This window comes from Daphnia magna, unplaced genomic scaffold (assembly GCF_020631705.1).
Source record: "Daphnia magna isolate NIES unplaced genomic scaffold, ASM2063170v1.1 Dm_contigs216, whole genome shotgun sequence".
Classification (NCBI taxonomy): Eukaryota; Metazoa; Arthropoda; class Branchiopoda; order Diplostraca; family Daphniidae; genus Daphnia; species Daphnia magna.
In genome coordinates, this window is record NW_025533183.1 from 44,990 (window position 1) to 112,839 (window position 67,850).

Genomic DNA, 67,850 nt, shown 5'->3' on the forward strand with positions numbered 1-67,850 from the left:
CCTTCAACAGATTAAGAGAGATCAAGAGGTTAGGTGGACAAGATGTCGACGTTCAGTTACCGAAGCGTTTGCTATATAACATGGGCGTCATCTCAAATGTGTCCATAGATTATGAAGATGAGGAAATAAAAACCGCTTTGGAAGAACAAGGGGTAGTTGAGGCCAGAAGAATTACACGCAAAAATGACGGAAGGGGAGAAGACATACGAACCAATATGGTGCAGTTAACTTTCAAAGGTGAACCCGGACAGAAGTTAACGGACAGGGTAAAATTAGGTTTCGTTTCACACCCCGTTAGACCCTTCTACCGTTCCCCCTACAAATGTAAAAAGTGTTATAGGCTTGGGTCATCTACAGACTTTCTGCAAAAGTCAGCAAGCATGCCACAGGTGTGGATCCATTCATAAGGAAGATGTGGAATGCAAGATGTATTGCGTAAACTGCGGCCAAAAAGACGAGCATACATCGGATGATACGAAATGTCCAAAGTACCAGCAACTGAAAAAGGAGATCCAACTAATAGACCGCAGGAATCCGCACATAAATGAGAACAAGGATTGGGGAAAAATCACCCCCAGCTGGAGAGTAGGAGAGGAAGATATGGTCACGAGTGGACCGGCAGCATGGGGGAGGACAACAGAGGATCCATCTGTGATAGAAGAAATAAAATCGTTAAAGAAAACAGTCTCGGAGCTTACGAAAGAAATCCACGATTTAAAAATACAGAAAATACCGAAGATTGAAAACAGGATAACTACGGTGGAGGCCCAAGGAAAAGCATTAGAACGGGACGTAAAAAAAACCAAAGCTAATTTCACCCTCATCAGGTCCCAAATGCAAAAAATGATGGACATGATACAAAAAATGGCTGAAGGGGAAGAACTAGAAGCAGAGGATATGGAAGTAGCCCTTAGTGAAGGTTTCTACGGACTAGAACCTGAGAACGAAACTCCTGAAGAAATACTTCAAAACGAATTCGACAAAAGAAAGCAAATTGATTGGCAGGATGAGACTTCACCAGGCAAGATAAGGGGACTAAAACAAACTACAAACGACCCTAGGCCACTAAGTACCCCACAGAAAAAGCTCAAGGTAACAACAACTACCAGAAAATGACTAGACAACAACAATCTAAGTTAAGATGTCTGCAATGGAATGCAAGCAGCCTAAATAAAGCAAAATACGAAGAATTCAAAAAATACCTATGTTCAATTAAACCTCATATAATTTTTCTTAGCGAAACTCACTGGAAGAGCCAAACAAATTTTAGTTTTCCTGGTTATGCACTCTACCGCACAGACCGCACAGATAAAAAAGGAGGCGGAGTAGCACTCCTTATAAGTTTAGCACTAAACCCAACACCTATGCGCCATCGCCAAATTAGAAACCTGGAGTGGGTGGGAGCAAGTTTTTACACGCCAGTAGGACCAGTGGATGCCATCTCAGTCTACTGTCCAAGAGGAAATGCGTCTACAAAGGACATCAATCAATTAATGAACACACGAAATGAGCTGATTGTAGCCGGAGACTTTAACGCCCATCATGAGATGTGGGAAAACACCAACAAATCTAATAAATGCGGAAAGGCACTAAGTGAGATACTAGAAACTAGCTTATCGATTGAATTAATCACACCGCCAAATATCGGGACTCGTTTTAAAACCAACACCAGAAGCATGTCCACAATAGACCTAATGATGGCATCTCCAGTACTAGCATTTAAAGCAACGGCAAGACAAGGGCAATCAATGGATAGTGATCACATACCTATTATCGTAGACATGGAAAATGTTGCACCTTCGGAAAATATCCCCCCAGCAACATGGGACTTTAGATCCGGAAAATGGGTGGAATGGAACCAAGACCTACACAACAGACTGAATATACAAGATTTTAAAAACACAGATAACGTCGACGAAGCAAATAGAATCCTTACCTCAGCGATGATCGATGCAGGAATGAAGTGGTTTAATTTCAAACCGAGGAGGCCCATCACCAAGTTAACCAAATCCTGGTGGACACAGGAATGTAGTAAGAAGTGCGCAGAAGTCAGAAGAATGGAACGAACATGGAGGAAAGATCCCTTAAACGCCTCGAAACGGGCAGTATACCGGAAAGCACTGGCAGAAAAAAGAAAATTTTTATTAAATAAACGCCGGAATGCATGGGGAAAATATCTCGAAGAACTGGGACCAAGAAATGACCCCCAGAAAATGTGGTCGTTAATGAAAACCATGCTTGGTACAGCAAGGAAAGGTCAAACGGTTCCAAAAACGATTAAAAATGCACAGTCTGAACTGACATTCGATCCAGAGGCTATATCGGAAATTTTGCTGAATTCGATGTTTGAACCAGCATGCAAATCTCCTCCTGAACTAAACAGAAACAAGTCTTTAACACTACAGGAGGCCTTACGCAAAGAAGAAAGGGTGGCACTAAACTCTCCACTAAAAACACAAGAAATAGAAGAGGCCATGAGAAGTCTGACGCATACAGCACCCGGTCCAGACACCATCCCAAATACAATGATCAAGCAGCTATCGAAAGAAAACAGAGAACAAATCACAACATTTTATAACCTAATACTGAGGACAGGACGGCTACCGCTGGTCTGGAAAGAGGCTCACGTAGTACCCCTACTAAAAGCAGGAAAAAGCGCAGAATCAGCGCAATCTTTTAGGCCAGTCGCACTGACCGCAACCCTCTGCAAACTCTTGGAGAAGGTACTTGCAAAACGAATAAACTATTACCTGGAAAAACACAAAAAGCTACTAAAGGCGCAAGACGGGTTCAGAAAAAAACGAGGCACTACAGATGCTCTCACTCGATTAGACTGCTTCGTAAAAAATGGCTGGAGGAAAAACAACAAAGTATATGGCATATTCCTGGACATAGCCAAAGCCTTTGACTCAGTATCCCCAAGGGCAATCGCTTGGAAATTAGCCGAAAGCGGAGTAGAAGGATCGATATTAAGGCTGATAAGTGACTTCATGAAAAACAGGACATACAAACTAAAAATGGAAAATCGAACCCACGGGTGCACTCAGACCAAAAGAGGAGTCCCGCAAGGATCAGTGTTGAGCCCCATCCTCTTCAACGTGATGATGGCGGATCTGCCCTCCCCACCCAAAGGGCTAGAACTTATAGTGTATGCGGATGACGTGACAATTCTTATAGAAGCCGAAACGGAAGAAAAGGCGGAAACAACGGCTCAAGTCTACCTGGATAAAATAGCAAGATGGTGCACCCAACAAGGCATGAACCTATCAGCGGAAAAGACGGCAGGAATGAAATTTGAAAGGAATGCAAACAATTCAGAGGTCTTGTTTTTCCTACAAGGGAGAAGAATAAAATTTCACGAAAACGTCACCCTCTTAGGAGTGGAGGTGGATAAAAAGCTCACCTGGCGGAAACACATCGCGAAGGTAGAACAAAAGATCAGGAGAGCAGGAGCCGCTATTAGTGGAATTGCAACACGGAGGATGGCACCGGAGCTGAGGACGCTGAGACACCTCTACACAGCATGCATACAATCGGTGGCGGATTATGGGGCGGCAGTGTACGGGGGAGCGGCCAAATCAAACCTATCCCGAGTTAACACGGTACTGCATGAAGCCATAAGGAAAATCCTGGGCGCTCAAAAAAGTACGACGCTACCAGACCTATATGCAGAATTAGGAGTAATGGACATACAAACAAGAATAAGAATGCTTACCACAAGAATTGCTCTCCAAATAATTAGCAACCAAGAGCATCCTTTACGGGATCTGCTATTAAAGGAGGTGCAGGCGCCGACAACTTGGAAGTCTTACTCAACACCAGCGGTGATAAAAGCTACATGGGACATACGCGGTATGAGGCTCAAAATCAAGGAAATGGAAAACAACCAACCAACTCCCCCACCGTGGGACGAAAGGGTTTATGAATGCACAGAACTGGACATCACAAAGAAAGGCGCAACCGAGAACTTGTTGCAAGCACGGTTGCTGCTACAGGAAGAGCTAAATACGCTTCCTCCACAAACAGTGATAGCCTACACAGATGGATCCGCCAAAGACGAAACCTATACATGTGCAGTTTTCATCCCTGAAATCAACCTACAAAAGGCATGGAAAATCGAAGGGATTAAATCCATCTTTAAAGCAGAAGAAATTGCAATCCTGAACTGTCTCAAACACACATACCAAAGAGAAGATTATCCAAGCATGGTAGTGGTATGCACTGACTCGAAATCATGTGTCCAGTACCTAAGCAATCTCCCTTATAGGGACATGGACTCAACAAGTCTAGAGATCTGGAATCTAACAAAGTGCCTGAAGAACTCGGGCTGCAAAACCAAGATAATATGGATTCCCAGTCACTGTGGAATCAAGGGAAATGAATTTGTGGACCAGCTAGCTAAACAAGCTTTGACGGATCCAGGAGTAGAAAGAATCCAAAGCTTGCCGCGCATTGAAACCCTGAAAAAGAAAAAGGAAAGGAGATAAGTAAAGATTGGTATGAAAAGATACGAGCAAGTTATACCTTCATTGCAGCAAACATTGAATCCTCGCATATAGACTACCATCGCTTTCACAAGAACAGAGAAGCATCATGCACAATTCACAGATTGCGAACCGGGATGAACAATTTACAATACAGCTTGTATAAAAGAAACATGGCAGAAGACGGGGGATGCAGATGGGGCTGTGAAACCATGGAAACCGAAGAACACATACTAATGGAATGTCCACAATTCTATAGCAAGAGAGAAAAACTTAGAAGATTTTTAATACAACAAAATGCACCATGGAACAAGAAAACCTTACTAGGGCTCAACTATGAAATTCCAAATGCCCTAAGAAGAAACATTATAAACAGAGTAGCAACCTACCTAAAGAACGCAGGACTGACCTATAAAATCTGAACAATGCAAACATACGTGAGCCAAACGCTCACTAAACACTAAACAAGAAACAAAGGAGAACAAATGTAGCATCAAGAATCAAAGAACCCCTACTCACCAGGAAAGATAGAAACCGTAAAGGACATCTGGTGGTGTATATGAGCTTCAACGAAGCTTAAGGCAGCATTGCGTCCAGCAGCTGCAGCACCCATACAACATAAAAAAAAAAAAAAAAAAAAGGGCCGACCTCTCGTGAAGAGAACGATGGAATTTATAGATTCGGCTGGGAAACTTGTCGAGAAAGGTATAATTATATTCTTATATCATCATGTTCATCATGATCTCATATTCATATATTATGTTTCCCTCGTACAAAACGTGTTTTAAATACTCTTTTTTACTTTTTCAGCTTTTTTGCTTTTTTAGATAAACTGACACGAGAGTTTGGTACCTTCTCAAACAGGCATAATTTCAATCTAATTAATTGTATCTGAGATTTTTTTTACCAGATTTTTTTACTAACAGGGTTTGTACAACTTCAATCTGGATAAAAGTAGATTGAATTCTAATAGATTGAACTCCTTCTATATTTACTGCAGGAGCCCTCACTTTTGCCGTAGCAAAACTGTTGGCAACTGGTCTTGTAAATCTGAACAGGGTAGAAGTTCTTTAGCATCCTGTAACAAATCACCTGCTGGAAGTCATCATCCACACCCATACTGCCCTCTTCGCTTTATTGTTTTCGATGAGTGACAAAACAGAGAAAAAAGAATGCTGCGTGAATGGATTCTGTCACTGTCCATGGTATAGGCTGTTGTATTCTCGTAATATAATTGAGGTGTTAATCGAACTGACCCCATGGGAATCTTTCAACCCCTAATGGATTCTTAAAAGGTTCGTCGTTTGCTCGTAAGCCAGTTTGAATGGCAGGTGAAGGCCAGTGTCAAAAAAAAATAATCGACTAACTTTTCGTTTTTATGGCATAGCAGTCTTGGTCCTGGTCTTGGTCTTGGTTGGTTTTTTTATCAGATAACGGAAATCCTCAGATTAATTATTTATTACCTCCATTGGCTGCTGCCATCGAGGATGCGTTCGTCAGATTGGCTGGTGATGGTGATATCAGCGTATTTGTTATCCTTGTTGTAGCTGGGAGTAGAGTAAGCTGGTGCAGGTTAGCTAGTAGTAGGGTACTTTGGTGCAGGGAAGTTTGGGGTAGTAGTGATATATCAAATCTATAAATATCTATAAATATCTCAACCCCTGTATATGCTGTACATGCAAAGTAACATGTGCAAATTCGAGCGCGTGTCCGTCCTGGTGTCGAAGACGTTTCATCATTTTTATGTATAGCTCGGGACAAAGATCGGCATTAACTCACGATTTCTTCATGTTGATTTATTCATATCAGCTCCTCGCGTATTTCATTCTTTTTTCATATTTGAATTGGTTAAACATAGCGGTAATCTCCTCCTATAAACCACTTTAAACGTTTAGCATTAATTGATGTTTTAAAGTTGATTTTTTTGGGCGTTATTGGCTAACATCGTTTTCTTTTGTTGTTGTGGCTCTCCCGCATCTATTCGGCCGATCCAAACTAATACACAACGCCAGTTTTATTTCGAAAGTGACGAGACCGATGTGCCTTGTGCCACATTTCACTCAACTTTTCTTTCTGGTTTTTCCAGCTGCGATAACTATATAATAGAGTCTGTGATTACTTAATGCGTCCGCGTTCTATATACCACAGCCGTTGGGCCGGTATTCGTCCAGCTCAACATCCATTTCAATTACAGCCAACAGGTGTGCGCCATTATCGATTTTTCATTATACACTTCATTAACAGATTTATTTGTGTTTCTATACACGCTCCAAGTTAGGGTTAACCTAAATAAAAAATGTCATCGTATTACCCTCTTTTATTGTGTGTTTCTTCTGCTCTCAGCAGACGTTTATTTATGCAATAGCTTTCAGGGTATTTTATATAACGCGACTTCAGAAAGACGTATGACATGTCCCCACTGTTGTATTCGTCTGGCTGTGCGTAACACATGAGTCATCCCCGCAATAGAATATTATACACTCCCAGCACAAACTGTTTATATCTAACACGTGTGTGTACGTATTACTTGTCAGCTTTAGCACAGGGCCGAATATTGTTGTGGACTATACTCTCTATAGACACCATTGACGTAGTGGTTCGCTGATACGGCCTCATGTGTTGGAATAAAACCGATCAATACTCGTTCGGCCATTCTGTACAGTGGCGTGGACAACACAATAAAATTCACGATGGTCGTTCGGTTCATTTGTCGTGTTTAAACAAAACGTTATATTTAAAAGAGAACGACCAATCATTTCTTTCTTTAACACGGTTTCACTCCAATGAACAGGCAGTTGGCGGTCACGCGGTTGCATCGTTATTTCAAATTATGCATGGCCAACTATAAAAAGAATGATTTAATGTGAATGTATACAAAATGCATATTTGCAGCTCTCGTTGTCCAGTTTTTTAGTTGATTGAGAAAAGCCTTTTTTTGTTTGTGATCTCTTATGGCTAACGTTAGATTGGATGCTGTCTTATGATGTCGTAAAGCCAAGTACCCAAAATCCTGGTTATTCTTTTAAGGCCCCCCTTTTTTTGGGTGAAAACAAAAGACTTCCGAGTACGGTAGTTATTCATACCAGACGACCACTGCTGCGCCGTACTACACCACTGCTGCGCCGTACTACACCACTGCTGCGCCGTACTACACCACTGCTGCGCCGTACTACACCACGACGTATGCGGCCCCCACTTACTACACTACAAAGGCGCCCGAGTACTACCCCACAACATATGCGGCCCCCACTTACTACACCGAGGCTCCCATGTACTATGGGACAAAGGCTCCTGAATACTACACCACCACGTATGCAGCTCCCACTTACTATATGGAGGAACCAAAATACTACTCCGCACCGAGCTATTACACGGAAGCGCCAGTATATTATACCACTCCAAGCTACTACACCGAGGCTCCCACTTACTATACCACAAAGGCTCCTGAGTATTACACCACAACTTACGCTTCACCAGTTTACTACACCGAGGCCCCGAAATATGACTCTGCTCCAAGCTACACTACAACCGTGTCGTACTACACAACTACAGAGGCGCCTAAGTATTACGTAGCACCAACCTACTACACTGAAGCCGCGCCATCTTATTACTCCGAGCCGACCTACTACACTGAAGCCCCGAAGTACTACGCTGCCCCAAGTTACTACACCACGACTGCTCCTTCGTACTACGTCGAACCTACTTACTACACCACAACTTATGCTGCTCCGTCTTACTATACTGAGGCTGCTGAATACTACACAACTAAAGCCCCAGAGTACTACACAAAGAAAGCTGAATACTACACCACCACTTACGCCGCTCCAGCTTATTACACTGAGGCTCCCAAATATTCGGCTCCACAATACACTACAACATATGCGGCTCCAAGCTATTATACAGAAGCCCCGAAGTACTACACTACAACATATGCCGCTCCGGTTTACTACACCGAAGCTCCTCAATACTATACCACAAAGGCAACTGAATACTACACAACTGCCGCCCCGGAGTATTACACGAAGAAAGCTGAGTACTACACCACAACATACGCTGCTCCAGCTTACTACACTGAGTCTCCCAAGTATTACCAGACAGAGGCACCGCAATATTATACTACAAAGGCCCCCGAATACACCACAACGTACGGTGCCCCAAGCTACTACGCTGAGGCGCCCAAGTACTACACCACCACCTACGCTGCTCCGGCTTACTACACTGAGGCTGCTGAATACTACACCACAAAGGCTGCTGAATACTACACAACCACTTACGCTGCTCCAGCTTACTACACTGAGGCCCCTAAATATTACCAGACTGAGGCTCCAAGATATTATACTACAAAGGCCCCCGAGTATACCACAGCATATGCTACTCCTAGCTAAAGGTGCCAACGGTTCGCAAAAACCGACGGTTTTCCGAACCGTAACCGTACCACGGATCGAAAATCAAGGATCCGAACCGAACCGAACTGAACCGAACCGAGCCGAACTGAACCGTCCCAGAACGGTACAAGCGTGGTTTCGGAGCAAACAAAAACAATGCGCTTCCGCGCTTTCCGCAATTTATCCATAAGTTTAACACTAATAGTCGCACAATAAGTATGAATCGAATAGATCGTCTAGTAACGCGCAGGACTGTAAATCCTGACGTCAAGCGTTCAAGCCTCTTACCGGGAGTACTTAAATGTGTTACGTATAGTGGGATGTGATATCAACATTGAAAGGTTTTATTCTTCACAATACCCAAAGAAAATTCGACTAAAACAAAAAAGACCGTTTGTGACCAATGGTATAGCGTATAATTTGCCTCTTAAGGCGAAATTAAAAGTATTAATAACTATTATAATAATAATAATTAATTATTTAAATAACGTTGAACTTATTTATAATAGAGATTTTTTAATATTGTGGGGTCCCACAACATTCAATTCCTGTTCGGTTCGGGTCCAGACGGTTTTACTTCGATCTAACCGCCAAAGAACCGTACCGATCGAGTTTCGTTCCGATAAAGACACGAACCGATGACGGTTCGGTTCCGGTTCGGTTAGTTCCGAACCGTTGGCACCCTTACTCCTAGCTACTACACCGAGGCACCGAAGTACTACACAACAACCTATGCAACCCCATCCCTATCTACTACACTGAGGCTCCCAAGTACTATTATTCGTGAAAATTGCGTTGTCCATCAAGCTCGATGATGGAATATTCAGATTTGGTTTTATCATTTACAGTCCTCGTTCCAAGTATTTCCATTAATGCATTCAGTAGTCGTTCCATACAAATGTTTCCAAATGAATTGTTGAATCTATACTCTATAAAAATATAAGGAAAAATGTGGGAGGAGTTTTGGGTCTCTTGGATGTGCTCATCCTGTGATTGGCTGTAAGTTGCCGCTGGCGTTGGGAGGAATTGGTGGGAGAGGACTTTGGAAGACTAGATGCGTAAAAGGTGGACGAAATCGTGGAAATTGACAATTTTTCAGTCCATGGGCATTTAGTAGGACGGGTGGACGAGACAGCATGTGAGCCGACGGACAGGGGCAATAAATAGGTTGACGGCCAACTAAAACGGACATTTTGTTGGGCAGTAAGTGGGTTGACGGGCAGATACTGTGAGGAGGATGATAAAAAGAGGCAACGATATGGTCGACGGGCCTCCTACAGTGGTTATTTTTGCTGATCGATTGTTGATCGACGGGCAAAGAGGGGGTTGACGGGCAGAGAGGGGGTCGACGGGCAAAGACTGTTAGGGATTAGATAGCCAGAGGCAATATATAAGTTGACGGGCAACTTCATTGGGCATTTTTGTGGGCAGCGAGTGGGACGACGGGCAGAGACTGAGTGATTCGACGGGCAAATACAGCGGAAAAAAAAACTGTCCGGTTCCGAAGTTGGCAGCGGTGACGAACGAGAAGACGAAATGGATGACTGGGAGGAGGAGGAAGGCGATAAGGAGGATATTGATGAAAACGAAGTTCGTGAGCAAGTTGGAAGAGCCCATATGAAGACAATGCTTGATCAAGACCAGCGTGAAGTTCGACTTTTTCAAGAGCTTTTTCTCGAAGATGGAGATTTGCATTCTGATGGCGGTGGAAGGCAAAGACAATTTCGGTGGAAACAGGCTGATGGTGAAAATACTGAGGAGACGGTGCCCGTCCAAAAAATCAAGAAGATGAAGAAGATGAAGCTGCTGAAGAACAGGATGATCTCACATGGAGAAAAATTCACAGTGATAGAGAAAAATGGCTCCTGCAACAAAAGTCGCAACAGGTGATCGTCCAACGACGTAAAATGTTTTCAGTTTACTAATCAACCATTTTTGCCGCCAAACATTTGGTGTACAGGAAACGAATAAAGAAGTGCCATTGGTTATGAGCCGGCAAACTAAAATGGTGAAAATCAACACTGCTTCCAAAACCATTAATCAAATTACAGAAGGCGATTCCTCCGCTGCTACTGCCAACGCCAAGCAGTCAACGCATTCTAAGGCGAACATTGTGACCACTGTAGGTTACTTTTACAAAGTGCTTAACACATTGTAGAGATCAGCGCTTATATACTTTCCTACTTTTCATTTGATAGGTGAGATGCGGATCTTTTTACGCAGAAGTGAAAAAGATTTATCAGAAATTGCATCGTTGATGAAATCCGTGTTACCTGTTCAGGCACCAAGGGTCGGTTCCAATTTTGTATTTGCATCCATTACTCCGGAGAGGCCAGTCGCCGAGCAAAATAGGAAACATAAACAAGATGTAATACCAAAACTTAATCTGTTGTGTTCTCTTGCTTCCGATGGTATTTATTTTTATTTTTTTCAGAGTTCTAAATGCGATTCATCCAAGCAAAATCCAGCACCAGCCAAGAAAGCTAAAATGCCTCTAAGTGCAAAACTAATTTAACATTTAGTTCAATTAGTTAGTTTCTCCATATCTACTTAATAAAAAAATAATTTAGTCGTACCTTTCAAAAGTGTCAACGACAGTGTTGACTGTATGGGGCAGATGCGTTGTGTATCGATTCGATTCGGCGATCGATATGGGTGTGCTATGCCCGAGATACAGCGGCTATCTTATAACATGTATCCCTTACACATCCACCCCACACATCCAATAATCGTACACAGAACCTTTAAATACCTTGATTCCAGATCCGAAAACATCATGCTGCAAGTTTTACAACAATTCCGCAGTTTTTATTTTTTTTTATTACTTTTCTATTTTACGGGTAAGTTTTAATTTATGAGCTGTATACACGTATTGTTTGTACACATCAATCAATTTTTCTAGTGCATAAAAAAATTTTGCATTACATTATACGAACTAAATAGTTCCCGTGCACGTCGCTAGCCGGACCACGTCGATAACATTTCCCGTTTTTTTTTAATCGAATTCCCAAATTTTTTGATTTACTTATGAATTGATCGTATGCGTTATTGAATTTCTCGTAATGTTCATTTATGACATTGCTACTTTTTTCGAAAATTATTCGTAAATTAGAATTTACACGGAAACTGCAAGGCTTTGTTATAATGATGTTTTCGGATTGAAAACGTTCCGCGACACGCTTTGCCGTTGGCAACTTCCATGGTGATTTCCACAAGATACCACCCCATGTTCCAAATACATGAAATACCGGGTCCCCAATAGATTAACTGTAGTGTTGCTATCGTCTATCGTTATCCTTATCCCCCTCACCTCTTCTAGTAGTGGCTAGTGGAAACTGTTTGGGTTGTGAAAAAAAAAAACGCTATATTTGAACATCAAGATTTTTTTTATTAGCGTGTTCTTCGTTTTCACAAAGGCCACTTTTGCGGAAACGGAGGTGTACCAACTCTTCAGTTAAGAAGGGTATCTCTTGTGAAGCCTCTTTGTGGTACCAGTAGGCATTGTTTGGTTCTCTATAGTAAACGCCATCTCTTGAGCTTGTGAGAAAATGTTACCTTCGGATCAGTCGTCAACGGTTTTCCATTAGTCGTACTGAAAGTTTGAACACATTAATGGCGTCGTTTGGTTGACGCCTTGATAGCGTCTTTCCAAAAATGGTGAATAAATTGTGCTTCAAAAAATTGCTCAGGTTGTAAATGTGCTTAAAGTATACTTAAGCAAATGGAGACTAATACTTTCCTTTTTATGTTTCTCAGTTTGCCGGGCACACTGTCTACCACATGTTCTATCAGAGAGTATTTGAGCATCAAAGGTTGCTTGGTTTGAAATTGGTTCCCAAGTTAAAACTTGCTCACATTTGGCCATCAACCTGGTAGAGAATGACGGTAAGCTTGGCCACACAGCTGTACTCCAAACATATGGCCATGGCTTTAAAATTTTTAAGAGAAGACAAAAAAACAGCGCATTTATTCAATGGTACCTTATTAAATCTTCCAAATTTCTAAATCTAACTCATTATTTTATTAGGATCAGAAGCTACAGAAAAGCTTACAAAGCTTATTAATGACACATTTGACATTATGAATGGACGACACAAGGGTGAGTCAATTAATGGGAACAACTGGAATAATTTAGTCGAAATGGAGGGAAAGGTAACAAAGGGGAAAAAATCTGTACTCGAAGACATGCTAAAAATAATAGAGTTAACTGAGGAGTGCCATCGCAATCCTGGAAAACGTCGAATAATGGCCGCATTTGCGTCAGATACGACTCTAGATGGCTGGCGCTTGTCTATCCGTAGCACCATTGACTTGACAGAAGAGTTATTGAATCCAAAAAACCCTTTAGAGAAATACGATTTCGTACTGACAGCAAAATGAAACCAAGACGCCTTAGAGGTATATATTTGTAAAAAAAAAAATGCAAATAATCGTTTAATGAACTATCCTTTTTTGCCTATAGATGACTTTTGGGCGCATACGTTCAGTCGATACACATCCAACGGCTACAAGTTTTCTACATATTATCAGGATGATGTCATTGTACACACCCGCGAAGATACTATTGCGGAACGCAAATGTAGAAAATGATGACCATATTAGGGTGCTCGTCGATTTTAAGGAGTGTCTCATTAAAAAATTCCGCGACAATGCTAAGGCTGCTGCTGATTTAAGGGTAGCAATGAAAGATGATTTAATGGAAGAGCTGGGAAAGCGTTACGTAAACGAGTTGCCCTTGTCCAAAGAAGATAGAATCGGTAACTTTCTCATATACGATGTAGCAGGTTACATGGTGAAAACGAGAGAAAACCTTTTCGAGTGTGAGGCATGCAGACAGACTGTAATTACCAAAGAAGCAGATCTACCAAGTGATTTTGACGCAGATGCATACACGAGAGCTCGAACCAAAGGTGGACTGGTGTTTGTCACCCTGTCAATGTACCAAACTTTGTGCGCAATTGAAAAAGTTGTCTCAAACCACTTTAAGTCACTTAATCATATTTATATCACTGATACATTCCAAGAGTGTATAGCAAAAGTTAAATTAACCAATGTACTGCCCCTTTTTGTGATACTCATCGCCATTGTAATATGGGAACTTTAATAATGGAGTATGTAAAAGTGAGATATTATTTTGAATCTAAACGTTTGAAAGATGTTTTATTGTCCAAAGAACAAACAACAGTCCAGGCGAGTTTCAAACTGGCCAAAAATGCCCATACAAGAAATGTAATACAAAGTAATACTTAAACTATCTTTTAATTTCTTTTTAAATATAGAGTGTGATCATACAGTACTTGAAATATTTTTTTTCCAAACAAGAAAGATAATAACATTAATTTTGAAATGCCATCTTATTGCCATGGGCCGTAGGCCCGTAGCGAATGCCGATAGGGATGGATCCACTGTTTTGGACTTAGAATATTTTTCAAGTGGGTTTTTCATTTAGTTCAAGATCGGCCACCAGGCGTCTCTGACGATTGATAACCTTGTACCACGAAGAGGCTTCAGCTGAGATACCCTTCTTAACTGAAGAGTTGGTACACCTCCCTTTTACACCATGCTCGACAGTTGTAAACAAAACCAACTTCATCACAGAGTTATTTGCGAGCTTGCTTGCGCCAACGAAGTCTCTTTTTCTTTTTCTACTTGAAATATTTTCCAAATGGCTTGCTGCTCACTGTCTTCGAGATATTCTTCAGGACGATTCTGAAGCAAAGAATCGTGTGCTTGGTACCCACCAACCCACTCTTTCAGTCGAACTGCGACTCCAGCCAACAGGTTGTCGTCAAGAAGAGAAGAGTCATCACGCTCTTGTATTGAAGCCGGTAACGAAAACTGGCCATCGGCATTAAATGTATAGAGGTCAGTCAAATCGTTTGAGGCGAAGTAACGATCGATTTGCTCCTCGTCAACAATACGCCTTGATAGTGAGAGTTTGGCTACCTGTGCAAGGGGAACAAAAAACGTCAGCAAGCAGTGCGACGAAAAGAATATTTATTTTTATTTTTGCTAACCTGGCGATAATAGATTTTTTCTTCCATGGTTCCCTGAGCTACGAAGCGATAAATGTAACACGGCTTCTTTTGTCCTAACCTGCATTTAAAAATTTAATTACGGATGTTATTAGTCAAGACAAATTTCATACCGGTAAACCCGAAAGACACTTTGCAGATCATGTGACGGGTTCCATGACGCATCAAAAATTATGACGCGGTTGGCTCCCACCAAATTTATGCCTATACCGCCAGCTCTAGTTGAGATTATAAACAGACGCGAACGGGGATTTTGGGGGTCATTGAACGCTCGGCACCATTTAAGACGCTGTTCGGAAGACGTGGAGCCATCCAGTCGAAAGTAATCAGTATTGATATTCCACGTGCCGCCAACAACCTTCTAAAAAGATAAATAATAAACGCAAACATCGTGATTGGCAAATTATGACACTTGCCCCATTGGTTTCGTTAGTGCTTCTGTTTTGATTTTTGAAATCTTCAATTGCAAGAAACTCTTCTATCAGATCTAGGCTTCTGAGCGACTGGCTGAAGACCAATAATTTATCACCAATCAGCTCGCACTCCCGAAGAATATCCATCAGCAGAACAAATTTTCCACTGTGTTCTATGTTGTTAATTTCGTTTTCTGAGATTAAATCTGACCACCAAGGACTGCTGGACGACGTTAAAGCTTGGTCAACCAGATCTTGCATACACACGTCCTCGCCTTTTTCAGTGTTTTTGTTTTCGAAGCATTGGTCAAAAAAAGAAATTTTTAATAAGAAAAAGAGGAAAATCAAGATGTTTACCGAAAATTTGTTCCTCGGTCCTCATGAGGTAATCGTCGTCATCGTCGTTTTTGGCATTTTTTTCGCCGTTCCTTCACCACTACTGGAAATTTTTGAAACAGCATGTTGAGTTGAGTTCCTTGAATCCGGACGATTACATGCCAAAAGCAAAGCCTTTGGATGAGTCCAAACTCGGGCAAGCTGCTGAAAGTCGCTGAACAATCCAGCACTTTCACCTTGATTTCCGGAGGGTTGGATACTCCCTCCTTTAGTGTGATTTTCCAAATAATAAAGGTAAAGGCGGATTTGGAGCTCCGACATCCTTATGGATACAACATATTCATATTTGGGCGGTAAAAAGGGTGCGAGGACGTTGCTGTCAAAACGCTGAACAATATCTAGCAACAATGAAATTTTATAATGCCAATGAATTAATAAATTTCCATCAACAAATTTGGAAAACAGTTTTTAAAAAATTAGCTTACTTTCAAGCATCTTATGAAGAATAAGAGCTCGCCGTTTCATGACACGAACATCTTCCGGGGCGGAGTCGACCGCCTGTCCTTTTTCCAACGGCTTTGCAAAACGTTTTCCGAATTCTGCTTTCGTACCCAGTTGTCCAGGCTTAACAAACTGAACCATTGTATAGAATTCGAACAGACTATTTTGAAGAGGTGTGCCAGTTAGCATAATTCGGCGTCGAGTGCAAATCTGATTCATGGCTTTGTATATTTCGGAATCTTCGTTTTTCAATAAATGTCCTTCATCTGCAACCAGAAAACACGGATGGCAGTTGAACGAAGAGTAACACAGTAGAATAAATATTTAGAAAATACCACAAATAAGTACATCCGGACCCGGATCAACTAAGGCTTGCCGAAATACCTCGTCCTGCTCAGTAAGCTTCTTTTTCTCTTTGGTAAGAATTCGAAATATTTCATACCCTCAATAATATTTCATACCGAAAAATCAATACTCCTCCGATATTCAGCCATTTTTTAATTTTTGTTTCTCTCGTTTTACCCGTTTTACTGCTAGCTAATTCGCAAACGTTCAGAGTCGTGAATGTGTCACCAGGAAGCCAGATCCTGAACTCGTTTTCCCAGTTTAAGACCGTGCTAAGTGGACACACCACCATTACACGATTTACCTACGTGAAAATTTAAAAAGAAAGAATTCATAGAAAAGAAAATATTTTAAATACTATATTATTGATCATAATACAACTATGCTTGTTACCTGACATATAGCATTAGTAAGTACAGTATGGGTCAAAGTTACAACTTGCAAGCTTTTGCCTAAACCCATGCAATGTGCAAGCACACATCCAGCACTTGTGCTGGTTCTGAAACATGCATTCCACATAAACTTTACACCTTCTACTTGGTGGAATTTCAGTTTTTCTGACAACTTCTGATTCACCACCACCTGGTCTTCATTGGGAATTTGACTGTCTCTCTTCAAAATCAGTTGATTACTCTGGAACAGATAAAATTTAAAAATAATAAGTGATACTAGGATTGAAGTCACTTCATTGATTATGATTAAAAATTCAACCTCCAGCTGTGATTCTGGACTTTTGGAATCAGCTGAGCTAGATTGTGGTATCAGTAGGGTGCTTTTTAGCAGTCGGGTTGATAAATTACTATTTTGTAAATCCTCAAATCTGTCAACTGCACTGAGTGCATTCAGAACAGGGTCTAGGGTAGCCTAAATAATAAAGAAATTTTATGTCTAAGATTTTATTGATAGCAGATATTATACTCACTTGATTTTGTAGTTTGGATGCATGCTTTTTCTTTTCCATTGCCACCCCTTGCCCAAAAAGACTACCTTCCATCTAAATAAATAGAAAAAAAAAGTATAACAAAAAAATTACATAATAAGAACAAAACGTAGTCACCTGAACAAGTACTGGTTTTTGATATTTTACTGGCTGTCTCTGATGGGGCTGCCTCAAATTATCCCCTCACCTCTTCTAGTAGTGGCTAGTGGAAACTGTTTGGGTCAACAACCAGAACAAACACGACAGAAATGGCGACCACACATCGAGACAAAGAACGCAAACGACGCCAAGTTAAGACAAAGGCGAGGGCTAAAGAGCATACCTATGCTCGCTAACTGGAGACAACCCTGGCCACCAGATGTCCTCTCCAGCGCCCCAAACATCAAAAAAAAAAAAAAAAAAAAATTGGGTTGTGAAAAAAAAAACGCTATATTTGAACATCAAGATTTTTTTTATTAGCGTGTTCTTCGTTTTCACAAAGGCCACTTTTGCAGGATGGGAATGGCATCTAAAAGGAAAAAAACAATGAGTAGTGAAGGTCCAGTTAAGATTGTAGGAATTAACCATGGAGTATGTCTGCATCATTTCTTGTTGATGGATGGATGGAAGGAAAAAAGAACAATTCACTGTAAGACATGATTATGGCTGTTTCTCAACAATTAGATTTTCCATTATTTTTAAACAATGAGATTTTGCAAGCTTTGTGTGCTGTGTGTATTATATACACCACCTTATTTTGCCAATTTCCTCTTTAGTCTGTCTCGTTGATTCTCTGAATTTTTTTAATGTTTCAGGATGTTAACATTTTTTTGCCAGTCTCCAGATGACAATAATGAACAACACAGCTTACAAAACAAGCTCCGTGCTAACAGACGTATGATTGGATGAGGTTCAAAATTTTAGAAAATGCTGTATTTCTTGAAATGATTTCATAAAATATTTTACACAGGTGTTCTTGCTGCTGCCAGCCGGTTCTTTTCCATCCTGTTACCTGATTGTGAGTTAGACCTAGATGTCTGCATCTCAATTGATCTGAGCTTTGAAGAACTGTTTTGTGTTCTTGAGTACATCTATTCTGGGAAGCTGCTGTGTTCAGTCAAAAGCAAAGACAGAATTTTAAGTATTCTAAAAGAATTTGATATTTTCGTGCCTGATGATCTACAGAATTCAGTAGACTGTGGAAGAAATGGAAGTAGTGAGGCAGAAGGGGAAATAATATTTGAAGAAGCCATTGCAAGTGAACCAAAAACTACTAAAGATCCCACAAACATTTCAGAGGATAAATCTCCCTTTGCAACTTCTGCCGATGTTCGTGTAGTAAATAGTGGAGAACTAATTTTACGAGAACCCAATATTTCAAGCTCCAATGAAGATCCCTTCCAGTATGAAGAAAAGCTTCCAGAAAAATTCTCAAACAGTCATAAGATGTATAGCAACAAAAGTAAAACTCATTGTGGATCAAAAATGGCTATTCTGAATTCAAGCACCAATGTTACTGAAACCATTGTTGAACCGGAAATCTCCAGACATAAAGATCCGGTCTTCACCGTAGTCACCAACCAACCCACTTCGCTGGAAGAAACGCTTGAAAGTATCGTATGGTCAGAGATTGTAGCGGTTGAACCTCAAGATAACCCATCGCTAAGTAATTGTGATGTGCATAGAAGTAGTGTAGAAGATGAATGGACTATTCAGCAAATACCGGATAGGCAGACCGTTACGCTGCAGTTCCCTGCCCAGATTCTTGGCAGTACGACTTTGAGCGCACTAAAAAAGGGAAAAAGAAGAAAATTACATTTGTTGAGGAAGAGACTGAAGACAGTGACCAAGATCCCGAAGATCAAGACCAAGAAGATTCTCTTGGTTACGAAGAAAATGATGAAGTCAAAAGTAAATCAGCAGTACAAACATCTAACCAGTCTGACGATCAAAGTAATGGTTTTGAACCTCCGCTCAACTTTGAAGTAGCTGCAAAAAAGCTGGATTCGTGTTTAGATCAAAGTACATCTACCCTAAGATCGGATGTGAAGCCTAGTTTGAAAGTAAATATCTTAATTGGCGCGTTAATTTCATTTTGTAATGCAATTTTAATGTTTCAGGGAATCGGATGTTCTAGTTCACTTGAGGATCTCACTCCAAACCTGGACGTGAGTGATAGTGCTGAAGAAGAAGAAGATATTATTCCTAAGTTGAAGTGCACACAAAACAATGAAACCTCAAACGTCGAAGAACTATTGGCCCTCTGCTCGGGAAAATTCCCTGGTAAGTTGTGTCGAAGATTTGTTTTTTCGTTGTATGCTTAGCTAACTTATTTTACCATGTAGATTCACTGACTTTCTGGAAGAGACACGCAAATAAGTAGTTTGACTGAAAATGCAGATGACGAATCTGATGAAGAAGTTAAGCCGTTCGCAAGAATAATTCCAATGGCTGATGAGGATGACGAGGAAGATGGCTCCAGTAGTGCTCTCCCAAAATTCGTTTCTGAAAATGACGCTGATGAACCTGGAACTGTGCCTTCTTTTTTTAGAGGATGGAGAAAAATCACTGTCAAAGGTGAAAAAAAGGGCCCGTGTTTGTCTGTCAGATGACGAAGATGAAACTATCGATGAAAACCATTCGTTTGTCGAAGAAGAGGGAATGCATGAAGAGGAACGAGAATTTAGAGGTCTGACTGAGTTTTTTGAAGACGAGGCTGAACTGTCCGGTTCCGAAGTTGGCAGCGGTGACGAACGAGAAGACGAAATGGATGACTGGGAGGAGGAGGAAGGCGATAAGGAGGATATTGATGAAAACGAAGTTCGTGAGCAAGTTGGAAGAGCCCATATGAAGACAATGCTTGATCAAGACCAGCGTGAAGTTCGACTTTTTCAAGAGCTTTTTCTCGAAGATGGAGATTTGCATTCTGATGGCGGTGGAAGGCAAAGACAATTTCGGTGGAAACAGGCTGATGGTGAAAATACTGAGGGAGACGGTGCCCGTCCAAAAAATCAAGAAGATGAAGAAGATGAAGCTGCTGAAGAACAGGATGATCTCACATGGAGAAAAATTCACAGTGATAGAGAAAAATGGCTCCTGCAACAAAAGTCGCAACAGGTGATCGTCCAACGACGTAAAATGTTTTCAGTTTACTAATCAACCATTTTTGCCGCCAAACATTTGGTGTACAGGAAACGAATAAAGAAGTGCCATTGGTTATGAGCCGGCAAACTAAAATGGTGAAAATCAACACTGCTTCCAAAACCATTAATCAAATTACAGAAGGCGATTCCTCCGCTGCTACTGCCAACGCCAAGCAGTCAACGCATTCTAAGGCGAACATTGTGACCACTGTAGGTTACTTTTACAAAGTGCTTAACACATTGTAGAGATCAGCGCTTATATACTTTCCTACTTGGTGGAAATGATATGATCCTTCGATATGGTGAAGATGAAGAAGGACGAGTTTTTTTGTTATGTTTTTGTATTCTTGGATCCAAATGTACGGATGGCTTTTCTTCTTCCCTGTCGCTCGCAGTCTGTCTGCCTCTCTGTGCAGTGTTTGTCACACAACTCCCGCGAGGGGAGGAGGGGCTCCCAAGTTGCCGCTACGTCTTCCCTGCGCTTTATCAGTACTGTAGTACGAGACTTCTTTTTTTTTTCTTTTGGTGGAGGGGAAAGGTTTATTTATTCAAGAGCCAGAGTTGAGTAATGCTAGATGACGGGGCTTGCAGAGGTCGGCTACTGCTGTAGTATTATATTAGCGAATAGAGTAAAAGTAAAGTACTAAAAGAAAAAAAAGTACAGTACACTCAATATTCGAGGTAAATACTGATGTTGACAATCATCACAATCTATTCGCCGACATAAAGCAAATAGACACTTGCACCGCGCCCGAGCAGTTCAACTTTTCTATCTCTGTGATTTCGGTAGTTCCAGAGTGCACAGTCGAATATTGTGTGTTGTGCTTCTCGTTTTCAACAACAAGAATTGTGGATTTTTTCATTCTCGAGCTAAATTAAATTTGTGTAAATGATTGGCAACATGTAACTCTTGAATTTGTGAGAAAGTCCTTCTTTTTGAACCGCCATTTAATCAGTACTACCTGTTTCACCTGAAACTTACAGGATGCCGTCGGCTCCAGCTCATAATTATGAGGCAGATAGCATTTCAAAAATCTCATGAATCGTTAGGTCGTCGTAGTGTTTTGTATGACTATAAATTTACGTAAGCTGAAATTCAACATCCTTGATGACTTGATTTTGTGCGCCAGATCCCATACTACGCCAAATCATCTCACCTGCATTCCAGCAAGTGAAAAGCTTTGTTCTTGAGCTTTGTTCTTGATGCTTTGACCAGTTTCGACATGAACGGGTTGGTAGCAAATTATACCCTGACCTATTATTAAATCTTTATCGACCATATCACCAACAGCAGACTGGTTAAGACAAGAGTTTCACGATCCTGCTCGTTCCTGCGTTGGGTAAACTTGTTATGCAAAAATGATCCACCAGGGTCGTTTCCAATCGCCTATGACCCTGTCTGAGAGAACCTTGAAATCGAAATTCCCCGCATTGCTGGGAACAGACCAATATCAAAGACTGCTATTTACCTGTCAACAGTTTCATTCTATACTGAACAGATGCATGCATGTGCGTGAATAAATATTCGGGTAAAGATTAAATAACGATCATTGTTACACATTATTTATCCTTGAATTGTTATTCACGCACATGCAGGCTTTATTTAAATGAGCTATATCTAAGAATGAATAAAAAAGTGGGATCATCGGTCAAATTATCGGCCACAGGCCAGCCATAGCCATAGGCATAGGTAATCCGTTCATTCACCTAGCTTCCTCCATTAAGGGGTACAGCGTTCGAATCGCAATCGTGCAGCAATCTAGCCAAGGTGATTCAGACTACATATGGAACCCTACACAGTCTTGAAGCCCTTTTCGACCTGGAATTAGCGTCAGACAATGGTCCGATCCAGGTCCTGATAAACTAGCCACCACCACGACTCCACGACGACCTTATACCATTCGCACATTTCTGCACCTATGGTATTCCACAGTATATGTTATTTGATGGTTATATTGATCCTTACGATAGTCTTGAAGCCATTTTCGACCTGGAATTAGCGTCAGACAATCTCCAAATGGTCCGACAACGTCCATCACCATATAGCCACCATTTATCATATACTGTGGTATCCCACAGTAACGGTGCTAGCGAACCAACACCGTTACTATACTTGGAATGTTTTATCAAGTCTTTTATACTGTTAAATAGATGTTGGAAAACAGCTACTGTCCGTTTTGGCATCTGTTGGACCTTTATGTTGGATTTGGTAAATGAGATAGACTAAATTGACGAAAATAAAAAATGAACAATTTTCTTTCCTTATCGAATTATTTATTTAATAGGATTGAGTATATTTTAAAAAAGAATATTATTCATGAAAAATGGCAAAATATAGGATTCGTATGATGTAAATCACCGTTCCTGAATGGAATGCTAAAAGCCTGGAATTTTCTGCCGCTAGGTGGCAGATGGATAGCTCATTCAGTTGTATCTAATTTTCAACCAACATGGTCTCCACGTACGTACGGAGAGGTCCGTACCAGAAAACGGCACCATTTCCAGGGTTTTTATTGGCTCAGTGGGATGGTCACGTGACCATCCTTTCAAGCCACGCAGTGGTGGATAGGCCCCGAAATTTCAGCAGCCGCCGTCGCATTTGAGTCGGCAATTGTTTTTTTTCCTCGTTTGTTGTCATTTTCGTTTTTAATGGCGGCCTGCTGTCATTTAAAATGAATAAATATATTACTTTTAGAAAAGGGCCGACCTCTCGTGAAGAGAACGATGGAATTTATAGATTCGGCTGGGAAACTTGTCGAGAAAGGTATAATTATATTCTTATATCATCATGTTCATCATGATCTCATATTCATATATTATGTTTCCCTCGTACAAAACGTGTTTTAAATACTCTTTTTTACTTTTTCAGCTTTTTTGCTTTTTTAGATAAACTGACACGAGAGTTTGGTACCTTCTCAAACAGGCATAATTTCAATCTAATTAATTGTATCTGAGATTTTTTTTACCAGATTTTTTTACTAACAGGGTTTGTACAACTTCAATCTGGATAAAAGTAGATTGAATTCTAATAGATTGAACTCCTTCTATATTTACTGCAGGAGCCCTCACTTTTTGCCGTAGCAAAACTGTTGGCAACTGGTCTTGTAAATCTGAACAGGGTAGAAGTTCTTTAGCATCCTGTAACAAATCACCTGCTGGAAGTCATCATCCACACCCATACTGCCCTCTTCGCTTTATTGTTTTCGATGAGTGACAAAACAGAGAAAAAAGAATGCTGCGTGAATGGATTCTGTCACTGTCCATGGTATAGGCTGTTGTATTCTCGTAATATAATTGAGGTGTTAATCGAACTGACCCCATGGGAATCTTTCAACCCCTAATGGATTCTTAAAAGGTTCGTCGTTTGCTCGTAAGCCAGTTTGAATGGCAGGTGAAGGCCAGTGTCAAAAAAAAAATAATCGACTAACTTTTCGTTTTTATGGCATAGCAGTCTTGGTCCTGGTCTTGGTCTTGGTTGGTTTTTTTATCAGATAACGGAAATCCTCAGATTAATTATTTATTACCTCCATTGGCTGCTGCCATCGAGGATGCGTTCGTCAGATTGGCTGGTGATGGTGATATCAGCGTATTTGTTATCCTTGTTGTAGCTGGGAGTAGAGTAAGCTGGTGCAGGTTAGCTAGTAGTAGGGTACTTTGGTGCAGGGAAGTTTGGGGTAGTAGTGATATATCAAATCTATAAATATCTATAAATATCTCAACCCCTGTATATGCTGTACATGCAAAGTAACATGTGCAAATTCGAGCGCGTGTCCGTCCTGGTGTCGAAGACGTTTCATCATTTTTATGTATAGCTCGGGACAAAGATCGGCATTAACTCACGATTTCTTCATGTTGATTTATTCATATCAGCTCCTCGCGTATTTCATTCTTTTTTCATATTTGAATTGGTTAAACATAGCGGTAATCTCCTCCTATAAACCACTTTAAACGTTTAGCATTAATTGATGTTTTAAAGTTGATTTTTTTGGGCGTTATTGGCTAACATCGTTTTCTTTTGTTGTTGTGGCTCTCCCGCATCTATTCGGCCGATCCAAACTAATACACAACGCCAGTTTTATTTCGAAAGTGACGAGACCGATGTGCCTTGTGCCACATTTCACTCAACTTTTCTTTCTGGTTTTTCCAGCTGCGATAACTATATAATAGAGTCTGTGATTACTTAATGCGTCCGCGTTCTATATACCACAGCCGTTGGGCCGGTATTCGTCCAGCTCAACATCCATTTCAATTACAGCCAACAGGTGTGCGCCATTATCGATTTTTCATTATACACTTCATTAACAGATTTATTTGTGTTTCTATACACGCTCCAAGTTGGGTTAACCTAAATAAAAAATGTCATCGTATTACCCTCTTTTATTGTGTGTTTCTTCTGCTCTCAGCAGACGTTTATTTATGCAATAGCTTTCAGGGTATTTTATATAACGCGACTTCAGAAAGACGTATGACATGTCCCCACTGTTGTATTCGTCTGGCTGTGCGTAACACATGAGTCATCCCCGCAATAGAATATTATACACTCCCAGCACAAACTGTTTATATCTAACACGTGTGTGTACGTATTACTTGTCAGCTTTAGCACAGGGCCGAATATTGTTGTGGACTATACTCTCTATAGACACCATTGACGTAGTGGTTCGCTGATACGGCCTCATGTGTTGGAATAAAACCGATCAATACTCGTTCGGCCATTCTGTACAGTGGCGTGGACAACACAATAAAATTCACGATGGTCGTTCGGTTCATTTGTCGTGTTTAAACAAAACGTTATATTTAAAAGAGAACGACCAATCATTTCTTTCTTTAACACGGTTTCACTCCAATGAACAGGCAGTTGGCGGTCACGCGGTTGCATCGTTATTTCAAATTATGCATGGCCAACTATAAAAAGAATGATTTAATGTGAATGTATACAAAATGCATATTTGCAGCTCTCGTTGTCCAGTTTTTTAGTTGATTGAGAAAAGCCTTTTTTTGTTTGTGATCTCTTATGGCTAACGTTAGATTGGATGCTGTCTTATGATGTCGTAAAGCCAAGTACCCAAAATCCTGGTTATTCTTTTAAGGCCCCCCTTTTTTTTGGGTGAAAACAAAAGACTTCCGAGTACGGTAGTTATTCATACCAGACGACCACTGCTGCGCCGTACTACACCACTGCTGCGCCGTACTACACCACTGCTGCGCCGTACTACACCACTGCTGCGCCGTACTACACCACTGCTGCGCCGTACTACACCACGACGTATGCGGCCCCCACTTACTACACTACAAAGGCGCCCGAGTACTACCCCACAACATATGCGGCCCCCACTTACTACACCGAGGCTCCCATGTACTATGGGACAAAGGCTCCTGAATACTACACCACCACGTATGCAGCTCCCACTTACTATATGGAGGAACCAAAATACTACTCCGCACCGAGCTATTACACGGAAGCGCCAGTATATTATACCACTCCAAGCTACTACACCGAGGCTCCCACTTACTATACCACAAAGGCTCCTGAGTATTACACCACAACTTACGCTTCACCAGTTTACTACACCGAGGCCCCGAAATATGACTCTGCTCCAAGCTACACTACAACCGTGTCGTACTACACAACTACAGAGGCGCCTAAGTATTACGTAGCACCAACCTACTACACTGAAGCCGCGCCATCTTATTACTCCGAGCCGACCTACTACACTGAAGCCCCGAAGTACTACGCTGCCCCAAGTTACTACACCACGACTGCTCCTTCGTACTACGTCGAACCTACTTACTACACCACAACTTATGCTGCTCCGTCTTACTATACTGAGGCTGCTGAATACTACACAACTAAAGCCCCAGAGTACTACACAAAGAAAGCTGAATACTACACCACCACTTACGCCGCTCCAGCTTATTACACTGAGGCTCCCAAATATTCGGCTCCACAATACACTACAACATATGCGGCTCCAAGCTATTATACAGAAGCCCCGAAGTACTACACTACAACATATGCCGCTCCGGTTTACTACACCGAAGCTCCTCAATACTATACCACAAAGGCAACTGAATACTACACAACTGCCGCCCCGGAGTATTACACGAAGAAAGCTGAGTACTACACCACAACATACGCTGCTCCAGCTTACTACACTGAGTCTCCCAAGTATTACCAGACAGAGGCACCGCAATATTATACTACAAAGGCCCCCGAATACACCACAACGTACGGTGCCCCAAGCTACTACGCTGAGGCGCCCAAGTACTACACCACCACCTACGCTGCTCCGGCTTACTACACTGAGGCTGCTGAATACTACACCACAAAGGCTGCTGAATACTACACAACCACTTACGCTGCTCCAGCTTACTACACTGAGGCCCCTAAATATTACCAGACTGAGGCTCCAAGATATTATACTACAAAGGCCCCCGAGTATACCACAGCATATGCTACTCCTAGCTAAGGGTGCCAACGGTTCGCAAAAACCGACGGTTTTCCGAACCGTAACCGTACCACGGATCGAAAATCAAGGATCCGAACCGAACCGAACTGAACCGAACCGAGCCGAACTGAACCGTCCCAGAACGGTACAAGCGTGGTTTCGGAGCAAACAAAAACAATGCGCTTCCGCGCTTTCCGCAATTTATCCATAAGTTTAACACTAATAGTCGCACAATAAGTATGAATCGAATAGATCGTCTAGTAACGCGCAGGACTGTAAATCCTGACGTCAAGCGTTCAAGCCTCTTACCGGGAGTACTTAAATGTGTTACGTATAGTGGGATGTGATATCAACATTGAAAGGTTTTATTCTTCACAATACCCAAAGAAAATTCGACTAAAACAAAAAAGACCGTTTGTGACCAATGGTATAGCGTATAATTTGCCTCTTAAGGCGAAATTAAAAGTATTAATAACTATTATAATAATAATAATTAATTATTTAAATAACGTTGAACTTATTTATAATAGAGATTTTTTAATATTGTGGGGTCCCACAACATTCAATTCCTGTTCGGTTCGGGTCCAGACGGTTTTACTTCGATCTAACCGCCAAAGAACCGTACCGATCGAGTTTCGTTCCGATAAAGACACGAACCGATGATTCGGTTCCGGTTCGGTTAGTTCCGAACCGTTGGCACCCTTACTCCTAGCTACTACACCGAGGCACCGAAGTACTACACAACAACCTATGCAACCCCATCCCTATCTACTACACTGAGGCTCCCAAGTACTATTATTCGTGAAAATTGCGTTGTCCATCAAGCTCGATGATGGAATATTCAGATTTGGTTTTATCATTTACAGTCCTCGTTCCAAGTATTTCCATTAATGCATTCAGTAGTCGTTCCATACAAATGTTTCCAAATGAATTGTTGAATCTATACTCTATAAAAATATAAGGAAAAATGTGGGAGGAGTTTTGGGTCTCTTGGATGTGCTCATCCTGTGATTGGCTGTAAGTTGCCGCTGGCGTTGGGAGGAATTGGTGGGAGAGGACTTTGGAAGACTAGATGCGTAAAAGGTGGACGAAATCGTGGAAATTGACAATTTTTCAGTCCATGGGCATTTAGTAGGACGGGTGGACGAGACAGCATGTGAGCCGACGGACAGGGGCAATAAATAGGTTGACGGCCAACTAAAACGGACATTTTGTTGGGCAGTAAGTGGGTTGACGGGCAGATACTGTGAGGAGGATGATAAAAAGAGGCAACGATATGGTCGACGGGCCTCCTACAGTGGTTATTTTTGCTGATCGATTGTTGATCGACGGGCAAAGAGGGGGTTGACGGGCAGAGAGGGGGTCGACGGGCAAAGACTGTTAGGGATTAGATAGCCAGAGGCAATATATAAGTTGACGGGCAACTTCATTGGGCATTTTTGTGGGCAGCGAGTGGGACGACGGGCAGAGACTGAGTGATTCGACGGGCAAATACAGCGGAAAAAAACTGTCCGGTTCCGAAGTTGGCAGCGGTGACGAACGAGAAGACGAAATGGATGACTGGGAGGAGGAGGAAGGCGATAAGGAGGATATTGATGAAAACGAAGTTCGTGAGCAAGTTGGAAGAGCCCATATGAAGACAATGCTTGATCAAGACCAGCGTGAAGTTCGACTTTTTCAAGAGCTTTTTCTCGAAGATGGAGATTTGCATTCTGATGGCGGTGGAAGGCAAAGACAATTTCGGTGGAAACAGGCTGATGGTGAAAATACTGAGGGAGACGGTGCCCGTCCAAAAAATCAAGAAGATGAAGAAGATGAAGCTGCTGAAGAACAGGATGATCTCACATGGAGAAAAATTCACAGTGATAGAGAAAAATGGCTCCTGCAACAAAAGTCGCAACAGGTGATCGTCCAACGACGTAAAATGTTTTCAGTTTACTAATCAACCATTTTTGCCGCCAAACATTTGGTGTACAGGAAACGAATAAAGAAGTGCCATTGGTTATGAGCCGGCAAACTAAAATGGTGAAAATCAACACTGCTTCCAAAACCATTAATCAAATTACAGAAGGCGATTCCTCCGCTGCTACTGCCAACGCCAAGCAGTCAACGCATTCTAAGGCGAACATTGTGACCACTGTAGGTTACTTTTACAAAGTGCTTAACACATTGTAGAGATCAGCGCTTATATACTTTCCTACTTTTCATTTGATAGGTGAGATGCGGATCTTTTTTACGCAGAAGTGAAAAAGATTTATCAGAAATTGCATCGTTGATGAAATCCGTGTTACCTGTTCAGGCACCAAGGGTCGGTTCCAATTTTGTATTTGCATCCATTACTCCGGAGAGGCCAGTCGCCGAGCAAAATAGGAAACATAAACAAGATGTAATACCAAAACTTAATCTGTTGTGTTCTCTTGCTTCCGATGGTATTTATTTTTATTTTTTTCAGAGTTCTAAATGCGATTCATCCAAGCAAAATCCAGCACCAGCCAAGAAAGCTAAAATGCCTCTAAGTGCAAAACTAATTTAACATTTAGTTCAATTAGTTAGTTTCTCCATATCTACTTAATAAAAAAATAATTTAGTCGTACCTTTCAAAAGTGTCAACGACAGTGTTGACTGTATGGGGCAGATGCGTTGTGTATCGATTCGATTCGGCGATCGATATGGGTGTGCTATGCCCGAGATACAGCGGCTATCTTATAACATGTATCCCTTACACATCCACCCCACACATCCAATAATCGTACACAGAACCTTTAAATACCTTGATTCCAGATCCGAAAACATCATGCTGCAAGTTTTACAACAATTCCGCAGTTTTTATTTTTTTTTATTACTTTTCTATTTTACGGGTAAGTTTTAATTTATGAGCTGTATACACGTATTGTTTGTACACATCAATCAATTTTTCTAGTGCATAAAAAAATTTTGCATTACATTATACGAACTAAATAGTTCCCGTGCACGTCGCTAGCCGGACCACGTCGATAACATTTCCCGTTTTTTTTAATCGAATTCCCAAATTTTTTGATTTACTTATGAATTGATCGTATGCGTTATTGAATTTCTCGTAATGTTCATTTATGACATTGCTACTTTTTTCGAAAATTATTCGTAAATTAGAATTTACACGGAAACTGCAAGGCTTTGTTATAATGATGTTTTCGGATTGAAAACGTTCCGCGACACGCTTTGCCGTTGGCAACTTCCATGGTGATTTCCACAAGATACCACCCCATGTTCCAAATACATGAAATACCGGGTCCCCAATAGATTAACTGTAGTGTTGCTATCGTCTATCGTTATCCTTATCCCCCTCACCTCTTCTAGTAGTGGCTAGTGGAAACTGTTTGGGTTGTGAAAAAAAAAACGCTATATTTGAACATCAAGATTTTTTTTATTAGCGTGTTCTTCGTTTTCACAAAGGCCACTTTTGCGGAAACGGAGGTGTACCAACTCTTCAGTTAAGAAGGGTATCTCTTGTGAAGCCTCTTTGTGGTACCAGTAGGCATTGTTTGGTTCTCTATAGTAAACGCCATCTCTTGAGCTTGTGAGAAAATGTTACCTTCGGATCAGTCGTCAACGGTTTTCCATTAGTCGTACTGAAAGTTTGAACACATTAATGGCGTCGTTTGGTTGACGCCTTGATAGCGTCTTTCCAAAAATGGTGAATAAATTGTGCTTCAAAAAATTGCTCAGGTTGTAAATGTGCTTAAAGTATACTTAAGCAAATGGAGACTAATACTTTCCTTTTTATGTTTCTCAGTTTGCCGGGCACACTGTCTACCACATGTTCTATCAGAGAGTATTTGAGCATCAAAGGTTGCTTGGTTTGAAATTGGTTCCCAAGTTAAAACTTGCTCACATTTGGCCATCAACCTGGTAGAGAATGACGGTAAGCTTGGCCACACAGCTGTACTCCAAACATATGGCCATGGCTTTAAAATTTTTAAGAGAAGACAAAAAAACAGCGCATTTATTCAATGGTACCTTATTAAATCTTCCAAATTTCTAAATCTAACTCATTATTTTATTAGGATCAGAAGCTACAGAAAAGCTTACAAAGCTTATTAATGACACATTTGACATTATGAATGGACGACACAAGGGTGAGTCAATTAATGGGAACAACTGGAATAATTTAGTCGAAATGGAGGGAAAGGTAACAAAGGGGAAAAAATCTGTACTCGAAGACATGCTAAAAATAATAGAGTTAACTGAGGAGTGCCATCGCAATCCTGGAAAACGTCGAATAATGGCCGCATTTGCGTCAGATACGACTCTAGATGGCTGGCGCTTGTCTATCCGTAGCACCATTGACTTGACAGAAGAGTTATTGAATCCAAAAAACCCTTTAGAGAAATACGATTTCGTACTGACAGCAAAATGAAACCAAGACGCCTTAGAGGTATATATTTGTAAAAAAAAAAATGCAAATAATCGTTTAATGAACTATCCTTTTTTGCCTATAGATGACTTTTGGGCGCATACGTTCAGTCGATACACATCCAACGGCTACAAGTTTTCTACATATTATCAGGATGATGTCATTGTACACACCCGCGAAGATACTATTGCGGAACGCAAATGTAGAAAATGATGACCATATTAGGGTGCTCGTCGATTTTAAGGAGTGTCTCATTAAAAAATTCCGCGACAATGCTAAGGCTGCTGCTGATTTAAGGGTAGCAATGAAAGATGATTTAATGGAAGAGCTGGGAAAGCGTTACGTAAACGAGTTGCCCTTGTCCAAAGAAGATAGAATCGGTAACTTTCTCATATACGATGTAGCAGGTTACATGGTGAAAACGAGAGAAAACCTTTTCGAGTGTGAGGCATGCAGACAGACTGTAATTACCAAAGAAGCAGATCTACCAAGTGATTTTGACGCAGATGCATACACGAGAGCTCGAACCAAAGGTGGACTGGTGTTTGTCACCCTGTCAATGTACCAAACTTTGTGCGCAATTGAAAAAGTTGTCTCAAACCACTTTAAGTCACTTAATCATATTTATATCACTGATACATTCCAAGAGTGTATAGCAAAAGTTAAATTAACCAATGTACTGCCCCTTTTTTGTGATACTCATCGCCATTGTAATATGGGAACTTTAATAATGGAGTATGTAAAAGTGAGATATTATTTTGAATCTAAACGTTTGAAAGATGTTTTATTGTCCAAAGAACAAACAACAGTCCAGGCGAGTTTCAAACTGGCCAAAAATGCCCATACAAGAAATGTAATACAAAGTAATACTTAAACTATCTTTTAATTTCTTTTTAAATATAGAGTGTGATCATACAGTACTTGAAATATTTTTTTTCCAAACAAGAAAGATAATAACATTAATTTTGAAATGCCATCTTATTGCCATGGGCCGTAGGCCCGTAGCGAATGCCGATAGGGATGGATCCACTGTTTTGGACTTAGAATATTTTTCAAGTGGGTTTTTCATTTAGTTCAAGATCGGCCACCAGGCGTCTCTGACGATTGATAACCTTGTACCACGAAGAGGCTTCAGCTGAGATACCCTTCTTAACTGAAGAGTTGGTACACCTCCCTTTTACACCATGCTCGACAGTTGTAAACAAAACCAACTTCATCACAGAGTTATTTGCGAGCTTGCTTGCGCCAACGAAGTCTCTTTTTCTTTTTCTACTTGAAATATTTTCCAAATGGCTTGCTGCTCACTGTCTTCGAGATATTCTTCAGGACGATTCTGAAGCAAAGAATCGTGTGCTTGGTACCCACCAACCCACTCTTTCAGTCGAACTGCGACTCCAGCCAACAGGTTGTCGTCAAGAAGAGAAGAGTCATCACGCTCTTGTATTGAAGCCGGTAACGAAAACTGGCCATCGGCATTAAATGTATAGAGGTCAGTCAAATCGTTTGAGGCGAAGTAACGATCGATTTGCTCCTCGTCAACAATACGCCTTGATAGTGAGAGTTTGGCTACCTGTGCAAGGGGAACAAAAAACGTCAGCAAGCAGTGCGACGAAAAGAATATTTATTTTTATTTTTGCTAACCTGGCGATAATAGATTTTTTCTTCCATGGTTCCCTGAGCTACGAAGCGATAAATGTAACACGGCTTCTTTTGTCCTAACCTGCATTTAAAAATTTAATTACGGATGTTATTAGTCAAGACAAATTTCATACCGGTAAACCCGAAAGACACTTTGCAGATCATGTGACGGGTTCCATGACGCATCAAAAATTATGACGCGGTTGGCTCCCACCAAATTTATGCCTATACCGCCAGCTCTAGTTGAGATTATAAACAGACGCGAACGGGGATTTTGGGGGTCATTGAACGCTCGGCACCATTTAAGACGCTGTTCGGAAGACGTGGAGCCATCCAGTCGAAAGTAATCAGTATTGATATTCCACGTGCCGCCAACAACCTTCTAAAAAGATAAATAATAAACGCAAACATCGTGATTGGCAAATTATGACACTTGCCCCATTGGTTTCGTTAGTGCTTCTGTTTTGATTTTTGAAATCTTCAATTGCAAGAAACTCTTCTATCAGATCTAGGCTTCTGAGCGACTGGCTGAAGACCAATAATTTATCACCAATCAGCTCGCACTCCCGAAGAATATCCATCAGCAGAACAAATTTTCCACTGTGTTCTATGTTGTTAATTTCGTTTTCTGAGATTAAATCTGACCACCAAGGACTGCTGGACGACGTTAAAGCTTGGTCAACCAGATCTTGCATACACACGTCCTCGCCTTTTTCAGTGTTTTTGTTTTCGAAGCATTGGTCAAAAAAGAAATTTTTAATAAGAAAAAGAGGAAAATCAAGATGTTTACCGAAAATTTGTTCCTCGGTCCTCATGAGGTAATCGTCGTCATCGTCGTTTTTGGCATTTTTTTCGCCGTTCCTTCACCACTACTGGAAATTTTTGAAACAGCATGTTGAGTTGAGTTCCTTGAATCCGGACGATTACATGCCAAAAGCAAAGCCTTTGGATGAGTCCAAACTCGGGCAAGCTGCTGAAAGTCGCTGAACAATCCAGCACTTTCACCTTGATTTCCGGAGGGTTGGATACTCCCTCCTTTAGTGTGATTTTCCAAATAATAAAGGTAAAGGCGGATTTGGAGCTCCGACATCCTTATGGATACAACATATTCATATTTGGGCGGTAAAAAGGGTGCGAGGACGTTGCTGTCAAAACGCTGAACAATATCTAGCAACAATGAAATTTTATAATGCCAATGAATTAATAAATTTCCATCAACAAATTTGGAAAACAGTTTTTAAAAAATTAGCTTACTTTCAAGCATCTTATGAAGAATAAGAGCTCGCCGTTTCATGACACGAACATCTTCCGGGGCGGAGTCGACCGCCTGTCCTTTTTCCAACGGCTTTGCAAAACGTTTTCCGAATTCTGCTTTCGTACCCAGTTGTCCAGGCTTAACAAACTGAACCATTGTATAGAATTCGAACAGACTATTTTGAAGAGGTGTGCCAGTTAGCATAATTCGGCGTCGAGTGCAAATCTGATTCATGGCTTTGTATATTTCGGAATCTTCGTTTTTCAATAAATGTCCTTCATCTGCAACCAGAAAACACGGATGGCAGTTGAACGAAGAGTAACACAGTAGAATAAATATTTAGAAAATACCACAAATAAGTACATCCGGACCCGGATCAACTAAGGCTTGCCGAAATACCTCGTCCTGCTCAGTAAGCTTCTTTTTCTCTTTGGTAAGAATTCGAAATATTTCATACCCCAATAATATTTCATACCGAAAAATCAATACTCCTCCGATATTCAGCCATTTTTTAATTTTTGTTTCTCTCGTTTTACCCGTTTTACTGCTAGCTAATTCGCAAACGTTCAGAGTCGTGAATGTGTCACCAGGAAGCCAGATCCTGAACTCGTTTTCCCAGTTTAAGACCGTGCTAAGTGGACACACCACCATTACACGATTTACCTACGTGAAAATTTAAAAAGAAAGAATTCATAGAAAAGAAAATATTTTAAATACTATATTATTGATCATAATACAACTATGCTTGTTACCTGACATATAGCATTAGTAAGTACAGTATGGGTCAAAGTTACAACTTGCAAGCTTTTGCCTAAACCCATGCAATGTGCAAGCACACATCCAGCACTTGTGCTGGTTCTGAAACATGCATTCCACATAAACTTTACACCTTCTACTTGGTGGAATTTCAGTTTTTCTGACAACTTCTGATTCACCACCACCTGGTCTTCATTGGGAATTTGACTGTCTCTCTTCAAAATCAGTTGATTACTCTGGAACAGATAAAATTTAAAAATAATAAGTGATACTAGGATTGAAGTCACTTCATTGATTATGATTAAAAATTCAACCTCCAGCTGTGATTCTGGACTTTTGGAATCAGCTGAGCTAGATTGTGGTATCAGTAGGGTGCTTTTTAGCAGTCGGGTTGATAAATTACTATTTTGTAAATCCTCAAATCTGTCAACTGCACTGAGTGCATTCAGAACAGGGTCTAGGGTAGCCTAAATAATAAAGAAATTTTATGTCTAAGATTTTATTGATAGCAGATATTATACTCACTTGATTTTGTAGTTTGGATGCATGCTTTTTCTTTTCCATTGCCACCCCTTGCCCAAAAAGACTACCTTCCATCTAAATAAATAGAAAAAAAAGTATAACAAAAAAATTACATAATAAGAACAAAACGTAGTCACCTGAACAAGTACTGGTTTTTGATATTTTACTGGCTGTCTCTGATGGGGCTGCCTCAAATTATCCCCTCACCTCTTCTAGTAGTGGCTAGTGGAAACTGTTTGGGTCAACAACCAGAACAAACACGACAGAAATGGCGACCACACATCGAGACAAAGAACGCAAACGACGCCAAGTTAAGACAAAGGCGAGGGCTAAAGAGCATACCTATGCTCGCTAACTGGAGACAACCCTGGCCACCAGATGTCCTCTCCAGCGCCCCAAACATCAAAAAAAAAAAAAAAAAAATTGGGTTGTGAAAAAAAAAACGCTATATTTGAACATCAAGATTTTTTTTATTAGCGTGTTCTTCGTTTTCACAAAGGCCACTTTTGCAGGATGGGAATGGCATCTAAAAGGAAAAAAACAATGAGTAGTGAAGGTCCAGTTAAGATTGTAGGAATTAACCATGGAGTATGTCTGCATCATTTCTTGTTGATGGATGGATGGAAGGAAAAAAGAACAATTCACTGTAAGACATGATTATGGCTGTTTCTCAACAATTAGATTTTCCATTATTTTTAAACAATGAGATTTTGCAAGCTTTGTGTGCTGTGTGTATTATATACACCACCTTATTTTGCCAATTTCCTCTTTAGTCTGTCTCGTTGATTCTCTGAATTTTTTTAATGTTTCAGGATGTTAACATTTTTTTGCCAGTCTCCAGATGACAATAATGAACAACACAGCTTACAAAACAAGCTCCGTGCTAACAGACGTATGATTGGATGAGGTTCAAAATTTTAGAAAATGCTGTATTTCTTGAAATGATTTCATAAAATATTTTACACAGGTGTTCTTGCTGCTGCCAGCCGGTTCTTTTCCATCCTGTTACCTGATTGTGAGTTAGACCTAGATGTCTGCATCTCAATTGATCTGAGCTTTGAAGAACTGTTTTGTGTTCTTGAGTACATCTATTCTGGGAAGCTGCTGTGTTCAGTCAAAAGCAAAGACAGAATTTTAAGTATTCTAAAAGAATTTGATATTTTCGTGCCTGATGATCTACAGAATTCAGTAGACTGTGGAAGAAATGGAAGTAGTGAGGCAGAAGGGGAAATAATATTTGAAGAAGCCATTGCAAGTGAACCAAAAACTACTAAAGATCCCACAAACATTTCAGAGGATAAATCTCCCTTTGCAACTTCTGCCGATGTTCGTGTAGTAAATAGTGGAGAACTAATTTTACGAGAACCCAATATTTCAAGCTCCAATGAAGATCCCTTCCAGTATGAAGAAAAGCTTCCAGAAAAATTCTCAAACAGTCATAAGATGTATAGCAACAAAAGTAAAACTCATTGTGGATCAAAAATGGCTATTCTGAATTCAAGCACCAATGTTACTGAAACCATTGTTGAACCGGAAATCTCCAGACATAAAGATCCGGTCTTCACCGTAGTCACCAACCAACCCACTTCGCTGGAAGAAACGCTTGAAAGTATCGTATGGTCAGAGATTGTAGCGGTTGAACCTCAAGATAACCCATCGCTAAGTAATTGTGATGTGCATAGAAGTAGTGTAGAAGATGAATGGACTATTCAGCAAATACCGGATAGGCAGACCGTTACGCTGCAGTTCCCTGCCCAGATTCTTGGCAGTACGACTTTGAGCGCACTAAAAAAGGGAAAAAGAAGAAAATTACATTTGTTGAGGAAGAGACTGAAGACAGTGACCAAGATCCCGAAGATCAAGACCAAGAAGATTCTCTTGGTTACGAAGAAAATGATGAAGTCAAAAGTAAATCAGCAGTACAAACATCTAACCAGTCTGACGATCAAAGTAATGGTTTTGAACCTCCGCTCAACTTTGAAGTAGCTGCAAAAAAGCTGGATTCGTGTTTAGATCAAAGTACATCTACCCTAAGATCGGATGTGAAGCCTAGTTTGAAAGTAAATATCTTAATTGGCGCGTTAATTTCATTTTGTAATGCAATTTTAATGTTTCAGGGAATCGGATGTTCTAGTTCACTTGAGGATCTCACTCCAAACCTGGACGTGAGTGATAGTGCTGAAGAAGAAGAAGATATTATTCCTAAGTTGAAGTGCACACAAAACAATGAAACCTCAAACGTCGAAGAACTATTGGCCCTCTGCTCGGGAAAATTCCCTGGTAAGTTGTGTCGAAGATTTGTGTTTTTCGTTGTATGCTTAGCTAACTTATTTTACCATGTAGATTCACTGACTTTCTGGAAGAGACACGCAAATAAGTAGTTTGACTGAAAATGCAGATGACGAATCTGATGAAGAAGTTAAGCCGTTCGCAAGAATAATTCCAATGGCTGATGAGGATGACGAGGAAGATGGCTCCAGTAGTGCTCTCCCAAAATTCGTTTCTGAAAATGACGCTGATGAACCTGGAACTGTGCCTTCTTTTTTAGAGGATGGAGAAAAATCACTGTCAAAGGTGAAAAAAAGGGCCCGTGTTTGTCTGTCAGATGACGAAGATGAAACTATCGATGAAAACCATTCGTTTGTCGAAGAAGAGGGAATGCATGAAGAGGAACGAGAATTTAGAGGTCTGACTGAGTTTTTTGAAGACGAGGCTGAACTGTCCGGTTCCGAAGTTGGCAGCGGTGACGAACGAGAAGACGAAATGGATGACTGGGAGGAGGAGGAAGGCGATAAGGAGGATATTGATGAAAACGAAGTTCGTGAGCAAGTTGGAAGAGCCCATATGAAGACAATGCTTGATCAAGACCAGCGTGAAGTTCGACTTTTTCAAGAGCTTTTTCTCGAAGATGGAGATTTGCATTCTGATGGCGGTGGAAGGCAAAGACAATTTCGGTGGAAACAGGCTGATGGTGAAAATACTGAGGGAGACGGTGCCCGTCCAAAAAATCAAGAAGATGAAGAAGATGAAGCTGCTGAAGAACAGGATGATCTCACATGGAGAAAAATTCACAGTGATAGAGAAAAATGGCTCCTGCAACAAAAGTCGCAACAGGTGATCGTCCAACGACGTAAAATGTTTTCAGTTTACTAATCAACCATTTTTGCCGCCAAACATTTGGTGTACAGGAAACGAATAAAGAAGTGCCATTGGTTATGAGCCGGCAAACTAAAATGGTGAAAATCAACACTGCTTCCAAAACCATTAATCAAATTACAGAAGGCGATTCCTCCGCTGCTACTGCCAACGCCAAGCAGTCAACGCATTCTAAGGCGAACATTGTGACCACTGTAGGTTACTTTTACAAAGTGCTTAACACATTGTAGAGATCAGCGCTTATATACTTTCCTACTTTTCATTTGATAGGTGAGATGCGGATCTTTTTTACGCAGAAGTGAAAAAGATTTATCAGAAATTGCATCGTTGATGAAATCCGTGTTACCTGTTCAGGCACCAAGGGTCGGTTCCAATTTTGTATTTGCATCCATTACTCCGGAGAGGCCAGTCGCCGAGCAAAATAGGAAACATAAACAAGATGTAATACCAAAACTTAATCTGTTGTGTTCTCTTGCTTCCGATGGTATTTATTTTTATTTTTTTCAGAGTTCTAAATGCGATTCATCCAAGCAAAATCCAGCACCAGCCAAGAAAGCTAAAATGCCTCTAAGTGCAAAACTAATTTAACATTTAGTTCAATTAGTTAGTTTCTCCATATCTACTTAATAAAAAAATAATTTAGTCGTACCTTTCAAAAGTGTCAACGACAGTGTTGACTGTATGGGGCAGATGCGTTGTGTATCGATTCGATTCGGCGATCGATATGGGGTGTGCTATGCCCGAGATACAGCGGCTATCTTATAACATGTATCCCTTACACATCCACCCCACACATCCAATAATCGTACACAGAACCTTTAAATACCTTGATTCCAGATCCGAAAACATCATGCTGCAAGTTTTACAACAATTCCGCAGTTTTTATTTTTTTTTTATTACTTTTCTATTTTACGGGTAAGTTTTAATTTATGAGCTGTATACACGTATTGTTTGTACACATCAATCAATTTTTCTAGTGCATAAAAAAATTTTGCATTACATTATACGAACTAAATAGTTCCCGTGCACGTCGCTAGCCGGACCACGTCGATAACATTTCCCGTTTTTTTTTAATCGAATTCCCAAATTTTTTGATTTACTTATGAATTGATCGTATGCGTTATTGAATTTCTCGTAATGTTCATTTATGACATTGCTACTTTTTTTCGAAAATTATTCGTAAATTAGAATTTACACGGAAACTGCAAGGCTTTGTTATAATGATGTTTTCGGATTGAAAACGTTCCGCGACACGCTTTGCCGTTGGCAACTTCCATGGTGATTTCCACAAGATACCACCCCATGTTCCAAATACATGAAATACCGGGTCCCCAATAGATTAACTGTAGTGTTGCTATCGTCTATCGTTATCCTTATCCCCCTCACCTCTTCTAGTAGTGGCTAGTGGAAACTGTTTGGGTTGTGAAAAAAAAACGCTATATTTGAACATCAAGATTTTTTTATTAGCGTGTTCTTCGTTTTCACAAAGGCCACTTTTGCGGAAACGGAGGTGTACCAACTCTTCAGTTAAGAAGGGTATCTCTTGTGAAGCCTCTTTGTGGTACCAGTAGGCATTGTTTGGTTCTCTATAGTAAACGCCATCTCTTGAGCTTGTGAGAAAATGTTACCTTCGGATCAGTCGTCAACGGTTTTCCATTAGTCGTACTGAAAGTTTGAACACATTAATGGCGTCGTTTGGTTGACGCCTTGATAGCGTCTTTCCAAAAATGGTGAATAAATTGTGCTTCAAAAAATTGCTCAGGTTGTAAATGTGCTTAAAGTATACTTAAGCAAATGGAGACTAATACTTTCCTTTTTATGTTTCTCAGTTTGCCGGGCACACTGTCTACCACATGTTCTATCAGAGAGTATTTGAGCATCAAAGGTTGCTTGGTTTGAAATTGGTTCCCAAGTTAAAACTTGCTCACATTTGGCCATCAACCTGGTAGAGAATGACGGTAAGCTTGGCCACACAGCTGTACTCCAAACATATGGCCATGGCTTTAAAATTTTTAAGAGAAGACAAAAAAACAGCGCATTTATTCAATGGTACCTTATTAAATCTTCCAAATTTCTAAATCTAACTCATTATTTTATTAGGATCAGAAGCTACAGAAAAGCTTACAAAGCTTATTAATGACACATTTGACATTATGAATGGACGACACAAGGGTGAGTCAATTAATGGGAACAACTGGAATAATTTAGTCGAAATGGAGGGAAAGGTAACAAAGGGGAAAAAATCTGTACTCGAAGACATGCTAAAAATAATAGAGTTAACTGAGGAGTGCCATCGCAATCCTGGAAAACGTCGAATAATGGCCGCATTTGCGTCAGATACGACTCTAGATGGCTGGCGCTTGTCTATCCGTAGCACCATTGACTTGACAGAAGAGTTATTGAATCCAAAAAACCCTTTAGAGAAATACGATTTCGTACTGACAGCAAAATGAAACCAAGACGCCTTAGAGGTATATATTTGTAAAAAAAAAAATGCAAATAATCGTTTAATGAACTATCCTTTTTTGCCTATAGATGACTTTTGGGCGCATACGTTCAGTCGATACACATCCAACGGCTACAAGTTTTCTACATATTATCAGGATGATGTCATTGTACACACCCGCGAAGATACTATTGCGGAACGCAAATGTAGAAAATGATGACCATATTAGGGTGCTCGTCGATTTTAAGGAGTGTCTCATTAAAAAATTCCGCGACAATGCTAAGGCTGCTGCTGATTTAAGGGTAGCAATGAAAGATGATTTAATGGAAGAGCTGGGAAAGCGTTACGTAAACGAGTTGCCCTTGTCCAAAGAAGATAGAATCGGTAACTTTCTCATATACGATGTAGCAGGTTACATGGTGAAAACGAGAGAAAACCTTTTCGAGTGTGAGGCATGCAGACAGACTGTAATTACCAAAGAAGCAGATCTACCAAGTGATTTTGACGCAGATGCATACACGAGAGCTCCAACCAAAGGTGGACTGGTGTTTGTCACCCTGTCAATGTACCAAACTTTGTGCGCAATTGAAAAAGTTGTCTCAAACCACTTTAAGTCACTTAATCATATTTATATCACTGATACATTCCAAGAGTGTATAGCAAAAGTTAAATTAACCAATGTACTGCCCCTTTTTGTGATACTCATCGCCATTGTAATATGGGAACTTTAATAATGGAGTATGTAAAAGTGAGATATTATTTTGAATCTAAACGTTTGAAAGATGTTTTATTGTCCAAAGAACAAACAACAGTCCAGGCGAGTTTCAAACTGGCCAAAAATGCCCATACAAGAAATGTAATACAAAGTAATACTTAAACTATCTTTTAATTTCTTTTTAAATATAGAGTGTGATCATACAGTACTTGAAATATTTTTTTTTCCAAACAAGAAAGATAATAACATTAATTTTGAAATGCCATCTTATTGCCATGGGCCGTAGGCCCGTAGCGAATGCCGATAGGGATGGATCCACTGTTTTGGACTTAGAATATTTTTCAAGTGGGTTTTTCATTTAGTTCAAGATCGGCCACCAGGCGTCTCTGACGATTGATAACCTTGTACCACGAAGAGGCTTCAGCTGAGATACCCTTCTTAACTGAAGAGTTGGTACACCTCCCTTTTACACCATGCTCGACAGTTGTAAACAAAACCAACTTCATCACAGAGTTATTTGCGAGCTTGCTTGCGCCAACGAAGTCTCTTTTTCTTTTTCTACTTGAAATATTTTCCAAATGGCTTGCTGCTCACTGTCTTCGAGATATTCTTCAGGACGATTCTGAAGCAAAGAATCGTGTGCTTGGTACCCACCAACCCACTCTTTCAGTCGAACTGCGACTCCAGCCAACAGGTTGTCGTCAAGAAGAGAAGAGTCATCACGCTCTTGTATTGAAGCCGGTAACGAAAACTGGCCATCGGCATTAAATGTATAGAGGTCAGTCAAATCGTTTGAGGCGAAGTAACGATCGATTTGCTCCTCGTCAACAATACGCCTTGATAGTGAGAGTTTGGCTACCTGTGCAAGGGGAACAAAAAACGTCAGCAAGCAGTGCGACGAAAAGAATATTTATTTTTATTTTTGCTAACCTGGCGATAATAGATTTTTTCTTCCATGGTTCCCTGAGCTACGAAGCGATAAATGTAACACGGCTTCTTTTGTCCTAACCTGCATTTAAAAATTTAATTACGGATGTTATTAGTCAAGACAAATTTCATACCGGTAAACCCGAAAGACACTTTGCAGATCATGTGACGGGTTCCATGACGCATCAAAAATTATGACGCGGTTGGCTCCCACCAAATTTATGCCTATACCGCCAGCTCTAGTTGAGATTATAAACAGACGCGAACGGGGATTTTGGGGGTCATTGAACGCTCGGCACCATTTAAGACGCTGTTCGGAAGACGTGGAGCCATCCAGTCGAAAGTAATCAGTATTGATATTCCACGTGCCGCCAACAACCTTCTAAAAAGATAAATAATAAACGCAAACATCGTGATTGGCAAATTATGACACTTGCCCCATTGGTTTCGTTAGTGCTTCTGTTTTGATTTTTGAAATCTTCAATTGCAAGAAACTCTTCTATCAGATCTAGGCTTCTGAGCGACTGGCTGAAGACCAATAATTTATCACCAATCAGCTCGCACTCCCGAAGAATATCCATCAGCAGAACAAATTTTCCACTGTGTTCTATGTTGTTAATTTCGTTTTCTGAGATTAAATCTGACCACCAAGGACTGCTGGACGACGTTAAAGCTTGGTCAACCAGATCTTGCATACACACGTCCTCGCCTTTTTCAGTGTTTTTGTTTTCGAAGCATTGGTCAAAAAAAGAAATTTTTAATAAGAAAAAGAGGAAAATCAAGATGTTTACCGAAAATTTGTTCCTCGGTCCTCATGAGGTAATCGTCGTCATCGTCGTTTTTGGCATTTTTTTCGCCGTTCCTTCACCACTACTGGAAATTTTTGAAACAGCATGTTGAGTTGAGTTCCTTGAATCCGGACGATTACATGCCAAAAGCAAAGCCTTTGGATGAGTCCAAACTCGGGCAAGCTGCTGAAAGTCGCTGAACAATCCAGCACTTTCACCTTGATTTCCGGAGGGTTGGATACTCCCTCCTTTAGTGTGATTTTCCAAATAATAAAGGTAAAGGCGGATTTGGAGCTCCGACATCCTTATGGATACAACATATTCATATTTGGGCGGTAAAAAGGGTGCGAGGACGTTGCTGTCAAAACGCTGAACAATATCTAGCAACAATGAAATTTTATAATGCCAATGAATTAATAAATTTCCATCAACAAATTTGGAAAACAGTTTTTAAAAAATTAGCTTACTTTCAAGCATCTTATGAAGAATAAGAGCTCGCCGTTTCATGACACGAACATCTTCCGGGGCGGAGTCGACCGCCTGTCCTTTTTCCAACGGCTTTGCAAAACGTTTTCCGAATTCTGCTTTCGTACCCAGTTGTCCAGGCTTAACAAACTGAACCATTGTATAGAATTCGAACAGACTATTTTGAAGAGGTGTGCCAGTTAGCATAATTCGGCGTCGAGTGCAAATCTGATTCATGGCTTTGTATATTTCGGAATCTTCGTTTTTCAATAAATGTCCTTCATCTGCAACCAGAAAACACGGATGGCAGTTGAACGAAGAGTAACACAGTAGAATAAATATTTAGAAAATACCACAAATAAGTACATCCGGACCCGGATCAACTAAGGCTTGCCGAAATACCTCGTCCTGCTCAGTAAGCTTCTTTTTCTCTTTGGTAAGAATTCGAAATATTTCATACCCTCAATAATATTTCATACCGAAAAATCAATACTCCTCCGATATTCAGCCATTTTTTAATTTTTGTTTCTCTCGTTTTACCCGTTTTACTGCTAGCTAATTCGCAAACGTTCAGAGTCGTGAATGTGTCACCAGGAAGCCAGATCCTGAACTCGTTTTCCCAGTTTAAGACCGTGCTAAGTGGACACACCACCATTACACGATTTACCTACGTGAAAATTTAAAAAGAAAGAATTCATAGAAAAGAAAATATTTTAAATACTATATTATTGATCATAATACAACTATGCTTGTTACCTGACATATAGCATTAGTAAGTACAGTATGGGTCAAAGTTACAACTTGCAAGCTTTTGCCTAAACCCATGCAATGTGCAAGCACACATCCAGCACTTGTGCTGGTTCTGAAACATGCATTCCACATAAACTTTACACCTTCTACTTGGTGGAATTTCAGTTTTTCTGACAACTTCTGATTCACCACCACCTGGTCTTCATTGGGAATTTGACTGTCTCTCTTCAAAATCAGTTGATTACTCTGGAACAGATAAAATTTAAAAATAATAAGTGATACTAGGATTGAAGTCACTTCATTGATTATGATTAAAAATTCAACCTCCAGCTGTGATTCTGGACTTTTGGAATCAGCTGAGCTAGATTGTGGTATCAGTAGGGTGCTTTTTAGCAGTCGGGTTGATAAATTACTATTTTGTAAATCCTCAAATCTGTCAACTGCACTGAGTGCATTCAGAACAGGGTCTAGGGTAGCCTAAATAATAAAGAAATTTTATGTCTAAGATTTTATTGATAGCAGATATTATACTCACTTGATTTTGTAGTTTGGATGCATGCTTTTTCTTTTCCATTGCCACCCCTTGCCCAAAAAGACTACCTTCCATCTAAATAAATAGAAAAAAAAGTATAACAAAAAAATTACATAATAAGAACAAAACGTAGTCACCTGAACAAGTACTGGTTTTTGATATTTTACTGGCTGTCTCTGATGGGGCTGCCTCAAATTATCCCCTCACCTCTTCTAGTAGTGGCTAGTGGAAACTGTTTGGGTCAACAACCAGAACAAACACGACAGAAATGGCGACCACACATCGAGACAAAGAACGCAAACGACGCCAAGTTAAGACAAAGGCGAGGGCTAAAGAGCATACCTATGCTCGCTAACTGGAGACAACCCTGGCCACCAGATGTCCTCTCCAGCGCCCCAAACATCAAAAAAAAAAAAAAAAAAAAATTGGGTTGTGAAAAAAAAACGCTATATTTGAACATCAAGATTTTTTTTATTAGCGTGTTCTTCGTTTTCACAAAGGCCACTTTTGCAGGATGGGAATGGCATCTAAAAGGAAAAAAACAATGAGTAGTGAAGGTCCAGTTAAGATTGTAGGAATTAACCATGGAGTATGTCTGCATCATTTCTTGTTGATGGATGGATGGAAGGAAAAAGAACAATTCACTGTAAGACATGATTATGGCTGTTTCTCAACAATTAGATTTTCCATTATTTTTAAACAATGAGATTTTGCAAGCTTTGTGTGCTGTGTGTATTATATACACCACCTTATTTTGCCAATTTCCTCTTTAGTCTGTCTCGTTGATTCTCTGAATTTTTTTAATGTTTCAGGATGTTAACATTTTTTTGCCAGTCTCCAGATGACAATAATGAACAACACAGCTTACAAAACAAGCTCCGTGCTAACAGACGTATGATTGGATGAGGTTCAAAATTTTAGAAAATGCTGTATTTCTTGAAATGATTTCATAAAATATTTTACACAGGTGTTCTTGCTGCTGCCAGCCGGTTCTTTTCCATCCTGTTACCTGATTGTGAGTTAGACCTAGATGTCTGCATCTCAATTGATCTGAGCTTTGAAGAACTGTTTTGTGTTCTTGAGTACATCTATTCTGGGAAGCTGCTGTGTTCAGTCAAAAGCAAAGACAGAATTTTAAGTATTCTAAAAGAATTTGATATTTTCGTGCCTGATGATCTACAGAATTCAGTAGACTGTGGAAGAAATGGAAGTAGTGAGGCAGAAGGGGAAATAATATTTGAAGAAGCCATTGCAAGTGAACCAAAAACTACTAAAGATCCCACAAACATTTCAGAGGATAAATCTCCCTTTGCAACTTCTGCCGATGTTCGTGTAGTAAATAGTGGAGAACTAATTTTACGAGAACCCAATATTTCAAGCTCCAATGAAGATCCCTTCCAGTATGAAGAAAAGCTTCCAGAAAAATTCTCAAACAGTCATAAGATGTATAGCAACAAAAGTAAAACTCATTGTGGATCAAAAATGGCTATTCTGAATTCAAGCACCAATGTTACTGAAACCATTGTTGAACCGGAAATCTCCAGACATAAAGATCCGGTCTTCACCGTAGTCACCAACCAACCCACTTCGCTGGAAGAAACGCTTGAAAGTATCGTATGGTCAGAGATTGTAGCGGTTGAACCTCAAGATAACCCATCGCTAAGTAATTGTGATGTGCATAGAAGTAGTGTAGAAGATGAATGGACTATTCAGCAAATACCGGATAGGCAGACCGTTACGCTGCAGTTCCCTGCCCAGATTCTTGGCAGTACGACTTTGAGCGCACTAAAAAAGGGAAAAAGAAGAAAATTACATTTGTTGAGGAAGAGACTGAAGACAGTGACCAAGATCCCGAAGATCAAGACCAAGAAGATTCTCTTGGTTACGAAGAAAATGATGAAGTCAAAAGTAAATCAGCAGTACAAACATCTAACCAGTCTGACGATCAAAGTAATGGTTTTGAACCTCCGCTCAACTTTGAAGTAGCTGCAAAAAAGCTGGATTCGTGTTTAGATCAAAGTACATCTACCCTAAGATCGGATGTGAAGCCTAGTTTGAAAGTAAATATCTTAATTGGCGCGTTAATTTCATTTTGTAATGCAATTTTAATGTTTCAGGGAATCGGATGTTCTAGTTCACTTGAGGATCTCACTCCAAACCTGGACGTGAGTGATAGTGCTGAAGAAGAAGAAGATATTATTCCTAAGTTGAAGTGCACACAAAACAATGAAACCTCAAACGTCGAAGAACTATTGGCCCTCTGCTCGGGAAAATTCCCTGGTAAGTTGTGTCGAAGATTTGTTTTTTCGTTGTATGCTTAGCTAACTTATTTTACCATGTAGATTCACTGACTTTCTGGAAGAGACACGCAAATAAGTAGTTTGACTGAAAATGCAGATGACGAATCTGATGAAGAAGTTAAGCCGTTCGCAAGAATAATTCCAATGGCTGATGAGGATGACGAGGAAGATGGCTCCAGTAGTGCTCTCCCAAAATTCGTTTCTGAAAATGACGCTGATGAACCTGGAACTGTGCCTTCTTTTTTAGAGGATGGAGAAAAATCACTGTCAAAGGTGAAAAAAGGGCCCGTGTTTGTCTGTCAGATGACGAAGATGAAACTATCGATGAAAACCATTCGTTTGTCGAAGAAGAGGGAATGCATGAAGAGGAACGAGAATTTAGAGGTCTGACTGAGTTTTTTGAAGACGAGGCTGAACTGTCCGGTTCCGAAGTTGGCAGCGGTGACGAACGAGAAGACGAAATGGATGACTGGGAGGAGGAGGAAGGCGATAAGGAGGATATTGATGAAAACGAAGTTCGTGAGCAAGTTGGAAGAGCCCATATGAAGACAATGCTTGATCAAGACCAGCGTGAAGTTCGACTTTTTCAAGAGCTTTTTCTCGAAGATGGAGATTTGCATTCTGATGGCGGTGGAAGGCAAAGACAATTTCGGTGGAAACAGGCTGATGGTGAAAATACTGAGGGAGACGGTGCCCGTCCAAAAAATCAAGAAGATGAAGAAGATGAAGCTGCTGAAGAACAGGATGATCTCACATGGAGAAAAATTCACAGTGATAGAGAAAAATGGCTCCTGCAACAAAAGTCGCAACAGGTGATCGTCCAACGACGTAAAATGTTTTCAGTTTACTAATCAACCATTTTTGCCGCCAAACATTTGGTGTACAGGAAACGAATAAAGAAGTGCCATTGGTTATGAGCCGGCAAACTAAAATGGTGAAAATCAACACTGCTTCCAAAACCATTAATCAAATTACAGAAGGCGATTCCTCCGCTGCTACTGCCAACGCCAAGCAGTCAACGCATTCTAAGGCGAACATTGTGACCACTGTAGGTTACTTTTACAAAGTGCTTAACACATTGTAGAGATCAGCGCTTATATACTTTCCTACTTGGTGGAAATGATATGATCCTTCGATATGGTGAAGATGAAGAAGGACGAGTTTTTTGTTATGTTTTTGTATTCTTGGATCCAAATGTACGGATGGCTTTTCTTCTTCCCTGTCGCTCGCAGTCTGTCTGCCTCTCTGTGCAGTGTTTGTCACACAACTCCCGCGAGGGGAGGAGGGGCTCCCAAGTTGCCGCTACGTCTTCCCTGCGCTTTATCAGTACTGTAGTACGAGACTTCTTTTTTTTTTCTTTTGGTGGAGGGGAAAGGTTTATTTATTCAAGAGCCAGAGTTGAGTAATGCTAGATGACGGGGCTTGCAGAGGTCGGCTACTGCTGTAGTATTATATTAGCGAATAGAGTAAAAGTAAAGTACTAAAAGAAAAAAAAGTACAGTACACTCAATATTCGAGGTAAATACTGATGTTGACAATCATCACAATCTATTCGCCGACATAAAGCAAATAGACACTTGCACCGCGCCCGAGCAGTTCAACTTTTCTATCTCTGTGATTTCGGTAGTTCCAGAGTGCACAGTCGAATATTGTGTGTTGTGCTTCTCGTTTTCAACAACAAGAATTGTGGATTTTTTCATTCTCGAGCTAAATTAAATTTGTGTAAATGATTGGCAACATGTAACTCTTGAATTTGCGAGAAAGTCCTTTCTTTTGAACCGCCATTTAATCAGTACTACCTGTTTCACCTGAAACTTACAGGATGCCGTCGGCTCCAGCTCATAATTATGAGGCAGATAGCATTTCAAAAATCTCATGAATCGTTAGGTCGTCGTAGTGTTTTGTATGACTATAAATTTACGTAAGCTGAAATTCAACATCCTTGATGACTTGATTTTGTGCGCCAGATCCCATACTACGCCAAATCATCTCACCTGCATTCCAGCAAGTGAAAAGCTTTGTTCTTGAGCTTTGTTCTTGATGCTTTGACCAGTTTCGACATGAACGGGTTGGTAGCAAATTATACCCTGACCTATTATTAAATCTTTATCGACCATATCACCAACAGCAGACTGGTTAAGACAAGAGTTTCACGATCCTGCTCGTTCCTGCGTTGGGTAAACTTGTTATGCAAAAATGATCCACCAGGGTCGTTTCCAATCGCCTATGACCCTGTCTGAGAGAACCTTGAAATCGAAATTCCCCGCATTGCTGGGAACAGACCAATATCAAAGACTGCTATTTACCTGTCAACAGTTTCATTCTATACTGAACAGATGCATGCATGTGCGTGAATAAATATTCGGGTAAAGATTAAATAACGATCATTGTTACACATTATTTATCCTTGAATTGTTATTCACGCACATGCAGGCTTTATTTAAATGAGCTATATCTAAGAATGAATAAAAAAGTGGGATCATCGGTCAAATTATCGGCCACAGGCCAGCCATAGCCATAGGCATAGGTAATCCGTTCATTCACCTAGCTTCCTCCATTAAGGGGTACAGCGTTCGAATCGCAATCGTGCAGCAATCTAGCCAAGGTGATTCAGACTACATATGGAACCCTACACAGTCTTGAAGCCCTTTTCGACCTGGAATTAGCGTCAGACAATGGTCCGATCCAGGTCCTGATAAACTAGCCACCACCACGACTCCACGACGACCTTATACCATTCGCACATTTCTGCACCTATGGTATTCCACAGTATATGTTATTTGATGGTTATATTGATCCTTACGATAGTCTTGAAGCCATTTTCGACCTGGAATTAGCGTCAGACAATCTCCAAATGGTCCGACAACGTCCATCACCATATAGCCACCATTTATCATATACTGTGGTATCCCACAGTAACGGTGCTAGCGAACCAACACCGTTACTATACTTGGAATGTTTTATCAAGTCTTTTATACTGTTAAATAGATGTTGGAAAACAGCTACTGTCCGTTTTGGCATCTGTTGGACCTTTATGTTGGATTTGGTAAATGAGATAGACTAAATTGACGAAAATAAAAAATGAACAATTTTCTTTCCTTATCGAATTATTTATTTAATAGGATTGAGTATATTTTAAAAAGAATATTATTCATGAAAAATGGCAAAATATAGGATTCGTATGATGTAAATCACCGTTCCTGAATGGAATGCTAAAAGCCTGGAATTTTCTGCCGCTAGGTGGCAGATGGATAGCTCATTCAGTTGTATCTAATTTTCAACCAACATGGTCTCCACGTACGTACGGAGAGGTCCGTACCAGAAAACGGCACCATTTCCAGGGTTTTTATTGGCTCAGTGGGATGGTCACGTGACCATCCTTTCAAGCCACGCAGTGGTGGATAGGCCCCGAAATTTCAGCAGCCGCCGTCGCATTTGAATCGGCAATTGTTTTTTTTTCCTCGTTTGTTGTCATTTTCGTTTTTAATGGCGGCCTGCTGTCATTTAAAATGAATAAATATATTACTTTTAGAAAAGGGCCGACCTCTCGTGAAGAGAACGATGGAATTTATAGATTCGGCTGGGAAACTTGTCGAGAAAGGTATAATTATATTCTTATATCATCATGTTCATCATGATCTCATATTCATATATTATGTTTCCCTCGTACAAAACGTGTTTTAAATACTCTTTTTTACTTTTTCAGCTTTTTTGCTTTTTTAGATAAACTGACACGAGAGTTTGGTACCTTCTCAAACAGGCATAATTTCAATCTAATTAATTGTATCTGAGATTTTTTTACCAGATTTTTTTACTAACAGGGTTTGTACAACTTCAATCTGGATAAAAGTAGATTGAATTCTAATAGATTGAACTCCTTCTATATTTACTGCAGGAGCCCTCACTTTTTGCCGTAGCAAAACTGTTGGCAACTGGTCTTGTAAATCTGAACAGGGTAGAAGTTCTTTAGCATCCTGTAACAAATCACCTGCTGGAAGTCATCATCCACACCCATACTGCCCTCTTCGCTTTATTGTTTTCGATGAGTGACAAAACAGAGAAAAAAGAATCCGAACACGGATTTCATCAACGATGCAATTTCTGATAAATCTTTTTCACGACGTGGTCCGGCTAGCGACGTGCACGGGACCTATTTAGTTCGTATAATGTAATGCAAAAATGTTTTATGCACTAGAAAAATTGATTGATGTGTACAAACAATACGTGTATACAGCTCATAAATTAAAACTTACCCGTAAAATAGAAAAGTAATAAAAAAAAAATAAAAACTGCGGAATTGTTGTAAAACTTGCAGCATGATGTTTTCGGATCTGGAATCAAGGTATTTAAAGGTTCTGTGTACGATTATTGGATGTGTGGGGTGGATGTGTAAGGGATACATGTTATAAGATAGCCGCTGTATCTCGGGCATAGCATACCCATATCGGTCGCCGAATCGAATCGATACACAACGTATCTGCCCCACACAGTCAACACTGTCGTTGACACTTTTGAAAGGTACGACTAAATTATTTTTTTATTAAGTAGATATGGAGAAACTAACTAATTGAACTAAATGTTAAATTAGTTTTGCACTTAGAGGCATTTTAGCTTTCTTGGCTGGTGCTGGATTTTGCTTGGATGAATCGCATTTAGAACTCTGAAAAAAATAAAAATAAATACCATCGGAAGCAAAAGAACACAACAGATTAAGTTTTGGTATTACATCTTGTTTATGTTTCCTATTTTGCTCGGCGACTGGCCTCTCCGGAGTAATGGATGCAAATACAAAATTGGAACCGACCCTTGGTGCCTGAACAGGTAACACGGATTTCATCAACGATGCAATTTCTGATAAATCTTTTTCACGACGTGGTCCGGCTAGCGACGTGCACGGGACCTATTTAGTTCGTATAATGTAATGCAAAAATTTTTTATGCACTAGAAAAATTGATTGATGTGTACAAACAATACGTGTATACAGCTCATAAATTAAAACTTACCCGTAAAATAGAAAAGTAATAAAAAAAAAATAAAAACTGCGGAATTGTTGTAAAACTTGCAGCATGATGTTTTCGGATCTGGAATCAAGGTATTTAAAGGTTCTGTGTACGATTATTGGATCGGAAGCAAAAGAACACAACAGATTAAGTTTTGGTATTACATCTTGTTTATGTTTCCTATTTTGCTCGGCGACTGGCCTCTCCGGAGTAATGGATGCAAATACAAAATTGGAACCGACCCTTGGTGCCTGAACAGGTAACACGGATTTCATCAACGATGCAATTTCTGATAAATCTTTTTCACTTCTGCGTAAAAAAGATCCGCATCTCACCTATAAAATGAAAAGTAGGAAAGTATATAAGCGCTGATCTCTACAATGTGTTAAGCACTTTGTAAAAGTAACCTACAGTGGTCACAATGTTCGCCTTAGAATGCGTTGACTGCTTGGCGTTGGCAGTAGCAGCGGAGGAATCGCCTTCTGTAATTTGATTAATGGTTTTGGAAGCAGTGTTGATTTTCACCATTTTAGTTTGCCGGCTCATAACCAATGGCACTTCTTTATTCGTTTCCTGTACACCAAATGTTTGGCGGCAAAAATGGTTGTTTAGTAAACTGAAAACATTTTACGTCGTTGGACGATCACCTGTTGCGACTTTTGGATTTCTGTGTACGATTATTGGATGAATTTTTCTCCATGTGAGATCATCCTGTTCTTCAGCAGCTTCATCTTCTTCATCTTCTTGATTTTTTGGACGGGCACCGTCTCCCTCAGTATTTTCACCATCAGCCTGTTTCCACCGAAATTGTCTTTGCCTTCCACCGCCATCAGAATGCAAATCTCCATCTTCGAGAAAAAGCTCTTGAAAAAGTCGAACTTCACGCTGGTCTTGATCAAGCATTGTCTTCATATGGGCTCTTCCAACTTGCTCACGAACTTCGTTTTCATCAATATCCTCCTTATCGCCTTCCTCCTCCTCCCAGTCATCCATTTCGTCTTCTCGTTCGTCACCGCTGCCAACTTCGGAACCGGACAGTTCAGCCTCGTCTTCAAAAAACTCAGTCAGACCTCTAAATTCTCGTTCCTCTTCATGCATTCCCTCTTCTTCGACAAACGAATGGTTTTCATCGATAGTTTCATCTTCGTCATCTGACAGACAAACACGGGCCCTTTTTTTCACCTTTGACAGTGATTTTTCTCCATCCTCTAAAAAAGAAGGCACAGTTCCAGGTTCATCAGCGTCATTTTCAGAAACGAATTTTGGGAGAGCACTACTGGAGCCATCTTCCTCGTCATCCTCATCAGCCATTGGAATTATTCTTGCGAACGGCTTAACTTCTTCATCAGATTCGTCATCTGCATTTTCAGTCAAACTACTTATTTGCGTGTCTCTTCCAGAAAGTCAGTGAATCTACATGGTAAAATAAGTTAGCTAAGCATACAACGAAAAAACAAATCTTCGACACAACTTACCAGGGAATTTTCCCGAGCAGAGGGCCAATAGTTCTTCGACGTTTGAGGTTTCATTGTTTTGTGTGCACTTCAACTTAGGAATAATATCTTCTTCTTCTTCAGCACTATCACTCACGTCCAGGTTTGGAGTGAGATCCTCAAGTGAACTAGAACATCCGATTCCCTGAAACATTAAAATTGCATTACAAAATGAAATTAACGCGCCAATTAAGATATTTACTTTCAAACTAGGCTTCACATCCGATCTTAGGGTAGATGTACTTTGATCTAAACACGAATCCAGCTTTTTTGCAGCTACTTCAAAGTTGAGCGGAGGTTCAAAACCATTACTTTGATCGTCAGACTGGTTAGATGTTTGTACTGCTGATTTACTTTTGACTTCATCATTTTCTTCGTAACCAAGAGAATCTTCTTGGTCTTGATCTTCGGGATCTTGGTCACTGTCTTCAGTCTCTTCCTCAACAAATGTAATTTTCTTCTTTTTCCCTTTTTTAGTGCGCTCAAAGTCGTACTGCCAAGAATCTGGGCAGGGAACTGCAGCGTAACGGTCTGCCTATCCGGTATTTGCTGAATAGTCCATTCATCTTCTACACTACTTCTATGCACATCACAATTACTTAGCGATGGGTTATCTTGAGGTTCAACCGCTACAATCTCTGACCATACGATACTTTCAAGCGTTTCTTCCAGCGAAGTGGGTTGGTTGGTGACTACGGTGAAGACCGGATCTTTATGTCTGGAGATTTCCGGTTCAACAATGGTTTCAGTAACATTGGTGCTTGAATTCAGAATAGCCATTTTTGATCCACAATGAGTTTTACTTTTGTTGCTATACATCTTATGACTGTTTGAGAATTTTTCTGGAAGCTTTTCTTCATACTGGAAGGGATCTTCATTGGAGCTTGAAATATTGGGTTCTCGTAAAATTAGTTCTCCACTATTTACTACACGAACATCGGCAGAAGTTGCAAAGGGAGATTTATCCTCTGAAATGTTTGTGGGATCTTTAGTAGTTTTTGGTTCACTTGCAATGGCTTCTTCAAATATTATTTCCCCTTCTGCCTCACTACTTCCATTTCTTCCACAGTCTACTGAATTCTGTAGATCATCAGGCACGAAAATATCAAATTCTTTTAGAATACTTAAAATTCTGTCTTTGCTTTTGACTGAACACAGCAGCTTCCCAGAATAGATGTACTCAAGAACACAAAACACGAATTCAGATTTATCAGAAATTGCATCGTTGATGAAATCCGTGTTACCTGTTCAGGCACCAAGGGTCGGTTCCAATTTTGTATTTGCATCCATTACTCCGGAGAGGCCAGTCGCCGAGCAAAATAGGAAACATAAACAAGATGTAATACCAAAACTTAATCTGTTGTGTTCTTTTGCTTCCGATGGTATTTATTTTTATTTTTTTCAGAGTTCTAAATGCGATTCATCCAAGCAAAATCCAGCACCAGCCAAGAAAGCTAAAATGCCTCTAAGTGCAAAACTAATTTAACATTTAGTTCAATTAGTTAGTTTCTCCATATCTACTTAATAAAAAAATAATTTAGTCGTACCTTTCAAAAGTGTCAACGACAGTGTTGACTGTGTGGGGCAGATACGTTGTGTATCGATTCGATTCGGCGACCGATATGGGTATGCTATGCCCGAGATACAGCGGCTATCTTATAACATGTATCCCTTACACATCCACCCCACACATCCAATAATCGTACACAGAACCTTTAAATACCTTGATTCCAGATCCGAAAACATCATGCTGCAAGTTTTACAACAATTCCGCAGTTTTTATTTTTTTTTATTACTTTTCTATTTTACGGGTAAGTTTTAATTTATGAGCTGTATACACGTATTGTTTGTACACATCAATCAATTTTTCTAGTGCATAAAAAATTTTTGCATTACATTATACGAACTAAATAGGTCCCGTGCACGTCGCTAGCCGGACCACGTCGTGAAAAAGATTTATCAGAAATTGCATCGTTGATGAAATCCGTGTTACCTGTTCAGGCACCAAGGGTCGGTTCCAATTTTGTATTTGCATCCATTACTCCGGAGAGGCCAGTCGCCGAGCAAAATAGGAAACATAAACAAGATGTAATACCAAAACTTAATCTGTTGTGTTCTTTTGCTTCCGATGGTATTTATTTTTATTTTTTTCAGAGTTCTAAATGCGATTCATCCAAGCAAAATCCAGCACCAGCCAAGAAAGCTAAAATGCCTCTAAGTGCAAAACTAATTTAACATTTAGTTCAATTAGTTAGTTTCTCCATATCTACTTAATAAAAAAATAATTTAGTCGTACCTTTCAAAAGTGTCAACGACAGTGTTGACTGTGTGGGGCAGATACGTTGTGTATCGATTCGATTCGGCGACCGATATGGGTATGCTATGCCCGAGATACAGCGGCTATCTTATAACATGTATCCCTTACACATCCACCCCACACATCCAATAATCGTACACAGAACCTTTAAATACCTTGATTCCAGATCCGAAAACATCATGCTGCAAGTTTTACAACAATTCCGCAGTTTTTATTTTTTTTTATTACTTTTCTATTTTACGGGTAAGTTTTAATTTATGAGCTGTATACACGTATTGTTTGTACACATCAATCAATTTTTCTAGTGCATAAAACATTTTTGCATTACATTATACGAACTAAATAGGTCCCGTGCACGTCGCTAGCCGGACCACGTCGTGAAAAAGATTTATCAGAAATTGCATCGTTGATGAAATCCGTGTTACCTGTTCAGGCACCAAGGGTCGGTTCCAATTTTGTATTTGCATCCATTACTCCGGAGAGGCCAGTCGCCGAGCAAAATAGGAAACATAAACAAGATGTAATACCAAAACTTAATCTGTTGTGTTCTTTTGCTTCCGATGGTATTTATTTTTATTTTTTTCAGAGTTCTAAATGCGATTCATCCAAGCAAAATCCAGCACCAGCCAAGAAAGCTAAAATGCCTCTAAGTGCAAAACTAATTTAACATTTAGTTCAATTAGTTAGTTTCTCCATATCTACTTAATAAAAAATAATTTAGTTTTCGTACCTTTCAAAAGTGTCAACGACAGTGTTGACTGTGTGGGGCAGATACGTTGTGTATCGATTCGATTCGGCGACCGATATGGGTATGCTATGCCCGAGATACAGCGGCTATCTTATAACATGTATCCCTTACACATCCACCCCACACATCCAATAATCGTACACAGAACCTTTAAATACCTTGATTCCAGATCCGAAAACATCATGCTGCAAGTTTTACAACAATTCCGCAGTTTTTATTTTTTTTTATTACTTTTCTATTTTACGGGTAAGTTTTAATTTATGAGCTGTATACACGTATTGTTTGTACACATCAATCAATTTTTCTAGTGCATAAAACATTTTTGCATTACATTATACGAACTAAATAGGTCCCGTGCACGTCGCTAGCCGGACCACGTCGTGAAAAAGATTTATCAGAAATTGCATCGTTGATGAAATCCGTGTTACCTGTTCAGGCACCAAGGGTCGGTTCCAATTTTGTATTTGCATCCATTACTCCGGAGAGGCCAGTCGCCGAGCAAAATAGGAAACATAAACAAGATGTAATACCAAAACTTAATCTGTTGTGTTCTTTTGCTTCCGATGGTATTTATTTTTATTTTTTTCAGAGTTCTAAATGCGATTCATCCAAGCAAAATCCAGCACCAGCCAAGAAAGCTAAAATGCCTCTAAGTGCAAAACTAATTTAACATTTAGTTCAATTAGTTAGTTTCTCCATATCTACTTAATAAAAAAATAATTTAGTCGTACCTTTCAAAAGTGTCAACGACAGTGTTGACTGTGTGGGGCAGATACGTTGTGTATCGATTCGATTCGGCGACCGATATGGGTATGCTATGCCCGAGATACAGCGGCTATCTTATAACATGTATCCCTTACACATCCACCCCACACATCCAATAATCGTACACAGAACCTTTAAATACCTTGATTCCAGATCCGAAAACATCATGCTGCAAGTTTTACAACAATTCCGCAGTTTTTATTTTTTTTTATTACTTTTCTATTTTACGGGTAAGTTTTAATTTATGAGCTGTATACACGTATTGTTTGTACACATCAATCAATTTTTCTAGTGCATAAAACATTTTTGCATTACATTATACGAACTAAATAGGTCCCGTGCACGTCGCTAGCCGGACCACGTCGTGAAAAAGATTTATCAGAAATTGCATCGTTGATGAAATCCGTGTTACCTGTTCAGGCACCAAGGGTCGGTTCCAATTTTGTATTTGCATCCATTACTCCGGAGAGGCCAGTCGCCGAGCAAAATAGGAAACATAAACAAGATGTAATACCAAAACTTAATCTGTTGTGTTCTTTTGCTTCCGATGGTATTTATTTTTATATTTTTTCAGAGTTCTAAATGCGATTCATCCAAGCAAAATCCAGCACCAGCCAAGAAAGCTAAAATGCCTCTAAGTGCAAAACTAATTTAACATTTAGTTCAATTAGTTAGTTTCTCCATATCTACTTAATAAAAAATAATTTAGTCGTACCTTTCAAAAGTGTCAACGACAGTGTTGACTGTGTGGGGCAGATACGTTGTGTATCGATTCGATTCGGCGACCGATATGGGTATGCTATGCCCGAGATACAGCGGCTATCTTATAACATGTATCCCTTACACATCCAATTATAACATGTACACAGAACCTTTAAATACCTTGATTCCAGATCCGAAAACATCATGCTGCAAGTTTTACAACAATTCCGCAGTTTTTATTTTTTTTTATTACTTTTCTATTTTACGGGTAAGTTTTAATTTATGAGCTGTATACACGTATTGTTTGTACACATCAATCAATTTTTCTAGTGCATAAAACATTTTTGCATTACATTATACGAACTAAATAGGTCCCGTGCACGTCGCTAGCCGGACCACGTCGTGAAAAAGATTTATCAGAAATTGCATCGTTGATGAAATCCGTGTTACCTGTTCAGGCACCAAGGGTCGGTTCCAATTTTGTATTTGCATCCATTACTCCGGAGAGGCCAGTCGCCGAGCAAAATAGGAAACATAAACAAGATGTAATACCAAAACTTAATCTGTTGTGTTCTTTTGCTTCCGATGGTATTTATTTTTATATTTTTTCAGAGTTCTAAATGCGATTCATCCAAGCAAAATCCAGCACCAGCCAAGAAAGCTAAAATGCCTCTAAGTGCAAAACTAATTTAACATTTAGTTCAATTAGTTAGTTTCTCCATATCTACTTAATAAAAAAATAATTTAGTCGTACCTTTCAAAAGTGTCAACGACAGTGTTGACTGTGTGGGGCAGATACGTTGTGTATCGATTCGATTCGGCGACCGATATGGGTATGCTATGCCCGAGATACAGCGGCTATCTTATAACATGTATCCCTTTACACATCCACCCCACACATCCAATAATCGTACACAGAACCTTTAAATACCTTGATTCCAGATCCGAAAACATCATGCTGCAAGTTTTACAACAATTCCGCAGTTTTTATTTTTTTTTATTACTTTTCTATTTTACGGGTAAGTTTTAATTTATGAGCTGTATACACGTATTGTTTGTACACATCAATCAATTTTTCTAGTGCATAAAACATTTTTGCATTACATTATACGAACTAAATAGGTCCCGTGCACGTCGCTAGCCGGACCACGTCGTGAAAAAGATTTATCAGAAATTGCATCGTTGATGAAATCCGTGTTACCTGTTCAGGCACCAAGGGTCGGTTCCAATTTTGTATTTGCATCCATTACTCCGGAGAGGCCAGTCGCCGAGCAAAATAGGAAACATAAACAAGATGTAATACCAAAACTTAATCTGTTGTGTTCTTTTGCTTCCGATGGTATTTATTTTTATTTTTTTCAGAGTTCTAAATGCGATTCATCCAAGCAAAATCCAGCACCAGCCAAGAAAGCTAAAATGCCTCTAAGTGCAAAACTAATTTAACATTTAGTTCAATTAGTTAGTTTCTCCATATCTACTTAATAAAAAAATAATTTAGTCGTACCTTTCAAAAGTGTCAACGACAGTGTTGACTGTGTGGGGCAGATACGTTGTGTATCGATTCGATTCGGCGACCGATATGGGTATGCTATGCCCGAGATACAGCGGCTATCTTATAACATGTATCCCTTACACATCCACCCCACACATCCAATAATCGTACACAGAACCTTTAAATACCTTGATTCCAGATCCGAAAACATCATGCTGCAAGTTTTACAACAATTCCGCAGTTTTTATTTTTTTTTATTACTTTTCTATTTTACGGGTAAGTTTTAATTTATGAGCTGTATACACGTATTGTTTGTACACATCAATCAATTTTTCTAGTGCATAAAACATTTTTGCATTACATTATACGAACTAAATAGGTCCCGTGCACGTCGCTAGCCGGACCACGTCGTGAAAAAGATTTATCAGAAATTGCATCGTTGATGAAATCCGTGTTACCTGTTCAGGCACCAAGGGTCGGTTCCAATTTTGTATTTGCATCCATTACTCCGGAGAGGCCAGTCGCCGAGCAAAATAGGAAACATAAACAAGATGTAATACCAAAACTTAATCTGTTGTGTTCTTTTGCTTCCGATGGTATTTATTTTTATTTTTTTCAGAGTTCTAAATGCGATTCATCCAAGCAAAATCCAGCACCAGCCAAGAAAGCTAAAATGCCTCTAAGTGCAAAACTAATTTAACATTTAGTTCAATTAGTTAGTTTCTCCATATCTACTTAATAAAAAAATAATTTAGTCGTACCTTTCAAAAGTGTCAACGACAGTGTTGACTGTGTGGGGCAGATACGTTGTGTATCGATTCGATTCGGCGACCGATATGGGTATGCTATGCCCGAGATACAGCGGCTATCTTATAACATGTATCCCTTACACATCCACCCCACACATCCAATAATCGTACACAGAACCTTTAAATACCTTGATTCCAGATCCGAAAACATCATGCTGCAAGTTTTACAACAATTCCGCAGTTTTTATTTTTTTTTATTACTTTTCTATTTTACGGGTAAGTTTTAATTTATGAGCTGTATACACGTATTGTTTGTACACATCAATCAATTTTTCTAGTGCATAAAAATTTTTGCATTACATTATACGAACTAAATAGGTCCCGTGCACGTCGCTAGCCGGACCACGTCGTGAAAAAGATTTATCAGAAATTGCATCGTTGATGAAATCCGTGTTACCTGTTCAGGCACCAAGGGTCGGTTCCAATTTTGTATTTGCATCCATTACTCCGGAGAGGCCAGTCGCCGAGCAAAATAGGAAACATAAACAAGATGTAATACCAAAACTTAATATGTTGTGTTCTTTTGCTTCCGATGGTATTTATTTTTATTTTTTTCAGAGTTCTAAATGCGATTCATCCAAGCAAAATCCAGCACCAGCCAAGAAAGCTAAAAGGCCTCTAAGTGCAAAACTAATTTAACATTTAGTTCAATTAGTTAGTTTCTCCATATCTACTTAATAAAAAAATAATTTAGTCGTACCTTTCAAAAGTGTCAACGACAGTGTTGACTGTGTGGGGCAGATACGTTGTGTATCGATTCGATTCGGCGACCGATATGGGTATGCTATGCCCGAGATACAGCGGCTATCTTATAACATGTATCCCTTACACATCCACCCCACACATCCAATAATCGTACACAGAACCTTTAAATACCTTGATTCCAGATCCGAAAACATCATGCTGCAAGTTTTACAACAATTCCGCAGTTTTTATTTTTTTTTATTACTTTTCTATTTTACGGGTAAGTTTTAATTTATGAGCTGTATACACGTATTGTTTGTACACATCAATCAATTTTTCTAGTGCATAAAACATTTTTGCATTACATTATACGAACTAAATAGGTCCCGTGCACGTCGCTAGCCGGACCACGTCGTGAAAAAGATTTATCAGAAATTGCATCGTTGATGAAATCCGTGTTACCTGTTCAGGCACCAAGGGTCGGTTCCAATTTTGTATTTGCATCCATTACTCCGGAGAGGCCAGTCGCCGAGCAAAATAGGAAACATAAACAAGATGTAATACCAAAACTTAATCTGTTGTGTTCTTTTGCTTCCGATGGTATTTATTTTTATTTTTTTCAGAGTTCTAAATGCGATTCATCCAAGCAAAATCCAGCACCAGCCAAGAAAGCTAAAATGCCTCTAGTGCAAAACTAATTTAACATTTAGTTCAATTAGTTAGTTTCTCCATATCTACTTAATAAAAAAATAATTTAGTCGTACCTTTCAAAAGTGTCAACGACAGTGTTGACTGTGTGGGGCAGATACGTTGTGTATCGATTCGATTCGGCGACCGATATGGGTATGCTATGCCCGAGATACAGCGGCTATCTTATAACATGTATCCCTTACACATCCACCCCACACATCCAATAATCGTACACAGAACCTTTAAATACCTTGATTCCAGATCCGAAAACATCATGCTGCAAGTTTTACAACAATTCCGCAGTTTTTATTTTTTTTTATTACTTTTCTATTTTACGGGTAAGTTTTAATTTATGAGCTGTATACACGTATTGTTTGTACACATCAATCAATTTTTCTAGTGCATAAAAAATTTTTGCATTACATTATACGAACTAAATAGGTCCCGTGCACGTCGCTAGCCGGACCACGTCGTGAAAAAGATTTATCAGAAATTGCATCGTTGATGAAATCCGTGTTACCTGTTCAGGCACCAAGGGTCGGTTCCAATTTTGTATTTGCATCCATTACTCCGGAGAGGCCAGTCGCCGAGCAAAATAGGAAACATAAACAAGATGTAATACCAAAACTTAATATGTTGTGTTCTTTTTGCTTCCGATGGTATTTATTTTTATTTTTTTCAGAGTTCTAAATGCGATTCATCCAAGCAAAATCCAGCACCAGCCAAGAAAGCTAAAAGGCCTCTAAGTGCAAAACTAATTTAACATTTAGTTCAATTAGTTAGTTTCTCCATATCTACTTAATAAAAAAATAATTTAGTCGTACCTTTCAAAAGTGTCAACGACAGTGTTGACTGTGTGGGGCAGATACGTTGTGTATCGATTCGATTCGGCGACCGATATGGGTATGCTATGCCCGAGATACAGCGGCTATCTTATAACATGTATCCCTTACACATCCACCCCACACATCCAATAATCGTACACAGAACCTTTAAATACCTTGATTCCAGATCCGAAAACATCATGCTGCAAGTTTTACAACAATTCCGCAGTTTTTATTTTTTTTTATTACTTTTCTATTTTACGGGTAAGTTTTAATTTATGAGCTGTATACACGTATTGTTTGTACACATCAATCAATTTTTCTAGTGCATAAAACATTTTTGCATTACATTATACGAACTAAATAGGTCCCGTGCACGTCGCTAGCCGGACCACGTCGTGAAAAAGATTTATCAGAAATTGCATCGTTGATGAAATCCGTGTTACCTGTTCAGGCACCAAGGGTCGGTTCCAATTTTGTATTTGCATCCATTACTCCGGAGAGGCCAGTCGCCGAGCAAAATAGGAAACATAAACAAGATGTAATACCAAAACTTAATCTGTTGTGTTCTTTTGCTTCCGATGGTATTTATTTTTATTTTTTTCAGAGTTCTAAATGCGATTCATCCAAGCAAAATCCAGCACCAGCCAAGAAAGCTAAAATGCCTCTAAGTGCAAAACTAATTTAACATTTAGTTCAATTAGTTAGTTTCTCCATATCTACTTAATAAAAAATAATTTAGTCGTACCTTTCAAAAGTGTCAACGACAGTGTTGACTGTGTGGGGCAGATACGTTGTGTATCGATTCGATTCGGCGACCGATATGGGTATGCTATGCCCGAGATACAGCGGCTATCTTATAACATGTATCCCTTACACATCCACCCCACACATCCAATAATCGTACACAGAACCTTTAAATACCTTGATTCCAGATCCGAAAACATCATGCTGCAAGTTTTACAACAATTCCGCAGTTTTTATTTTTTTTTATTACTTTTCTATTTTACGGGTAAGTTTTAATTTATGAGCTGTATACACGTATTGTTTGTACACATCAATCAATTTTTCTAGTGCATAAAAAATTTTTGCATTACATTATACGAACTAAATAGGTCCCGTGCACGTCGCTAGCCGGACCACGTCGTGAAAAAGATTTATCAGAAATTGCATCGTTGATGAAATCCGTGTTACCTGTTCAGGCACCAAGGGTCGGTTCCAATTTTGTATTTGCATCCATTACTCCGGAGAGGCCAGTCGCCGAGCAAAATAGGAAACATAAACAAGATGTAATACCAAAACTTAATCTGTTGTGTTCTTTTGCTTCCGATGGTATTTATTTTTATTTTTTTCAGAGTTCTAAATGCGATTCATCCAAGCAAAATCCAGCACCAGCCAAGAAAGCTAAAAGGCCTCTAAGTGCAAAACTAATTTAACATTTAGTTCAATTAGTTAGTTTCTCCATATCTACTTAATAAAAAAATAATTTAGTCGTACCTTTCAAAAGTGTCAACGACAGTGTTGACTGTGTGGGGCAGATACGTTGTGTATCGATTCGATTCGGCGACCGATATGGGGTATGCTATGCCCGAGATACAGCGGCTATCTTATAACATGTATCCCTTACACATCCACCCCACACATCCAATAATCGTACACAGAACCTTTAAATACCTTGATAATATTTCCAGATCCGAAAACATCATGCTGCAAGTTTTACAAGCAATTCCCGCAGTTTTTATTTTTTTTATTACTTTTCTATTTTACGGGTAAGTTTTAATTTATGAGCTGTATACACGTATTGTTTGTACACATCAATCAATTTTTCTAGTGCATAAAAATTTTTTGCATTACATTATACGAACTAAATAGGTCCGTGACGTCGCACGTCGCTAGCCGGACCACGTCGTGAAAAAGATTTATCAAAATTGCATCGTTGATGAAATCCGTGTTACCTGTTCAGGCACCAAGGGTCGGTTCAATTTTTTTTTTTGCACCCATAACTCCGGAGAGGCCAGTCGCCGAGCAAAATAGAAAGAAAAACAAAAACAAGATGTAATACCAAAACTTAATCTGTTGTGTTCTTTTTTTCCCAAAGTATTTTTTTTTTTTTTTTCAGAGTTTTAAATGGATTTTCATCCAAGCAAAATCCAGCACCAGCCAAGAAAGCTAAAAAGGCCCTGATGCAAAACTAATTTAACATTTAGTTCAATTAGTTTTTTTCCCCATATCTACTTAATAATAAAAATAATTTAGTCGTTTCACCTTTCAAAAGTGTCAACGACAGTGTTGACTGTGTGGGGCAGATACGTTGTGTATCGATTCGATTCGGCGACCGATATGGGTATGCTATGCCCGAGATACAGCGGCTATCTTATAACATGTATCCCTTACACATCCACCCCACACATCCAATAATCGTACACAGAACCTTTAAATACCTTGATTCCAGATCCGAAAACATCATGCTGCAAGTTTTACAACAATTCCGCAGTTTTTATTTTTTTTTATTACTTTTCTATTTTACGGGTAAGTTTTAATTTATGAGCTGTATACACGTATTGTTTGTACACATCAATCAATTTTTCTAGTGCATAAAAAATTTTTGCATTACATTATACGAACTAAATAGGTCCCGTGCACGTCGCTAGCCGGACCACGTCGTGAAAAAGATTTATCAGAAATTGCATCGTTGATGAAATCCGTGTTACCTGTTCAGGCACCAAGGGTCGGTTCCAATTTTGTATTTGCATCCATTACTCCGGAGAGGCCAGTCGCCGAGCAAAATAGGAAACATAAACAAGATGTAATACCAAAACTTAATCTGTTGTGTTCTTTTGCTTCCGATGGTATTTATTTTTATTTTTTTCAGAGTTCTAACTAAATGCGATTCATCCAAGCAAAATCCAGCACCAGCCAAGAAAGCTAAAATGGCCTCTAAAGTGCAAAACTAATTTAACATTTAGTTCAATTAGTTAGTTTCTCCATATCTACTTAATAAAAAAATAATTTAGTCGTACCTTTCAAAAGTGTCAACGACAGTGTTGACTGTGTGGGGCAGATACGTTGTGTATCGATTCGATTCGGCGACCGATATGGGTATGCTATGCCCGAGATACAGCGGCTATCTTATAACATGTATCCCTTACACATCCACCCCACACATCCAATAATCGTACACAGAACCTTTAAATACCTTGATTCCAGATCCGAAAACATCATGCTGCAAGTTTTACAACAATTCCGCAGTTTTTATTTTTTTTTATTACTTTTCTATTTTACGGGTAAGTTTTAATTTATGAGCTGTATACACGTATTGTTTGTACACATCAATCAATTTTTCTAGTGCATAAAACATTTTTGCATTACATTATACGAACTAAATAGGTCCTGCGTCACGTCGTTAGCCGGACCACGTCGTGAAAAAGATTTATCAGAAATTGCATCGTTGATGAAATCCGTGTTACCTGTTCAGGCACCAAGGGTCGGTTCCAATTTTGTATTTGCATCCATTACTCCGGAGAGGCCAGTCGCCGAGCAAAATAGGAAACATAAACAAGATGTAATACCAAAACTTAATCTGTTGTGTTCTTTTGCTTCCGATGGTATTTATTTTTATTTTTTTCAGAGTTCTAAATGCGATTCATCCAAGCAAAATCCAGCACCAGCCAAGAAAGCTAAAAAGGCCTCTAAGTGCAAAACTAATTTAACATTTAGTTCAATTAGTTAGTTTCTCCATATCTACTTAATAAAAAAATAATTTAGTCGTACCTTTCAAAAGTGTCAACGACAGTGTTGACTGTGTGGGGCAGATACGTTGTGTATCGATTCGATTCGGCGACCGATATGGGTATGCTATGCCCGAGATACAGCGGCTATCTTATAACATGTATCCCTTACACATCCACCCCACACATCCAATAATCGTACACAGAACCTTTAAATACCTTGATTCCAGATCCGAAAACATCATGCTGCAAGTTTTACAACAATTCCGCAGTTTTTATTTTTTTTATTACTTTTCTATTTTACGGGTAAGTTTTAATTTATGAGCTGTATACACGTATTGTTTGTACACATCAATCAATTTTTCTAGTGCATAAAACATTTTTGCATTACATTATACGAACTAAATAGGTCCCGTGCACGTCGCTAGCCGGACCACGTCGTGAAAAGATTTATCAGAAATTGCATCGTTGATGAAATCCGTGTTACCTGTTCAGGCACCAAGGGTCGGTTCCAATTTTGTATTTGCATCCATTACTCCGGAGAGGCCAGTCGCCGAGCAAAATAGGAAACATAAACAAGATGTAATACCAAAACTTAATCTGTTGTGTTCTTTTGCTTCCGATGGTATTTATTTTTATTTTTTTCAGAGTTCTAACTAAATGCGATTCATCCAAGCAAAATCCAGCACCAGCCAAGAAAGCTAAAATGCCTCTAAGTGCAAAACTAATTTAACATTTAGTTCAATTAGTTAGTTTCTCCATATCTACTTAATAAAAAATAATTTAGTCGTACCTTTCAAAAGTGTCAACGACAGTGTTGACTGTGTGGGGCAGATACGTTGTGTATCGATTCGATTCGGCGACCGATATGGGTATGCTATGCCCGAGATACAGCGGCTATCTTATAACATGTATCCCCTACACATCCACCCCACACATCCAATAATC

The 67,850-nt window shown here is 39.7% G+C and overlaps 10 protein-coding genes, 7 long non-coding RNA genes and 3 pseudogenes across 20 annotated transcripts; 16 read left to right on the forward strand and 4 right to left on the reverse strand.

Moving 5' to 3' along the window:
- Positions 1-5,119: 5,119 nt before the first annotated feature.
- LOC123467718 lies at positions 5,120-6,513 on the forward strand. The gene is made up of 2 exons (XR_006641843.1): positions 5,120-5,189; positions 5,295-6,513. It is a non-coding gene; the product is annotated as an uncharacterized LOC123467718 (long non-coding RNA).
- Positions 6,514-7,435: 922 nt separating this feature from the next.
- On the forward strand, positions 7,436-9,671 carry LOC123467726 (annotated as a pseudogene).
- Positions 9,672-10,334: 663 nt separating this feature from the next.
- On the forward strand, positions 10,335-11,054 carry LOC123467706 (claspin-like). Its single transcript, XM_045167523.1, has 2 exons — positions 10,335-10,755; positions 10,830-11,054. The coding sequence occupies exons 1-2, from the start codon at positions 10,406-10,408 to the stop codon at positions 10,858-10,860; spliced, it is 381 nt and encodes a 126-aa protein (XP_045023458.1). The 5' UTR covers positions 10,335-10,405; the 3' UTR covers positions 10,861-11,054.
- A 1,276-nt stretch (positions 11,055-12,330) lies between these two features.
- LOC123467711 lies at positions 12,331-14,123 on the forward strand. Its single transcript, XR_006641835.1, has 4 exons — positions 12,331-12,558; positions 12,626-12,845; positions 12,897-13,267; positions 13,332-14,123. It is a non-coding gene; the product is annotated as an uncharacterized LOC123467711 (long non-coding RNA).
- On the reverse strand, positions 14,011-17,760 carry LOC123467708 (transcriptional regulator ATRX-like). The gene is given in 12 exon segments (XM_045167525.1): positions 14,011-14,815; positions 14,887-14,965; positions 15,018-15,262; positions 15,315-15,592; positions 15,755-16,051; positions 16,139-16,420; positions 16,490-16,598; positions 16,600-16,803; positions 16,893-17,132; positions 17,211-17,363; positions 17,422-17,493; positions 17,557-17,760. Coding segments are annotated over 11 exon segments (2,313 nt in total). The 5' UTR covers positions 17,557-17,760; the 3' UTR covers positions 14,011-14,461.
- A 148-nt stretch (positions 17,761-17,908) lies between these two features.
- LOC123467702 (claspin-like) lies at positions 17,909-22,818 on the forward strand. 3 transcript variants are annotated; one of them, XR_006641833.1, is made up of 7 exons: positions 17,909-18,067; positions 18,234-18,313; positions 18,389-19,481; positions 19,539-19,701; positions 19,764-20,535; positions 20,610-21,792; positions 21,853-22,818. XR_006641833.1 is itself a non-coding variant. In XM_045167519.1 (6 exons), the coding sequence occupies exons 5-6, from the start codon at positions 19,873-19,875 to the stop codon at positions 20,805-20,807; spliced, it is 861 nt and encodes a 286-aa protein (XP_045023454.1). In that variant the 5' UTR covers positions 17,910-18,067; positions 18,234-18,328; positions 18,389-19,481; positions 19,539-19,701; positions 19,764-19,872; the 3' UTR covers positions 20,808-22,818. The 3 variants fall into 3 exon arrangements, 1 of the variants encoding a protein (XP_045023454.1); XR_006641832.1 differs by having other exon boundaries at positions 20,610-22,818; XM_045167519.1 differs by having other exon boundaries at positions 17,910-18,067; positions 18,234-18,328; positions 20,610-22,818.
- An 88-nt stretch (positions 22,819-22,906) lies between these two features.
- Positions 22,907-24,928, forward strand: LOC123467717. Of its 2 annotated transcripts, XR_006641842.1 has the most exons (3): positions 23,152-23,325; positions 23,431-23,547; positions 23,621-24,928. It is a non-coding gene; the product is annotated as an uncharacterized LOC123467717 (long non-coding RNA). The 2 variants fall into 2 exon arrangements; XR_006641841.1 differs by having other exon boundaries at positions 22,907-23,325; positions 23,431-24,928.
- A 792-nt stretch (positions 24,929-25,720) lies between these two features.
- LOC116935416 (extensin-2) lies at positions 25,721-27,028 on the forward strand. The gene is made up of 2 exons (XM_045167529.1): positions 25,721-25,849; positions 25,904-27,028. Exon 2 carries the CDS (start codon positions 25,913-25,915, stop codon positions 27,026-27,028), a length of 1,116 nt encoding a protein of 371 aa, XP_045023464.1. The 5' UTR covers positions 25,721-25,849; positions 25,904-25,912.
- A 1,531-nt stretch (positions 27,029-28,559) lies between these two features.
- Positions 28,560-29,182, forward strand: LOC123467727 (claspin-like). Its single transcript, XM_045167530.1, has 2 exons — positions 28,560-28,910; positions 28,985-29,182. Exons 1-2 carry the CDS (start codon positions 28,560-28,562, stop codon positions 29,180-29,182), a joined length of 549 nt encoding a protein of 182 aa, XP_045023465.1.
- Positions 29,183-30,484: 1,302 nt separating this feature from the next.
- On the forward strand, positions 30,485-32,149 carry LOC123467712. Its single transcript, XR_006641836.1, has 4 exons — positions 30,485-30,712; positions 30,780-30,999; positions 31,051-31,421; positions 31,486-32,149. It is a non-coding gene; the product is annotated as an uncharacterized LOC123467712 (long non-coding RNA).
- Positions 32,150-32,165: 16 nt separating this feature from the next.
- On the reverse strand, positions 32,166-35,912 carry LOC123467707 (transcriptional regulator ATRX-like). The gene is made up of 11 exons (XM_045167524.1): positions 35,709-35,912; positions 35,575-35,646; positions 35,364-35,516; positions 35,046-35,285; positions 34,644-34,956; positions 34,293-34,574; positions 33,909-34,205; positions 33,470-33,747; positions 33,173-33,417; positions 33,042-33,120; positions 32,166-32,970 (listed from the first exon to the last, which is right to left on the reverse strand). Exons 2-11 carry the CDS (start codon positions 35,644-35,646, stop codon positions 32,617-32,619), a joined length of 2,313 nt encoding a protein of 770 aa, XP_045023459.1. The 5' UTR covers positions 35,709-35,912; the 3' UTR covers positions 32,166-32,616.
- Positions 35,913-36,058: 146 nt separating this feature from the next.
- On the forward strand, positions 36,059-37,790 carry LOC123467703. Its single transcript, XM_045167520.1, has 4 exons — positions 36,059-36,217; positions 36,384-36,463; positions 36,539-37,631; positions 37,689-37,790. The coding sequence occupies exons 1-3, from the start codon at positions 36,162-36,164 to the stop codon at positions 37,555-37,557; spliced, it is 1,155 nt and encodes a 384-aa protein (XP_045023455.1). The 5' UTR covers positions 36,059-36,161; the 3' UTR covers positions 37,558-37,631; positions 37,689-37,790.
- Positions 37,680-40,009, forward strand: LOC123467728 (claspin-like). The gene is made up of 5 exons (XM_045167531.1): positions 37,680-37,851; positions 37,925-38,685; positions 38,760-38,921; positions 38,998-39,149; positions 39,916-40,009. Exons 1-5 carry the CDS (start codon positions 37,680-37,682, stop codon positions 40,007-40,009), a joined length of 1,341 nt encoding a protein of 446 aa, XP_045023466.1.
- A 257-nt stretch (positions 40,010-40,266) lies between these two features.
- LOC123467710 lies at positions 40,267-42,054 on the forward strand. The gene is made up of 4 exons (XR_006641834.1): positions 40,267-40,489; positions 40,557-40,776; positions 40,828-41,198; positions 41,263-42,054. It is a non-coding gene; the product is annotated as an uncharacterized LOC123467710 (long non-coding RNA).
- On the reverse strand, positions 42,041-45,691 carry LOC123467709 (annotated as a pseudogene).
- Positions 45,692-45,952: 261 nt separating this feature from the next.
- Positions 45,953-47,569, forward strand: LOC123467704. Its single transcript, XM_045167521.1, has 4 exons — positions 45,953-45,996; positions 46,163-46,242; positions 46,318-47,410; positions 47,468-47,569. Exons 1-3 carry the CDS (start codon positions 45,968-45,970, stop codon positions 47,334-47,336), a joined length of 1,128 nt encoding a protein of 375 aa, XP_045023456.1. The 5' UTR covers positions 45,953-45,967; the 3' UTR covers positions 47,337-47,410; positions 47,468-47,569.
- On the forward strand, positions 47,459-48,874 carry LOC123467729 (annotated as a pseudogene).
- A 553-nt stretch (positions 48,875-49,427) lies between these two features.
- Positions 49,428-50,744, forward strand: LOC123467720. Its single transcript, XR_006641845.1, has 2 exons — positions 49,428-49,718; positions 49,779-50,744. It is a non-coding gene; the product is annotated as an uncharacterized LOC123467720 (long non-coding RNA).
- Positions 50,745-50,838: 94 nt separating this feature from the next.
- LOC123467716 lies at positions 50,839-51,823 on the forward strand. The gene is made up of 3 exons (XR_006641840.1): positions 50,839-51,251; positions 51,357-51,472; positions 51,546-51,823. It is a non-coding gene; the product is annotated as an uncharacterized LOC123467716 (long non-coding RNA).
- A 1,132-nt stretch (positions 51,824-52,955) lies between these two features.
- LOC123467705 (claspin-like) lies at positions 52,956-55,333 on the reverse strand. The gene is made up of 5 exons (XM_045167522.1): positions 54,346-55,333; positions 54,126-54,288; positions 53,298-54,063; positions 53,062-53,223; positions 52,956-52,985 (listed from the first exon to the last, which is right to left on the reverse strand). The coding sequence occupies exons 3-4, from the start codon at positions 53,959-53,961 to the stop codon at positions 53,213-53,215; spliced, it is 675 nt and encodes a 224-aa protein (XP_045023457.1). The 5' UTR covers positions 53,962-54,063; positions 54,126-54,288; positions 54,346-55,333; the 3' UTR covers positions 52,956-52,985; positions 53,062-53,212.
- Between the last annotated feature and the right edge of the window lie 12,517 nt (positions 55,334-67,850).

Excerpts from the sequence above, each read along its gene's own strand:
- LOC123467706 (XM_045167523.1), top strand. The coding sequence starts at position 10,406 with ATGGATGACTGGGAGGAGGAGGAAGGCGATAAGGAGGATATTGATGAA. Across the intron at positions 10,756-10,829 it reads TGCAACAAAAGTCGCAACAG|GAAACGAATAAAGAAGTGCC; the intron begins GTGATCGTCCAA and ends TTTGGTGTACAG.
- LOC123467702 (XM_045167519.1), top strand. The coding sequence starts at position 19,873 with ATGAGGATGACGAGGAAGATGGCTCCAGTAGTGCTCTCCCAAAATTCG. Across the intron at positions 20,536-20,609 it reads TGCAACAAAAGTCGCAACAG|GAAACGAATAAAGAAGTGCC; the intron begins GTGATCGTCCAA and ends TTTGGTGTACAG.
- LOC116935416 (XM_045167529.1), top strand. The coding sequence starts at position 25,913 with ATGTACTATGGGACAAAGGCTCCTGAATACTACACCACCACGTATGCA.
- LOC123467727 (XM_045167530.1), top strand. The coding sequence starts at position 28,560 with ATGGATGACTGGGAGGAGGAGGAAGGCGATAAGGAGGATATTGATGAA. Across the intron at positions 28,911-28,984 it reads TGCAACAAAAGTCGCAACAG|GAAACGAATAAAGAAGTGCC; the intron begins GTGATCGTCCAA and ends TTTGGTGTACAG.
- LOC123467707 (XM_045167524.1), bottom strand. The coding sequence starts at position 35,646 with ATGGAAGGTAGTCTTTTTGGGCAAGGGGTGGCAATGGAAAAGAAAAAG. Across the intron at positions 35,286-35,363 it reads GTCCAGAATCACAGCTGGAG|AGTAATCAACTGATTTTGAA; the intron begins GTTGAATTTTTA and ends TATCTGTTCCAG. Across the intron at positions 32,971-33,041 it reads AAAAAATCTATTATCGCCAG|GTAGCCAAACTCTCACTATC; the intron begins GTTAGCAAAAAT and ends CCCCTTGCACAG.
- LOC123467703 (XM_045167520.1), top strand. The coding sequence starts at position 36,162 with ATGTCTGCATCATTTCTTGTTGATGGATGGATGGAAGGAAAAAAGAAC. Across the intron at positions 36,218-36,383 it reads GGAAAAAAGAACAATTCACT|GATGTTAACATTTTTTTGCC; the intron begins GTAAGACATGAT and ends TTAATGTTTCAG. Across the intron at positions 36,464-36,538 it reads CAAGCTCCGTGCTAACAGAC|GTGTTCTTGCTGCTGCCAGC; the intron begins GTATGATTGGAT and ends TATTTTACACAG.
- LOC123467728 (XM_045167531.1), top strand. The coding sequence starts at position 37,680 with ATGTTTCAGGGAATCGGATGTTCTAGTTCACTTGAGGATCTCACTCCA. Across the intron at positions 37,852-37,924 it reads CTGCTCGGGAAAATTCCCTG|TTTCTGGAAGAGACACGCAA; the intron begins GTAAGTTGTGTC and ends AGATTCACTGAC. Across the intron at positions 38,922-38,997 it reads AGGCGAACATTGTGACCACT|GTGAGATGCGGATCTTTTTT; the intron begins GTAGGTTACTTT and ends TTCATTTGATAG.
- LOC123467704 (XM_045167521.1), top strand. The coding sequence starts at position 45,968 with ATGGATGGAAGGAAAAAGAACAATTCACT. Across the intron at positions 45,997-46,162 it reads AGGAAAAAGAACAATTCACT|GATGTTAACATTTTTTTGCC; the intron begins GTAAGACATGAT and ends TTAATGTTTCAG. Across the intron at positions 46,243-46,317 it reads CAAGCTCCGTGCTAACAGAC|GTGTTCTTGCTGCTGCCAGC; the intron begins GTATGATTGGAT and ends TATTTTACACAG.
- LOC123467705 (XM_045167522.1), bottom strand. The coding sequence starts at position 53,961 with ATGGCTGATGAGGATGACGAGGAAGATGGCTCCAGTAGTGCTCTCCCA.